The sequence below is a fragment of the Hordeum vulgare genome, chromosome 1H (assembly GCF_904849725.1).
Source record: "Hordeum vulgare subsp. vulgare chromosome 1H, MorexV3_pseudomolecules_assembly, whole genome shotgun sequence".
NCBI lineage: Eukaryota > Viridiplantae > Streptophyta > Magnoliopsida > Poales > Poaceae > Hordeum > Hordeum vulgare.
Window position 1 is genome coordinate 449,671,179 of NC_058518.1, and position 72,089 is coordinate 449,743,267.

Consider the following 72,089-nt stretch of genomic DNA (forward strand, 5'->3'; position numbering starts at 1 on the left):
AAGGTACATAAAACATCCAAAGTTGACAAGATAATAGCATGAAACCATCAAAAATTATAGATACGTTTGAGACGTATCAAGCATCCCCAAGCTTAACTCTTGCTCGTCCTCGAGTAGGGAAGTGATAAAGAATGAATTTTTGAAGCTTTCATGCTACCTAGCATAGATGTCCTTTGTAACTCCTCTTACGTGACGTGAATGTTCAGATCCATTAGATTCAAAACAATAGTTTGCTATTGATGTGGAGACAATAGTACTTCAAGCAAACTAGCAAGGTAATCATGAACTTCCAAAATAACGAGGCCAAAAGAAAGTTATCCCTACAAAATCATATAGTCTGGCTATGCTCTATCATCCTTGCACAACAAATTTAAAACATGCACAACCTCAGTATTGGCCAAGTAATTGTTTTCACACCTTTACTTTCTCAAACTTTTTCAACTCTCACGCAATACATGAGCGTGAGCCATGGTTTTAGCACTATAAGTGGAATGGAGTGTGGTGGAGGTTGCAAGACAAACAATGAGAAGATGGTCACATTAACTAGGCATATCAATGAGCTATGGAGATGCTCATCAATAGATATCAATGTGAATGAGTAGGGATTGCCATACAAATGATGCACTAGAGCTAAGAGTATGTGAAAGCTCTTAAAGAAAACTAGTGGGTGTGCATCCAACTTGCTTGCTCACGAAGACCTAACGCAATTTTGAGGAAGCCTATCATTGGAATATACAAGCCAAGTAATATAATGAAAATTTCCCACTAGCTATATGGTGGTGACAAAACGAGAGACTCTCAATCATGAAGATCATGGTGCTTAATAAGCACAAGTGTGGAAGGATAGTAGCATTGTCCCTTCTCTCTTTTTCTCTCATTTTTTTTGGTGGGCTCTTTGGCCTCTCTTTTTTTGGTGGGCATCTTTGGCCTCTTTTTTGTAAATGGGCTTCGCTGGCCTCTTTTATTTCCTCACATGGGACAATGCTCCATCAATGATGATCATCACACTTACAACTCAAAACTTAGAGCAATGATGACTCTATATGGAATGCCTTCGGTAGTGTACCATGACAATGATCTAGCATGGCATAGACATTAATGGAAACATCATGCTAGCTATCTTACGATCATGCAATGGCACTATAGAAGTTGTGGCACATGTCATGGTGGTAGTTGCATGGCAATATATCTCAGAATAGCTTTGAAAAAGCCATAGTAGGTAGGTATGGTGGCTGTTTTGAGGGAGGCTACTTGTGGGTTTTGTGCACCGGCGAAAGTTGCACGAGACTAAAGAAGATAGTGATGGTGGAAGGTGAAAGTGCATCTGAACCATGGACTCAAAATTAGTCATGAAGAACTCATATACTTGTTGCAAAAGTTTTAGTAGTAATCGAAACAAAGCATTCAACGCATACTCCTAGGGGAAGGGTTGGTAGGTATAAACCATCGCGCCATCCCGACCGCCACACAAAGGATGACAATCAATAGACTAATCATGCTCAGACTTCATCACATAGCGGTTCACCATACGTGCATGCTACGGGAATCACTAACTTCAACACAAGTATTTCTAGATCCACAACACCTTACTAGTATAACTTCAATATTACCACAACCACAACTCAAAACTAATTGAGATGAATCAAACTTCTCCAACTACTCAATGCACATGAAGGTGGAAGTTTTCATATCCCTTTGGATAACTACCCCTTTTGAGACTACTTTCAAAGCATAGATCAACTACCAAGCCACGCGCTTACTTGCTCTAAAAGATATAACTGAAGCACATAGAGCAAAATGTCACGCCCAGGATGCGACCCTATCCTCAATTTGGCACGAGGGCCTCGTCAGGGATAGAAGCGCATCTCGTCGTGTCGCAAGAATGGATATCGTTACAAGTACCTGTACTGAAAAGAAGAGATATAAGAAGAGTTGGCTTACACTCGCCACAAGCTACATCAGAGTCACATCCGTACATTACATATTCATCAAGAGTAAGAGCAGGGTCCGACTACGGACGAAAATAAACGACAAAAGAAGAACGACGTCCATCCTTGCTATCCCAGGCTGCCGGCCTGGAACCCATCCTAGATCGATGAAGAAGAAGAAGAAGCAACTTCAAATGAACAATCAACGCGCTCGCGTCACGTAACCTTTACCTGTACCTGCAACTGGTGTTGTAGTAATCTGTGAGCCACAGGGGACTCAGCAATCTCATTTCCAAAGGTATCAAGACTAGCAAAGCTTAATGGGTGAGGCATGGTTAAGTGGTGAGGTTGCAGCAGCGACTAAGCATATATATGGTGGCTAACTTACGAGTACAAGAGATAAGAGGGGGAAAATCTACGCATAACGGACGTGAACTACTGATGATCAAATGAATGACCCTGAACACCTACCTATGTCAGACATAACCCCACCGTGTCCTCGATCGGAGAAGGAACTCACGAAAGAGACAGTCACGGTTACGCACACAGTTGGCATATTTTTAATTAATTAACTTCAAGTTATCTAGAACCAGTGTTAAACAAAGTTTCCACGTTGCCACATAACCGCGGACACGGCTTTCCGAAAGATTTAACCCTGCAGGGGTGCTCCAACTAGTCCATCACAAATTACCACAAGCCGCATAGAAATCCTCAATCACGAAGCTCGCGATCTCGTCGGATTCCCTAGTGGAAAACCTCAACTCTGAGGTTACCCAAAGCATCACCGGAATCCCGATGCACAAGATATCTCGTCAAAGGTAAAACTAATCCAGCAAGGCCGCCCGACGTGTCGACGATCCCGATAGGAGTCGCGTACCTCGTTCTCAGGACACGTCGGATGAGCTAGACGTCGGGATCGCTAAACCTCCGGGTGACCAGAGGGGCGCCGGACATCGCTCAGGTGGGACCAACACTCATGTGGAGCACTGGCCCGGGGGTTGATTAAATTAGTCCGCGGGTGCCGGCGGGTCCCTATGCATTATTATTAGGTTATTAGGCAAATGTAGTACCAAAGTTGGGCCTTGCCAGACCAGCTTTAATCTAAAACGAATTATCAAGGGGGTCCCCATAACACCCCCGATCGTGTTAGGAGCGCTCATATATGGAACATAACACCGGTAGCCGAAACAAAGGGGGCAAAGGTGGAACAAAACACCAGGCTAGAAAAGCCGAGCCTTCCACCTTTTACCAAGTATATAGGTGCACTAAATTAAATAACATATAATATGGTGATATAACAAGGAACCCATGCTTTCGCATGGAAGCATCTACACCTGCAACTAGCAACGCTAACACAGGGTTAAGCAAGCGGTAACATAGCCAATCAGTGGTTTGCTAGGTCGAACAGGTTGAAGGTTAACATGGCATTGTTGAGGGGCTGATATTTAACATGTGGTAGGCAACGAGACATAATCGATAGAAACGGTAAAACTAGCATGGCAATGATAGTAATGGTATCTGGGGAAATGATCATCTTGCCTGAGATCCCGCTTGGAAGAAGTATGCCTCCGTGAAGCAGACGAACCGACGTAGTCGAACGGTCCTCACATCCGACACGCTTGCGGAACTCTATCGAGACGGAGGAAACCGGAAACAAGCATAAACACACGAGAATCACCACACGATGCAAGACACATATGATGCATGAACGGTCTAATGCAAGGCATGACAATCACAACAATCAAACACTACACGTTCCGATACTGATAGCTCGACGAGATACCGGTGCAACGAATTGAAGGTGTGTGCATATCATTTCAAACAAAATGATGGGGTGATCCCGATTACCGGGTTCCCCATGTGCCGGAGGCAGATTATGGGGTATCGGCAACTAGCAAAAAAACTACAAGAAGAAAAGGAAAAGGAAAAAAAAACAGAAACATAATAATTCGGCCTCTATGGGATTTGACCCCAGGATCTCCTGCATGTGGATTGACAGGGGAACCAAGATGACATGCAGATGCTAGTGATTTCAAAGGGGCAAGGCTGAACATAAAACAAATGCACTACTTTAAACTATGAAAACGAAAATAAATGCAGAAGCTAAAAGGTTGCAGTCATGGTGATTTGATCCCTGGACCTCCAGGAGGAGGTAGCACTACTGCGCTAACCAACTCGGCTAGCACCCCGTTTTGATATTTCACAGGATACTCGCCAGAAGAAGTAGCACCTCTACAGGCACATCAACGGAAATAGGCAAAAATAAATTGCCACATCTGGGATTCGAACCCCAGATCTCTAGGAAGCAGATTGCCACTTTAACCAGTTGGATTATGAAGGAACTACACTGAAGTACGGGTGGTGTGCTACAAGACCAGACCATGTCGCGAACCTGACGAAACTGAACATGAACACCTTTGTTGCAGGTCGGGATGCAGAGGATGCCATGGCGGAATCGGCCTGGGGATGAGGTCCGGCGGCACGAAAAATGGCGGGGTTCAAAAGCTTCGGTATCGGGGGTTCCATTCCCGGCAACAAGGTGGCTTGGGGCGGCACATACTCGGAGATCCTCGCCGATGGTGACTTGGCTGTACCTGAAGAAGAAAAGAGAAGAGGAAGAGAGGTGAGGGACAGGGGAGAGAGGGAGAGCACAACGAGGGGAAGGAAGCAGGGGCGCACTTGGCTTGGCGGCAAGGTCGACGCGGAGACGCATGGGAGCTCCTCTCCATGGATCGGGCACGGGTGAGGAGCAGAAGCTGCTCGTGCGGCTCCTCTGCGTGTGTTGGACACGTCCAAGGCCAGCAGGCGCGCGGGATGGGGAGCTCCTGCAGGTCAACGCACAGCAGGAGGAAGACGGGGGCACGCCGACGGATATCGTCGGATCGGGCCAGGGATCACCAGATCAGGCTGGGTCAGGTCTGCAGGGACCAATTCCCGTCATCACACGCCTCCCAAGAGCTTCGGCGGCGACTAAATCTCGCGCTGGGCACGGCCATGGCAGGACAGCTCCTGCGCACATCCAACAGAGAGAAAGAAATGTGTGAGAGAGAGAACAAGTGAGACAGGGAAGAGAAGAAGGACATGGGCCTTGCGGCGCTGGGAGGTCGAGGCAGCGGTCGCGCTGGAGGCCGGGGTAGCAGGGTGCAGCGGGAGCTGCTGCCGTTGGTCGCCGGCTCGGGCAGAGGAGCTTGCCTGCTCGCGCTAGGGGAGAAACAGAGGAGGTCGTGGGACTCGATCCCCTTGTGGTCGTCCATGGAACCAGGGAGATGGATGCCTCGATCCATTCGGGATCGAGCAGGAGGCCAGAGACTGCGGGGATTGGTCGGGCACGGATACAAAGGAGGTGGGTGGCGGCGCGAGGAGGATTGGATGGGACAGACCGCTAGGTTCTAGGGTTGGATGCTTAAATAATTAAGTGGGCTAAGCTTAGGTCTATCTCAACCCTCTGATTAAAATCGAACGGTCGAGATTATTAGGTCAGGGAGTTCAATTGACAAACCGATGATGGTTTAGGGTAAAACGGGGTTGATCCGGACCCAATGGTCACGACCGCCCGGTTCGGATTTCGGGAGGTTTTCGGACTGGGCCGCGCATAGGGTCGACGCACTGTGCAGAGGGGCTACGCGAATATGAGAGGGAAAACGGGCGACCCGGCAACGAGTTATAACACACCGAAAGACGTCCGACGGTAGACCGGATACGGTGCCGCTACGGTCGACCGTTCGGGTACCAGACGGACTCCGACCGCGATGAAATTTGACAGGCGGCCTACCTATATTAAAATAAGACCGCATGTCAAATCTCAACCTGATCAGAGAAAGTTTTACGCACACTTTTAAAACAGCGTTTGACGATGCCGCGGGTGCGTGCGAGTGCGGTCGGGCTCAGAACGGACAACGACGCGAACCGGCAACTAACAACGGATGCAAGTTTTGAAAACGGGCGGCAACGGAGATGCCGATGCAATGCAGATGATGCGCATGATGCGATGATGATGCGACAAATAAAAATAGACACACGACGAAAACGGAAAGAGAGGGGAATCTTCTGGAACGTCGGTCTCGGGCTGTCACACAAAATCAACTAGCTCAAAAGATATAAGTGAAGCACATGTGAGCTGAATTGTCTAACCAAAGGATATAAGTGAAGCTCGACAAAATCACGGTGAGTGCATGTCTCTCTCTATAGGTGTGCAGCAAGGAAGATTGTGACACTACAAAAATAAAAGACTCCTACGATACAAGACGCTCCAAGCAAAACACATAACATGTGGTGAATAAAAATATAGCCCCAAGTAACGTTACCGATGGATTGAAGACGAAAGAGGGGATGCCTTCCCGGGGCATCCCCAAGCTTAGGCTTTTACGGCATCCTTGAATCAACTTGGGGTGCCTTGGGTATCCCCAAGCTTGATCTCTTGCCACTCTTTATCTTTTTGTCCATAAGAACTTCACCCAAAACTTGAAAACTTCACAACACGAAACTTAAACAGAAACTCGTGATAACATTAGTATAAGAAAGCAAACAACCACTTCCTTAGGTACTGTAGCAAACTTAAATTCTACTTATGTTGATGTTAGGTTACTGTATTTTCAATCTTCCATGGCAAATACCCCCGATACTATCCATAGTTTCATCAAAATAAGCAACCAACTCAACAAAAACAGAATATGTTAACAGCAGACCAGTCTGTAGCAATCTGTATACTTCGTATACTTCTGGTACTTCACAAATTCTGACAAATTACGATAGTATTAAGAATTTTCGTAGCAATCAGCAGCAAAAAGAATCAACTCAAAAGCTCTTACAGAAAAAAATTAAAATTATTTTCGTGAGCAGAAAGTTTCTGTCTTTTCCAGCATGACCAAACGATCATCCCCAAGACTAATCATAACGGTTTTACTTGGCACAAACGCAAAAAGAAACACAAAAACACAATGATAACAGAATTATGAAAGTGTGAAAAACACAAAACAGAAAGAAAAATGATAAATACGTTGGGTTGTCTCCCAACAAGCGCTATTGTTTAACGCCCTTAGCTAGGCAAAAGGTGATGGAATCACGTATAGTCATCTTTGGTGCTCAAACCATAAGTAGCCCTCATAATAGATTCATAAGGCAGTCTTATTTTGCTTCTAGGAAAATACTCCATTCCCTTCTTTAGAGCAAATTTAAATCTAATATTCGCTTCCTTCATATCGATGATAGCACCAAATAATCCTTAGGAAAGGTCTATCAAGAATAATGGGACATGAAGGATTGCAATCTATGTCAAGTACGATGAAATCCACGGGTACGTAGTTCTTATTTGCAACAATAAGAACATCATCGATCCTTCCCATGGGTTTCTTGACAGTAGAATCCGCAAGATGCAAATTAAGAGAACACTCTTCAATCTCATGAAAACCAAGAATATCACATAAAGACTTTGGAATCGCGGAAACACTAGCACCCAAATCACACAAAGCATTGCATTCATAGTTTTTGATTTTGATTTTGATAGTAGGTTCCCACTCATCATGAAGTTTTCTAGGTATAGAGACTTCTAATTCGAGCTTCTCTTCAAGAGATTTCATCATAGCATCTACGATATGTGCGGTAAAGGCTTTGCTTTGGCTATAAGCATGTGGAGAGTTTGCAATGGATTGCATCCAAGAAATGCATTCAAACAAGGAGCAACTATCATAATTGAATTCCTTAAAATCCAAAGTGGGAGTTTCATTACTCCCCAATATTTTAATTTCTTCTACTCCACTCTCCACACCTTTATCATCAAGATATGTGGACTCCGAATCATTGGCGCGTTTTTCAACCAAAGTGGATTCATATCCAGCCCCTTCATCAATAGGTTTGACACGCGAAAACAAAGATTCAAGAGGAGTCACACCAAGCACTTTAAGATCTTCGTGATTTGCATCACTAGAACGCACCCTTTTAAACCATTCATGCCTAGCGCGAATTTGGGTGGTTCTTTCTTTGCTCTCATTCATGGAGACACGCATAGCTTTTAAAGTTGCATCCAAGTTGACCTTGGGAGGAGCACATCTAACTTTCAAATCATCAATATCACAAGACATCCTATCAACGCTCTTAGCCAAATCGTCTATTTTGAGTAGTTTTTCCTCTATGGGCACATTGAAAATCTTTTGAGAGTTGATGAACTCTTTGATATTACTCTCTAAATCAGAGGTTAATTTGTTGTGATTTCCATAAGTGTTATTGTAGGAATTGCCATAATTGTTAGAGGAGTTACTATGAAAAGGCCTAGAAACATAATTTCCTCTAAAAGCATTGTTGTTGCCAAAATTGTTCCTACCAACAAAATTAACATCCAAACTAGCGTTGCTACTCTCAATCAAGGAAGATAGTGTCATGTCATTAGGATATAAAGTAGCATTTCTACTAGCAACCAAATTCATCAACTCGTCCATCTTAGCACTAAGCGAGTTAATTTCTTCTATAGCGTGTACCTTTTTCTAGCAGGTGACCTTTCAGTGTGCCACTGAGAGTAGTTGGTCATGATATTGTCTAGGAGTTTTGTAGCGTCTCCTAACGTGATTTCCATGAACGTTCCACCTGAGGCAGAGTCCAAGATATTGCGAGAAGCAAAATTCAAACCAGCGTAAAAGATTTGTATAATCATCCACAAACTCAAGCCATGAGCGGGACAATTTCTAATCATTAACTTCATCCTCTCCCGGGATTGTGCAACGTGTTCATGATCAAGTTGCTTTAAATTCTTGATATCGTTACGTAGAGAGATAATCTTAGCCGGCGGAAAATACTTGGATATGTAAGCATCTTTGCACTTATCCCAAGAATCGATACTATTTTTAGGCAAAGAAGAAAACCAAGTTTTCGCACGATCTCGCAACGAGAAAGGAAAAAGATTCAACTTAGCAACATCATTATCCACATCTCTTTTCTTTTGCATATCGCAAAGCTCAATGAAGGTATTGAGATGGGATGCGGCATCTTCACTAGGAAGGCTAGAGATTTGCTCTTTCATAACAAGATTCAGCAAGGCAGCGTTGATTTCATACGATTCCGCACTAGTGGCGGGAGCAATCGGAGTACTAATAAAATCATTATTATTGGTACTCGAGAAGTCGCAAAGTTTGGTGTTTTCAGCCATGATGACTTCAACAAACAAACAAGAACACAAGCAAGCAAGAAAACCAGCAAAGGAAAATGGCAAAAGGCAAAAGAAAACGGCAAGGGAGAAAGGCAAATGAAAACGGCAAAGGAGAAAGGAAAATGAAAACGGCAAATGTGAAGTGGGGGGAGAAAAATGAGAGGCAACTAGCAAAAAAGGTAAATGCAAAAGATGAGTTTGTGACACCTACTTGGATAGATCTTGACTTGATCTCTCCCCCGCAACGGCGCGAGAAATCGGCGTGTTGACGGGAGATTATTCTTGTCTTGATCTTCTCGGCAAGTGATCCTCATCCCCGGCAACGGCGCCAGAAATCCTTCTGCTACTGCGACAACAGACCTTCCCTGGCAACGGCGCCAGGAATCCTTCTGCTTCGGGCTACGCCTATAGGGACTTCCTTGGAAAATATGCAAAGGATTTCCCCACGGCCTTGGAGCCTTGCGTTGGTGTTCCCTTGAAGAGGAAAGGGTGATGTAGCACAGCGGCGGTAAGTATTTGCCTCAGTTTGAGAACCAAGGTATCGATCCATTGGGAGGATCGCGTCAAGTCACAAGTACCTGCACAAACACAAAGAGCTTGCAGCCAACGCTATGAAGGGGTTGTCAATCCCTTATAGATTGTTTGCAAACTGAGAGCTGAAAGCAAAAAGTAAACAAAGCAAAGTAAAAGTGAAAGTGGAGACGATAGTTGTGAATAGACCCGGGGGTCGTTGTGTTCACTAGTGGCTTCTCTCATGAAAGCAAGTAGACGGTGGGTGAACGAATTACTGTCGAGCAATTGATAGAACCGCGCAAAGTCGTGACGTCATCTATGGCAATGATTATATCTATAGGCATCACGTCCAAAACAAGTAGACCGATACTTTCTGCATCTACTACTATTACTCTACACGTCGACCGCTATCCAGCATGCATCTAGTGTATTAAGTCCATAAGAACAGAGTAACGCCTTAAGCAAGATGACATGATGTAGATGGACAATCTCAAATCTATGATGAAAGCCCATCTTGTTACCCTTGATGGCAACAACATGATGCGTGCCTTGCTGCCCCTTCTTTCACTGGGAAAGGTCACCACACGGTATGAACCCAAAACCAAACACTTCTCCCATTGCAAGAATCATAGATCTAGTTGGCCAAACAAAACCCAAGACTCGGAGAGACTTACAAGGATATCAAATCATGCATATAAGAAATCAGCAAAGACTCAAATATAATTCATAGATAATCTGATCACAAATCCACAATTCATCAGATCTCGACAAACACACCGCCAAAGAGGATTACATCGGATAGATCTCCATGAAGATCATGGAGAACTTTGTATTGAGGATCCAAGAGAGAGAAGAAGCCATCTAGCTACTAACTACGGACCCGTAGGTCTGAAGTGGACTACTCACGAGTCATTGGAGAGGCGATGATGTTGATGTAGAAGCCCTCCAACTCCAAAGTCCCCTCCGGCAGGGCACCGGGAAGGGTCTCTAGATGAGATCTCGCGGAAACGGAAGCTTGTGGCGGCGGAAAAGTGTTTTCGTGGATGCCCTGATTTTTTCTGGGATTTTAGGGAATATATAGGCGAAAGAGCTAGGGCGGGGGAGCTCGAGGGGGCACAAGCTTGGTAGCCGCCGGCCCCCCTGGTGGCGTCTACAGGGCTTGTGGGCCCCCTGTGGCTCTCCTGCCTTGGCCCTCAAGTCCCCCGATCTTCTTCTGATCTGGAAAAATTTATTTCGGGGATTTTATTCCATTTGGACTCCGTTCCAAAATCAGATCTGAAAAGAGTCAAAACACAGAAAAAAACAGGAACTGGCACTTGGCACTGAATTAATAAGTTAGTCCCAAAAAAGATATAAAAGGTACATAAAACATCTAAAGTTGACAAGATAACAGCATGAAACCATCAAAAATTATAGATACGTTTGAGACGTATCAAACTTGCACATCACAATCTTGATGACGATCACCACTTGATGTCATCCTTCATAGGTTAAATGAGATCTTCCTCTTGACGCAAATCCATGAAAACACACCTAACCCCACATAGAACTCTCACGAAGACCATGGGTTAGTACACAAAAGCGTTATGAACAATTCTTACCATACCATGGGATCACTTGATCCCTCTCTGTACATCTTGTACACTTTGTGTGTTGATCATCTTGATCTACTCTGTGTGCTTAGTCTTGATCAACCTTGTGTCTTTGTGACCAATCTTTGGATAGTACTTTGAATACCATCTTGGTCATCATATAAACTCCTTGAAACCAACAGATGGACTTCAAGAGGTACCTATGGACAAATCCTTCGAATATAACTTAAGGCAACCTTAGTCCATAGGGATTTTCATCAATTACCAAAATCACATATGGATAAATATGCTCCAACACATTCAGACATTCATTTTGTTTGGATTACGTTCGTTTGGAGCAAGAAAAAGGAGATGCTCGTTCGTTTACGATCGTACTGCTATCGGTACGCCCGACCGGTTGTCGCATCTCAAAGTGTCTGCGTGTGTGGACTTCAATTTTATCCAAAAAAAGATAAGATCTGTTGCAAATAATACAAAAACATAAAATAAAACATTTAAACGTCCATACTAGCCAAGTTTAATACATTTTTAATGAGTAAAATACACCGGAGATCGTAAAAGTATTTAAGTGTGTTAAGTAGGTCCTAAAAGTTTGAAATCATTCATCGCGGGTCCTATATGTGTATTTTACCACTGACTTTTAGAGCCTACTTGACACAACTCGAATACTTTTAGGACTTGCAATGAATGATTTACACATATTTAGGACCCGCGGTGAACGGTTTCAAACTTTTAGGACCTATTTGACACACTTGAAATACTTTTAGATCCTTCAGTGTATTTCACTCTTTTTTAATTATACATAAAACATAAAACATAAAAACGATAAGGTCGTGCGTCGCCTCCATGACACGCCTCATGAGCCCGGCCTCCTCCTCCTCGGTCATCGAAGGTTGTGGTGGCGGGGACGGGGATGAAGATGGCATTGGTGTGAGGTCGCGCACACACCTACGACCACGCATTTGGGGCGGGCTAGCGGCACGTTGCCGACGTGGGCTAGGTGGACGACAGGCAAAAAATGTCTGCAGCCGCAGGTCGTGCTCGTCGAAGCCACGTATCCTACATCGGCGAGTTCATGTCATACCTTGGGTCGTGGAGCAGTTTTGGAGGCACGCACGCGGTGTCGCTCGATCTCCTCACGTCGGACGCGGCCGCTCGCCGCCATCGGAGGGATTGACACCCTATCCGCGGACAGGTGCCAATAGTTGGGGAGATGGGCATCTCCCTGGGGGAGTGACGTCACCGTCTCCCAGTACCTCCGGCAGATCTTCGTGCTGACGTACATGCATACGCGTTGTGGGACGGCCGACGGAGCGATGGGAAATGCCGACGGAGCAGGTGGTGGTGGGCTCCTATAGCGGCCGGAGCGACGGCTACCAGAGGAGGATCCGGCCTCATGGGCGTGCTTCCCCTTGCCGGTCCAAGGCCAGGTCATGGCGACGACGGTGGGCTAGGGTTTGCTAGATCATGTCGGGGATGGAGGAGGCAGGAGGGGCTTTGAAAGTGAAAGTTGTGTAATGGATGGTCCACGACTTCCATTTAAAGAAAGACGACGACCCAGCAATGGGTGTGTGACGACCGAGCCCTACCTCACGTGCGCATTCATCTTGAACGGTGGAGGTAGTTGGGAGGCTGCTACGCATCCCCAAAGCAGACGAGGAGAAAGCGTGTGCTCGTCCGTTCGACGTCTGTGTGGCCGCAAATCAGATACAAATTTATTCTGAAAATAAAAATGGTCCGTCTATCCGTCTGGCCCGAAGGTACGTACACAGATAGAACAGGTCTAGCATTACAGTTGGCCTTAGAGTATCTTCAGTTGCGCCTTCAACGGGTCTCCTGTGACGTGTTTTTTTTTCCGCCAGCGTCACAAAATCGTTTCAGTTGTCTTAGTATGTCGATTTTTACCGGCTGAACACATTTTTAGATCCGACTATCTCAGACCGAATCCAACACGCTGGGGCGCTCGAGGGCTCCGGTGAAAGGGAAAATGGCGCGTGGGCCGTCAGTATGAGCCGGAAAACCGTTGAGCCCGTGGGTCGAACCCACACTTGTGACGAGCAGGAGCACTCTTCCCGTTCCCGCGCGCCGCACTCCGTTCCCCGATTGGTTCGCCGCCGCCGCCCCCGTCCCCGTCAACCTCCTCGATTACGGCCGCCGTCTCTCGGCACCACCCGAGCCGCCCATGGACATAGACTCCGAGCCGCCCGCCGAGAGCAAGCCCACCCAGATGGACCTCGAGGACCAGGCAAGCCACCGCGCAACTTTTTCTCCCGGGGAATTCCCCACCTCCTTTTTTTTCCAGGGTTTTCTATCTGATTGTCCGCGCAGGCTGACGCCGAGGGGAAGGGGAAGGACGAGGAGCTCGCAGAATCCATCGGGAGCCTATCCATCGCCCCGGGCCGCACCAACTTCAAGAAGAAGCCGGTGATCATCCTCGTCACCGGCATGGCCGGTGCGCTTGATTTCGTTTGCCACTATTCAATTATACTGCAATTATACAGTGCTGTATTAGTTACGGATGGCCCAGAGAACCTGTGAAATGTTAGCTTTTGCTGAGAGATTTTGGGATTGGAAGCTTACTGTTCTGCTCTACAATGCAGGGACGGGGAAGACCACCTTCATGCATCGTCTGGTGTGCCATTTGCTGGCATCAACAAACATGAGGGGCTATGTGCTCAACCTTGACCCTGCCGTCATGACATTGCCATTCGGGGCCAACATTGACATCCGTGATACCGTTCGTTACAAGGAGGTGATGAAAGAGTACGGACTCGGTCCCAATGGTGGCATTCTTACCTCACTCAACCTCTTCTCAACCAAGTTTGATGAGGTACCCACCCATCCTATATTTATCTCGTATGTTTAGTTTATAATAATGGTAATGTGCATCATTGGAATCCTCTGTTAGGCATTAGCATGGAAGATAACTGAGCTGTTCCATGTCTTCTTTATGGTAATTGATTCATGTCAATTTCTACCATTCAATGTAAACTGTTGCATGAATTGTTCTTAATTTATAGCTTGATGCTGAGGTCATAGCAAATTATTTGATTGCGCCTTGAATATGCGATGTCCCTCTCTCAGATAGGAATCACAAAGGGGAAAAGGGGGTGAGAAAGGAGGCGAACAGGGGATGAGATTCAGAAAGCAGGGAGGGGATAAGTTCAGATATTATTCATTTCTTTTCCATGCCAGTACAGACGGAAGCATTTCCACTTAATGGACATCTCACAGCCTTACATGTGGGCCCACTAGTCCCACCGCAAAGGCACACAGGCCAGGCCACACCAACTCACGCCAGACTATCACCATGTATCCAATCGGTTATGCTAATAGGTCGATTCTTCAGTGTCAGGCATTGATGGTTCAGAAGCCATGACACCTTCCCCCACTTGAACTGGATCTCCCTCCCAGATAGCAGCATGAGGAAAGCGACACCGTAATACATAATAGTCTTCCCAAGTAGCACAATCCTCAGGCAAATGTGACCATTGAATAAGCATTTGAGGAGCAGCTGCATTACCTTGCTGCGCTATACGACGCTGCAAAATTGCCAGTGGCTGAGAAGAAGCTAGCAATGTTTGAGGAGGTGGTACAGCTTGGAAGGCAGGGGCAAAGCTAGGATTAAATTCCTTCAGTTGTGAAACATGAAAACGGGATGGACTTGGCAGCTCCAATTTGTATGCCACAGGCCCATCGCACCCACCCGAGCAAGTACTTTAAAAGGACCAAAGAATTTGAATGATAATTTGGGGCATGGACGATTGAGAACCGTTGACTGAGCATATGGTTGTAGTTTGAGCAGCACTGAATCCCCCACTTGAAAGGTTTTACCCACCCTGTTTTTATGAGCATGTTTCTTGATTCTGGCTTGAGTTTGTGTAAGATGATCTCGGAGCTGTTCCATACGGGCAGCATTAGGGTTCCTTAAAATCCTTTGCTGGAGAAGCATCTGCAATAGCGACGTCTGGCATAGCACCAACATTTGGCTCCGTGCCATAAAGAGCTTGAAAATGAGAACAACCAGCTGAAGTAGCTAGAATTGTACCAGAGCTCCGCCATAGGAAGCCAAACACGCCACTTGCTAGGTTTGTCATTGTTGATTCTCAGGGAGGAGCTCACCTCCAACTGCTCACCCTCCCGTGTCTTGTCCCTCACGTGAGTGTGTGGCGGCTCTCGTTGTCTCCGGAGGATTGGGGCTCCTCTTCTAGGTCATCCCCACTGGGCCTGGGCCACTTGGGCCAGCTACATGGGTTACACATTCAACACTCCCATTCAAGAAGGGTGATAGATATCTATCATTCCCATCTTGTCACATGCTGAACTGCATACTCTAGTCCTCAGTCCTTTAGTCAAGCAATCTGCAATTTGTTGTCCTGAACTCACATACTCTATCTTGATGATCCCAGCGTCCAGTTTATCTTTGATAAAGAATTTGTCAATCTCCACATGCTTGGTTCTATCATGTTGAACTGGGTTATTTGCTATGTTAATTGCCGACTTGTTGTCGCACCATACATTCATACAACTGGTCTTCAATATCTTCAGCTCACCTAATAGATTTCTTGTCCATAACAACTCACTCAATCCCTGAGACATGGCTCTGTATGCAGCCTCTATGGTTGATTTGGAAACAACGGGTTGTTTCTTGCTTCTCCAAGGCACTAGATTTGCTCCTACAAAGACACAATAGCCTGAAGTTGATCTCCTGTCATCCAAGCAACTAGCCCAGTCAGCATCACAATAACCATCTACAACAAGGTGTCCATAATTCTTGAACAACAATCCTTTTCCAGGGGTACCTTTCAAGTATCTCAAGACTATGTACCGCCTCAAGATGTCCACTTCTAGGCTCATGCATGTATCTTCTCACAACACTTACTGCAAATGCAATGTCTGGTCGTGTATGACACAAGTACAACAACCTCCCAACTAATCTTTGATATCTCTCCTTATTCACTGGTTCTCCTGACTGGGCTGTCAATTTGTGGTTTTAATTAATTGGAGTTGATGCTGCCTGACATCCTAGCATTCCTACATCACTTAGGAGATCTAAAGTATACCTCCTCTGAGATAGCGCAATCCCCTTGGCAGACCTGGCCACTTCTATGCCCAGGAAGTATTTGAGTCGGCCCAGATCTGGCCACTTCTATGCCCAGGAAGTATTTGAGTCGGCCCAGATCTTTGACTTCAAAGGCCGTACCCAAACACTCTTTCAGTCTGGTTATTTCTTCTTTGTCATCCCCTGTGATAATAATATCATCCACATATACGGTAAGTATAGTGATTTTCACTCCTTTATGTCTATAGAACAGTGTATGATCACTGTTACACTGCCCATACCCCATACTACATACAGCACGTCTGAACTTGTCGAACCATGCTCTCGGAGACTGTTTCAGACCATAAAGAGATTTTTCTAACCTGCATACCTTGCCAACAGTCTCAGACGTAGAGAACCCGGGTGGGATCTTCATGTAGACTTCCTCCTTCAGGTCCCCATGCAAGAAAGCATTCTTCACATCAAGTTGATATAAGGACCACCCGAAATTCACTGCACAGGAGATCAGGGTCCTCATAGTGTTCATCTTTGCTACTGGAGCAAAGGTCTCATCATAGTCAATGCCGTAGGTCTGGCTGTACCCCCTTGCCACAAGCCTTGCTTTGTAGGGGTGGTCGCCGTTGAAGGAAGGGAAGTTGTGCTTGGCTCCGTGCCGCGGCGTCTGTCCCCGGATTGAACTCCTCTTTGGTTGCCACTGGCCGTGCGTGTCCGGGGAGCAGAGGTGGCCCGTTGTTGGCTAGGCGGGCGACCCCTGGTCGGCTTGCGGCGACACCTGCTGAGGAATCGGCGCATGCAGGGCCTCCGCTTGTTGGCGCTTGACGGTGTCGAGGTCATCACCAAAGACGTCCAACTGGGTGTGCATAGTGGATACCTCACCGGACACCTTTTTCATCTCCTTCGGCAACAACTCCTCGAACTTTGTGGTGATATCCGCCGCTGATTTCTGTAGCAACTCTTCTAGCGACTTCTTCATCTCATCCATGTGATCTAGCACGAAGCGAGTTTGGGCACTTGGTTTGCGGGTCGCCGGCACCATCTTCCCTGGATCCAGCGAACGCCAACTTAGGATTTACGGAGATCAAACCCGTGGGCGAACTCCAACCAGCTGGTCGATGTTACCGCTTAGATCTCGGAAATACGAAGCACAAGACCGATCAGAACACAAGCTCTGATTACCAACTGTGATGTCCCTCTCTCAGAAGGAATCACAAAGGGGGAAAAAGGGTGAGAAAGGAGGCGAACAGGGGATGAGATTCAGAAAGCAGGGAGGGTTTAAGTTCAGATATTATTCGTTTCTTTCCATGCCAGTACAGACGGAGGCATTTCCTTTTAATGGACATCTCACGGTCTTACATGTGGGCCCACTAGTCCCACTCAAAGGCACACATGTATCCAATCGGTTACGCTAGTAGGTCGATTCTTCAGTCAAAATTCTTGTACTATTAAGCTAATGTATGTCCAATATTCATCCTTGCAGGTTATATCTGTTATTGAAAGCCGAGCAGACCAGCTGGATTATGTGCTGGTGGATACCCCAGGGCAGATTGAAATCTTCACTTGGTCGGCTTCAGGAGCTATCATAACTGAGGCTTTTGCATCAACATTTCCAACGGTTGTTGCATATGTGGTTGACACCCCCAGGTCGACAAACCCTGTAACCTTTATGAGCAACATGATGTATGCATGCAGTATCCTCTACAAGACCCGTTTGCCTCTGGTGCTGACATTTAACAAGGTTGATGTAGCTAAGCACGAGTTTGCTCTTGAGGTTGGTACACCCTTATGATGATTATGTCAACTGCTTTTGCATTTAGCTATCATCATGTATTCATATTGTGTTGTATGCGCGGTATGTACTGGTTATCTTTTGGGGTATACTGCTTCTGTCAATATGTCACATTTGAGCTGTCATGCTGAAAATTGAAAACATATTTACACAACCAGGGTCTTCGTCCATGATGTTCCTTTTTCAATTGTGGTTGTAACTTGACCTTTGTTTTTTTTGCTGGAGCAGTGGATGCAAGACTTTGAAGCATTTCAGGCGGCTTTGGATTCCGACTCATCGTACTCCTCTTCATTTACCCGGAGTCTCTCTCTTGTGTTGGATGAATTCTACAAGAACCTACGTACAGTTGGAGTATCGGCAGTATCTGGAACTGGAGTTGATGCGTTTTTCGAAGCTATAGAAGCAAGCGCGAAAGAATACATGGAGTCTTACAGGTTTGTCCTTTATGATATAGTTGTACAATTGCTGAACAGTGTGTAGATGCCCAAAAATAGTTACTCTCATCTAACAATCTTTATCAGGTCTGATCTTGACAAGAGGATTGCTGAGAAGGAAAGATTGGAGGCTGAGCGTAGAAACGAGAGCATGGAGAGACTGAGGAGAGATATGGAGAAGTCCAAAGGACAAACCGTGGTGCTCAACACTAGTTTGAGGGACAGAATTCCCGACTCAGAAATGATGGGTGGCGCTGACGAGGAGGAAGAGGAGGCGGTGAAGGATTTCAGATTTTCCGAGATTGATGATGACGACGATGATGATGAAGAAGAAGAGGAAGGAGAAGATGATGAAGTGACTCATTTGGGCATTTAAGGTATCATATCGCTTCTCTGTGTATAATGTGCTTCAAAAGGTGTTATCATTAATGTTGAATATCTATTTGCTGATTTTTGTTATTAATGTGACATAACCATTAAATTTTTGGGGTGCAAGTAAAGGCATATGCCTGTTTTCTCAAGGGATATTGGCTAATATCTACTACCCAACGGACGGGACGTTTGGTTCTTGGGTGTATATATATCATATATGAAAAAAATAGCAATTCAATAAAAAGTTGAAAAAATCTGAAAATATTTTTGAAATAAACTTGACCTTTCATTATACTTGTGAGGAAAATTTCACAAAAAGAAAATTACCCTTTGACTTCTTTTCAAAAAAGACAAAATTTTGATAAAATTAATGTGAATAGTGACCTATAATAGCACATAAATTTTGTCTTTTTGCCCTGAAGTCAATATTGGTTTATTTTCCCATAAAAAATTATATGCTAGTGCAAAACAAAGTCAAGTTTAATCTAAAAATAGTTCTTAAACTATTTTGACTTTTTGTTTGATTATTAAAAAAAATCCCCATATAGGGTGTATCTACAACCGGAACCAAACGGTATTTCCCCTACCCAACGTCTTATATTTAGGAATGGAGGTGGTACTATACAGATTCATCCTTTTCACACTTGGTGCATGGTGGACTAAGTGGTTTATTTTGCAAATGTGGAATCTCAGCGAGGGTGTGATGCTGCATTGGTGATACTAGTACAATCGTACCGGCTTGAGATGCTTTCATTCTTGTTGGTAAGACGAGCAGATGGCCAAGTCCAGCTGTTAGTTTTCGCCTGTCAATGGAAAGAAGATCGTGCAGCTCCATTCTCATGTCATTGAGCTTTTTTGACAGGTTGATGGAGCCGAGGAGAACAGAAAAGGTATTTGCTAGAGGAGTTTTTGGGAGTGATATTTTTTGTTCCCGGGTGAGTATCACTCCTACTAGAGTGGAAACGGAATGCTGTGGATATCCCTCCATAGACAATGTAGGTCGCTGACCGACTGACACGTTCGTAGTAAGCCTGTAATTCAACTTGCACCCATCAAACTCGCTGGAATGAGCGGATCAATCCCTTCCCTTCACATCGACGTGGGAACTTAGATTATCTTCAATAGCCTTTGTATATTGGATTGTTAAAAATTTGTTATAATAAAAGGAGAAAGAAGATTCACAAAGCCAACATGTTTTTTGCTTTGGTAGCCTTTGTATATTGGATTGCTATATTTACACAAAACATACACACGTACACACATACGTATACATGCATACACGTACACACACGCACACATACTAGTATGTACACGGATCCACCTGTCATTCGGACAAAGTGAGGCATTAGGAGGCTTGTTAAAAATTTATAAAGTGGCATTTGGCTTGACAAATATGCAAAGTGTGGATGTAAATATAGCAAGCTTTGTAAAGAAAAAATTGATGAGGGACCACTTATACAAAGGTTGTTGAAAAAGGTTTTTTGACCAAGATTTATAAAATAGCAAATGAGTGTAAATATACAAAGACTGTTGAAGATGTTGTTAATCGCTTTCACGTACTGTATTGTTACTAGGTAGTTCACGGACCACAGTACAGTATGAATTGTCTCCTTGACTTGTCGTGCAAACAATCAGCCGCTCTTCCATCATTGTCGGTATCACTAGTACACTTTATCGAAAAAGGGTTTTCCCCCGCTTTGTATTACAAAGCAACCAACCGATACAGTCAACAGCAGGTGCTGGGACGGAAGCAGCACAATCACACCTAAAAGAAACAAAAGAGAAACAACAAGAGAAAAATGCCGACAACAGCGGATCGACGGAAACGAAGATGATCCACGACCATTGCGCCCACCGAAGATCTCCCACCAAGCTCCAAGGCTTCGAAGCACCAGTACCAATCAACACCTCCAAGAAGGACCGCGACGATGACGACGCTGCTGCCAAGGGTTTCCTCCGGTACGTGAGGAGGCAAGAGGAAGGGTCACCTCCGACGCCCTCCAGGAAGGTCCGGCGGCACTCACAGGCGTCGCCGCATCGGTGTCGGCCAAACCGACAGGGGTTTCCCCCGATCACAACCTTCACCTCGGATGCTCCAGAGCCTGCCACCAAACTAACCACCATCTTGCGCCACCGCGGTCATGAAGCCTCCACGCCGTCTCATCACGGCACCATGAAGTGAGGCCTACACAGCGGGGAATAGGAGCCGGGACTAGGGCCACAACACCGTCGGCACGCGGGAGGGTACAACCTCCACCGTCAACGACGGTAGCCGACCGGGCACAATAGCGGGAGCATACCAGGCCCGTGGGGCCACATGCCCGGTCGGGCTCTCCACGCACGTAAAGCTCTCGTCATCGTGCTGCAGCAGGCGCGCCTTCGGCGTCGCCGGCCCCCGTCCGAGCTTCTCCTCCTCCTCACCACACAGACGACGATGAAGCCACGCCGGTAGCCGGCCCGCTAGGACCCAGATGGGGCCCACAGGGCCTAGATCTGGACCGGGGGCGCGCCACCGGCCAACCTGCGTCACCACGCCGTCTCGTCGCCAAGGGGCAACACCACCACCTCGCGCGTCGCCGACCACTGTTGCCGGGTCGCCGGACCGTCGTCGAGCCGAGGAGCACCGCCGCCGCCCCCATGCCCCGGGCAGGGAGCCGCGCGAGGGGACATGCAGTCCCGCCGCTGCCAACACCACCCGGCCAAGCGCCGGGGGCGGCCGTCGGCGGCGGCAGGGAGGGAAGAAGGAGGAGGGAGGCCAAAGAGGGGAGGGGGGGAGGGGGCGGGGAGGGAGGGAACCCTAGGACCAGTCGTAGGAAGGGGGTTGCTTCTCGCCCTCCTATCACTAGTACACTTACTGTAGTAGTAGGGATTTTGTTTGTTTGTAAGGTCCGATCAGGCTGTAACATGAATGCCCTCCCCTGATCCGCCATCGCCTCAGCGGTGCACCGTCCGGCGCGACGTGACGCTATTGATTCCCAAAGAGAAAGTAAGCACTACGTACGCACCCCGCTTTCAAACTGCTATTTTTTGCTCAGTCTGAATGCCCGCCCTTTCGAACAAGAACAGCTGTGTGTGTGTGTGTGTGGACTGCATGCCAAAGTCAAACTGTGTCTGTCATCCTCTCCCTCCTTCCTCCATGCGAGCGCCGTCGACCGGTCGTGGAGTGCACATCTGCGAGCGCATTTATCACCGGACAAAGAAGAAGAAGAAGAAAAGAGAGGGAAAAGGAGAAAGCGATCCGTGCCAGCATTGAGAGGAGGAGATGGACGCTCCATTTCCATTCGTAATGGACAGACAGATCGATCCAGTTCCTTCTTACCAACGGACTGGTTCTAACGGTGCTCCTGCTGCCGTCATTGCTATAGCTAAGCATAGGACCCCCATCCTCATCCACAACACGTAGGCCCTTGCTTCGTGAATGAAGTGAAAACTCATGCGAATGCCAGATAGTAGTAGGGACGATAACGGACAGAACTGAGTGCTTTCAGATTCGTTTTCATATATTTTACAGAAGCGGAAACGAATACAGAAACCTTAAAAATGAATATGAAAACAGATACTACCGAAAACAGACACGAAGCGAATACGAAACGGAAACGAAAACATAAGTGGGCATTGTCCGAAAATTTAAAACCCCTTGAGTCGTGTAGATATAAACATATGTAAAACCAAAAATATAATAAAATGATATCATGGCTAAAAATAATATGATTATGTTGGCACCTTAGCATAGTATAGTAGTAGTGGACAATTGTGTGTAGCGTCTAATTAAGTGCATATATGGTAATTGGGTCTCAAATGACTCATTATGACCATTGTGTCATTGTGTGTCGTTTGTTAGTTGGGTTACTAAGCAGTCGTAGGCCTATAAAGATGAAAACTTCATATTCACAGAAACGGAAAGTTTTCCACTCTACCGAAAAACACTGTTCTGTTATTGTTTCCGTTTTCGTATAAAATATTCCATATCCATTTTCATTTTGCAAATTTCCTATTCATTTTTTTTGAAAAAGCAAAAAGTTTTCACTCCATTTTTATCCTTGATAGTACTCTCTTCGTTCTAAAATAAGTGTCTCAATTTTATACTAGCTCTAATATAAAATTATGCTAAGATTGACACATTTATTTTGAAACGTCTGAAATACTTATTATAAAAATGAATGTATCTAGATGTAATTTAGGCCCTGTTTGGAACCATCCAGATTATATAATCTGGTTTTTATAATCTACTGTATTTCCAAACAGGACAGTTTATATTGTAGATTTTATAAACTAGATGGTCAGATTATTATAATCTCATAATCTGCTCTACCCCAGCTAAAATGAGATTATGGATTACAAATGACGTGTTACCCTCGGAAACTTCAAGAGAATTACGCAGTGCCACCGCCACTTTCCTATTTTTCCTTGTAAACAGAGGGCAAACATGTCATTGTACAATTTAAAAGCTGGTTTACAGTTTATATAATCTGACCTCCAAACATGCCCACCTAAATTATTTTTATAAACCAGATTATATAATCTATGTTCATAATACAGATTATCATAATCTATTATGGTTCCAAACAGGGCCTTAATTCTATATACATTCATTTATATTTATTTTCATAATAAATATTTCCGGATGAAGCAAGTAATTAATTGGCAGCCGCCGGAAATTCATGCCCTTGAAATGCAACAAGAGCTAGCGCCGAAAAACGGCAGCCGCCGCTCGCCACGTACTCCGCTCATTCAATCCATCGCATCGCACACAACATCTCGCTGGCTGGTGCAGTCCAGTTGCCACCTCTCTCACACTCGACGGCTATATAAACACCACCGCCGATCCTAGCCAGTACAGTGACAACACTCCAAGCCGCACCGCTCACTCGCTCGCTAGCCTCCTCCTCCCTCACCGTCCGCCTCCGCATTAATTCTTCCCCCACCGCTTCCCAACAAACCCGCCGCCCGCCCTTGACCATGGCGCTCGCAGCGACACCGCACCGGCGGTGGGCCGTGCCGATCGCGGCGGTGCTGCTTTCGCTTTCGTTTTCTCTGTCGATGGCGACGACGCCCGCGGCGCCGGCGCAGCACGTGGCGGTGCCTCCAGCGGCGGCGGCGGCGCCTGGGCCGGCCGCGGGGCTGAGCGCGGCGTGCTTCAACTCGCTGCTCAACATGTCGGACTGCCTGCCGTACGTGCAGGCCGGGAGCAAGGCGCGGGCGCCGGACAAGCCGTGCTGCCCGGAGCTGGCCGGCATGGTGGGCTCCGACCCCGTCTGCCTCTGCGAGCTCCTCTCCGGGGCCGCCGACTCCTTGGGCATCGCCGTCGACTACGCCCGCGCGCTCGCGCTCCCCGGCGTCTGCCGCGTCGCCACACCGCCGCTCAGCACCTGCGCAGGTAAACACCCCTTCTGCTCACTGCACCTTGCCGCTGGATTTGCTCTAGTGTTTACGGAGTACTAGTTATTAATATATCGGAGTCTCTCTTGAGGTGGATTTGATTTGTGTATGGATGTTTTTCTTCATGCAGCACTCGGCTACAATGTTCATCTTGGCCCATCGCCGGCGCCCGCGCCGGGATCCCCCTCGCCCATGTCGCCCGGCGACAGCCCACAGTACCCTGCCGGTAAGCGCCGCCACATGCATGCACTAGTGTAGTGTAGTAGAATTTCAGTTGCGGGTTCAGTTTAATAGAGGTACGAATTCTTTCTGCCCACGAGTCATTAGTCAAAGACCAAGAGCAAGGATTAATACAAGGAAATAAAAACACAAGTAATGCTAAAACATTCAATGGTCACACATATGCTCTCGTGGTTACAGAGTACAGACATATAGTCATACACACTGTTCCGGTTCACGTGCTTTTCACGTACTACTGGCATGGAGCCAGTAAGCCAAGTAGTGCAGTAGCGGCAGGTGTACAACTAATGCCTATGCCATCTCCATCGTCGCAGGTCCGTCGCCGTTCGCCTCGCCGCCGGCGTCGCCAAGGCCCAGCCACGCCGCGCGCCGCATCCACGCCGCCGGCGTCCTCACCGCGCTCTCCGCCTCGTTTGCCGTCGGGATGGCGTTCTTCTGAAGAGGGCAAGGCCTGGCCAGCGAGACTGTTGATCGTTCGATAAAAACTCTGTCGCGGGAAGGGCATGCTTCTCTCTCTGTTCGTAGCCTTCCATTATGGAAATTCTAGGTTGATAATGCAGTACTACCAGTTTATTTCCCGCCAATGTGTTGTGTGCTAATCAATTAATCTGTCACTGAATTACTCGTTTGTGGCGTATAAAGTAGCAACAACTCTGAATGCCATTGTCATGCACGCATGCGCCCTCTCATATCTTCCACGTGACGCCGAGTCGTGGCCCGAACAAACATCCCTCTTTTACATCAACTAAGCGTGCTCCCGTCCGGTTGCCATGTGATCCACTAAAACACGAAATTCCTATCTTCCTACTAACACGGTACGCGGCGACGGAGCCAGCATGCAAGCATAGGGGGACAAATTTATCCATTAAGGAGACAAAGTTTATATGAAGTAAAAAAAATTGACCACAACAACCGCTATCATAGTAGAAAACTCAATTTGTTAGGGGGTTTAGCCCCCCCTCGCCCCTTCTAGAATCGTCCCTGACACTACGTATGACGGTATGAGTGCATGCCTTTTATTTTAAAAAAAAAGATAACCCCGACATCTTCAGAACGATGCATCAATGGAACCTCACGATTCTCACATAGCCATTAATTCCTATGATATAAGACACAACATAAACGAAAACTACACAACTCCAAAGCTACGTCCTTAAAAAGGAATTACCGCATGTAAGTCATCTCTAAAGTCAAGCTTTAGTCCACCAATTTCACTAAGGACACGACACGGGCGCGCGACAACATAGTCTGATCAAAGAACTTGTGTTTCCATCGGAGTCCATAAACTCGTCGCTAAAGCCGTCCATCCCATCCGTCCTTATCCGTCTGCCAACACCTCGATAGCCGGATACCTCGGGGGGAGACAACGGAAGACAAAGATGTCTCATACCTCCTGGCTCCCGCTACTGTCGCATCACCTTCGATCCGATAGCAACAGGCTAAACATGACACCTTCGCTAGAGCCAGCGTGCATCACCTGTCGGTAGCAAGCATGACTTGATGTCTCAATATAAGACGTTGTGCGTAGCATCCGCCGGTAGCACATCCATCGGTGGCTTCACATGCCGGCAACAGGCACCGCCCGACAACTCCGAATGAGGCACATGTGACCATGTGTCACATGTCAAGCGGCATCGAACCCGATCTGTTGATGGAAGGGACGTTCCATACCGCCACAAGGCCGTCACCACCTCGAGATCCAGACTCCAAATCCCCACGCGATCCCGGAGTCCGCCATCGTTGATGAAGAGGGGCCGCCGACCCGATTCTGGGCGCTATAAGGAGCACCCAGCGTCGCGCCAGCCGTTGTCGTCGCCCATACAACAACAACCGCCGTCGCGATCCCGCATCACGCACCGTCAACGCCGGAGGAAGCTCCAGCCGTCACACGCGTCATGTGACGTCCCCGGGTGCGGGATCCCAAGACCTGTCGCCATCGGCCCCGCCAAAAGGACCCACCGTCCGGCCGGTCATCCCCGACAGAGGGGACGCTGTCGCCATCATGTTCAGATCCAGGCCGGAGTCGCCGCTACGTCCGCCAAGATCGGATCCGGGCCGGTCGCCGCCGTCGCCATCGGTCACGCCCAGCCCCACCTCCATCCTCTGGCCATCTCACCCCGCATCACCACAAACGCCTTCAGCAGGAGCCATCGCCGTCGCCATGGATTGAGGAAGAGGCCGCACCTTCGCAGATCTAGCGTCCTCGACGTCGTACCACCGTCAAACGCACGAGCTCTACCCGACGCTGTCCCTCGACGACAACAAAGGTGAAGGAGGGATGGGATCAAGGCGGTTGGGGACTAGGGTTGTCGCCCGCGAGACGATTGCCCAAGAGGGGCGAGCGGGTCACTTGGTGTGAAGCATGGTTCTTATGAGTGTATGGCTATGGCTGTAAGCTTATCATTCATATCGCAAATTCAGGCACGACAGCTACCAATAGCTATAGTAGCCCTTTCCGATTTTGGGGGGTTATGAAGTATTGAATTTAGAGGCGGTTGGGCGGATTGGAGTACTCAATACTACTCCACCTTTTGCGATTGCAATGAATGAATGAATGGAAGACACCATTGCCATCAGCAATCCCTCTCGTGATCGAGACGAGAGGCATTCAATTCAGCCCTCCTCTGCAGTAGGAGTACCGTGCAAACCGCAAACCCTCTTCTTCTTCAGCATCATCCATCACGGGCATTCTGTTCTGTCCACATGAATGATTCAGTTCAGTTAGTTGTAATAGTAGCAGTACAAAAATAAGCACAAGCCCAGCTTCCGTCAGATTCACGGAACACATGTTGGTGCCACATGGATATATACTACTACTACCACAGGGAGCGAGAAAAAGATTACAGCCTACAAAATGGAACCACATGCTGATGGAATCTGCCAAGGACCAACGCTAACAATGAAGAATGAACTCATCTCTGCCTGCCTTCCCACCACAAACTGCGAGAGCTAATCAACAAGGGTGGGTCTGTCCTCTGGTATCTAGCCAGGTTACCACTGATCAACATACACCGGTAACCAAGCAACAGGCCGTAGTCATCAGGGAGAAGCAAGAAACTGGTCCGATCTGGGCGACCGAACCTCACGGACCAACTCAGCTCAACCCACCATTGTTGCTCCTCGTCTATGAACCTGACCGCCGACAACAATCAGACAGCCACCATCAACGTTACACGGAACGGATTTTCACCATCCTCACACTAACACACGTTGCAGCTCCTTCTACAGTGACCGGGCAGCACCGCGGTGCCCACCATGTACGCCGGGTTCTTAGTGCACTCCCCCAGTGCCGCCCATTGCGAGCAGCTGTTGCTGTTGTCGGTGCAGTTGCCCGGCGAGTGATAGACCTTGTCGAACGAGGCCACACGGATCCATTTCGTGGCCGACCATTTCTCCCCCTTGATCACCTCGCATCCGCCGTGGAGGCTCGTCGGGTCTGTCGCGGCGTCCGGCCTAAGGTTGAAGAACAGAAGGGCGTCCCCTTTCCGTGGTTTCACTGAGGAACGGAGCGTATAGATGCGTATCAGTCAAGAAATGTTTCAGGTGACCTATTAATAACTAGGGAATTGCCACTGCCAAAAGGAAAAGAGCATGAAAATTATACCCGCAATGCCTTTCTGTGCACATTCTGACAAACCTTTGTGGTGTGATCCTTTACGTCCCTATTTGACAAATGAATAGGCATATAACTAGGAATAAGTACAGGACAGGAGTCATCGCGAAAATAAAAGTACAGGAGAACACTTTGGTGGTGATGACTACTTGTGTATGGCTATCATCTTAATCGACTGATGCACTTTCTATCATCTTAATGGACACTGCCACTGTGAAGAAACAAAAATTACCTTGGCTAAGGGGAAAACTGTTTCCCCTCCTTCTGCAACATCTGTTAAGTACAAAAGTACAGTAGCTACACGATGTCCACCAAGAATAGTGTTAACACTGTCGGTGAAGAAATCATAGTGCGGTTCATACTTCTCTCCACGCTTATATCTTAGAACTTGCATATCTTCGCCATTCTCTGGTCATTGTATAACACTTGTAAGCAAAACTAAAAACATTAAAAGTCTCAGACCCTTGAAGTTCAACTTCCTACCCTACACATGCAATTGGATGGTATAAACAGAAGAGCAACGAGCAAATTGTCCTAAAAATCTCCCTTTATAATGCTGACGATTGTTATAGCATACTGTTCAATGTTCAAACTATTGCTAATGTCCAAGACCCAAAAACAAACATGGAACATTTAAGCTTAACATTAGATCATATAACGGTCATTTCTGTGATATGTAGTGCATTGGGTTTGACACCATAATAGATACATGATATGTCAAGGTAACAACGTGGTAGTTGTTCTACAGGTTCTCAAGTCAAATGTGCACATGATCAAAGATGAAAAAAGCACAATGGCTCCTAACCATTGTCATGAAAACTTGTGAAAAGCACAAAATACGATTAGGAAAAAATGGAAATGGTGAACATAATGTGTGACATGTTGTAGTAGTTCAAGCACAGAATTTGGCCAACTAGTAGAGCATACAGCTGTGGGATAACTACGACATGTGACTTTTTAACTGCTTTCATACATCTTGGGCCGCTAGATGCGTTTGCCACTCAATGTGAAGTTGCTTTGTACTTCTTACTCTTTTCCTGACTTTTTTAGGATACTCTTTTCCTAACTTGATGAAAAGAAGAAGATAAAAGTCCTACCTATTTTTATGTTTCTTGAAGATCTGTCCACAGTTAGGTTAGGTACATTGAACTAGGCTAACAAAAGGTGCTCCTCCTATCAAATTCATGTTCAATTCATACACTTTCTACAAAAAAATGCAAATGAAGCTTTTTTTTTGTCTGGTACAACTGCAAGAATTAGCAACGCTGAAATACATGAATAGAAGTGCAGTGTTATTGTCTCACAACCTTTTGGAAGAAATGTCCATGCAGCAATTTTGTCCTCTATACCAGCAACAATTGGATCCTACAAGTTTGGACATGATTGATCATTAGATTAAAAAAAAGTGTAAGCTACATAAATTCCTGAACTGTACTAATATATATACTCCTGGACACCATTTGTAGCTAGTAGTCACTACCTAGAGAAATAAAAGAAGATGAAGAGTACACATAGATAGCGCCCTATAAGAGAGTACATTGAGTAACTGCCATGGAACATGCATATTGTACTACACATAAGATGCTGAACTCAAATTTCAGATGGAAAATGCAAGAGGGATGATCAATTTCATGGATTTTTCCCATGAGCTGAATAGCAAATGGCCAACCTTGCCCTTGCTGATGAAGGTGCCGGAGCTGGTGCGGACCTCGCTGAGCTGGCTCTTGCCGGATGTTTCATCAGCGACCGCCGACCTCTTCAGCTCCGCCCTTGCCTGAACAAGAAGGAGAACCCCAGAATCAGATACATCCCCGCAGCAAGAGCTCTGGGTGTCAATGGGGACTGGGAGCAGCAGAGGAAGCACTGACGAGGGAGACGAGGTGGTTGGCCTCGTCGTCGCTGAGGAAGTGCGGGTAGAGGAACGCCCTGCGGACGCCATGAGGAGCACATCAGTCGTCTCGTTCCACTTCCACCCCCATTCAAATCGAGATCGGGAAGAAACCAGGCAAGGCGAGGGCAGGGGGGGCGGCGAAACGGGCACGGGGGATTGCCTCACCTGGGATGCCAGGAGATCTGCCGGGAGTGGTGCGGGTACACCACGGGGGCCGGGTACACGGAGCTTCCCCTTCCGCCGCCGCCGCCGGCCGCGGCGGCGGCGCCGCGGCGGCCGACGAGGAGGAGGAGGGCGGAGAGGAGGAGCAGAGCGGGCCCGGGAGGGGGAGGCCGCGCCATCGCAAAGGGAGGATTAAACCGACTCCTCTCTCGGTAGCGGGAACTCGCTCGTGCGGGCGGCCGACGGAGGCGGGGAGCTGGCCGCGGCGCGTGGCGGGGAGCGGCGACGGCGGCGGCGAGGCGGAACGTGGAAGTGGTCGCCACTCGCCACGCTTCAGGGGAGGGAGGGGAGGGAGGGAGTGGGACGGGGCTGCGGGGCCGAGGAGAGATCTGCGCCGCTCACGTGCCGGGATCCGTCGATCCGACGGCCATCACGCAGCGGACAGACGTGCGCGCACACCGGGCAATAATCATGGGAGGCACGCACCGCGGAACGTGCCGGTGTGCCGGCTGGCAGACAGAGATCCCGTGTTCCACTGCCTCTAGCGTTATTAATAAACCCTTTTTTTTTAGGGTCGCGTTACTAATAAATCTGTTTCAAATGGTTCTGTTTTCTTGCAATGTCACGTACAGTACTCAAGAAAACAAAGTCAACTACTCCCTCCGTCCCAAAATAGGTGTCTTAACTTTATGCTAACTTCAGTACATAATTGTACTAAGATCAAGACATTTATTTTAGGATGAAGGGAGTATATAAATACCATGGATCAATCGTGTTGGAAACCTCTTGTGTTCCAAGCTAATTAAACATGCTGCACGTCGGGTCTCTTTTTCTATGGCTGCACGCAACATTTGGATGAATATGGGGCATGTTTTGTTTTTGGAGTGAAAATCAAACATGACTATGTTAAAACTTTTAAGAAACTGAAAAACGCTTTTACGTCGTGGTATTTGACTTTTAAAAAGAAAAATCTGCTCTACATTACGAAACAGAGGAAGTAATGGCCCATGTTTTTTTTTACCCGTAAAAAGAAAAAAGAATCTCATCCTTACCCTGCCAAAAAAAAAAAAATCTCGTCCTTGTGTTAAAAATAGTTCTCTTGGTCTCTGCAATCAGCACCTCGATGCCATACCTCGATCCCTAGTTTGAAGTAACCGCTACTCGTAACATGAATTGTCATCTTCGAAATCCAGAGTTCAGCGTGTTACCATACAACACAATGTTTTTGGCACGAGTATATTCCTACTGTAATAGAGAAAACCCTGTGGGTTGAAGCGCACTAGCTAGTTGTGTATTTTTATGAGTGGATTAAGTCACAAGCAGCTTTTATATTGTGGTGGAATACAATGATGTGGTGATCCAACTCACAACTCTATCCTCATTTCGTTTTCTAATGGTGAGACGTATATTTTACAGACTCCTTACATTGTGAAGCAAAATGCAATTGCATTTATAAGCTACTAATTTGCTGTTAATGTACTAGGTTCTTCCTTTTATCCTTCTGCATCATCTACTTATTTTTTTACTTTATTTTTGCTTACACATCATGAATCAAGTTCAAGAATTATATACTTCCTCCTTCAAAACAAACCTGTAGTGTTGTTTGGGGTTTTCCTTTCTTTTTTGGTTTGCCTTATCTGAGTCTAGTTTGATTGGAGCAAAGCTTTCCTCCAATAGCAACCAAGATCAGCAGACACGGAACAGCTACAGATGTGCGTAACTGAGCGAGATTACGAACACAATGCAAGGAGAAAAGAATATGAAATAGTACTCAAAGGAAATGGCCATCATAGTACTCCCTCCGTCCTGTCTCAACTTTATGCTAACTTTAGTACAAAGGTTAAAGCATTTATTTTGGAATGAAGGGAGTATATAAATACCATGATCAATCGTGTTGGAAACCTCTTGTGTTCCAAGCTAGTAATTAAACATGCTGCACGTCGTGTCTCTTTTTCTATGGCTGCACGCAACATTTGGATTGAATATGGCACATGTTTTTGTTTTTGGAGTGAAAATCAAACATGTCTATGTTGAGACTTTTAAGAAACTAAAAAACGCTCTACGCTGTGGTATTTGACTTTAAAAAGCAAAATCTGCTCTACATTGCGAAACAGAGGAAGTAATGTCTAGGAAGTGATGGCGCATGTTTTTTTTTACCCGCAAAAAGAAAAAAGAATCTCATCCTTACCCTGCAAAAAAAAAATTTGTTAAAGATAGTTCTCTTGGTCTCTGCAATCAGAGATGCCATACCTTGATCTCTAGTTTGAAGTAACCGCTACTCGTAGCATGAATTGTCATCTTCGAAATCAAGAGTTCAGCGTGTTACAACACAATGTTTTTTGCACGAGTATATTCCTACTGTAATAGAGAAAACCCTGAGGGTTGAAGCGCACTAGCTAGTTTTGTGTTTTTTATGAGTGGATTAAGTCACAAGCAGCTTTTATATTGTGGTGGAATACAATGATGTGGTGATCCAAGTCACAACTCGATCCTCATTTCGTTTCCTAATGGTGAGACATATATTTTACAGACTCCTTACATTATGAAGCAAAATGCAATTGCATTTGAGCTACTAATTTGCTGTTAACGTACCAGGTTCTTCCTTTTATCCTTCTGCATCATCTACTTATTTTTTTATTTTATTTTTGCTTACACATCATGAATCAAGTTCAAGAATTATATACTTCCTCCTTCAAAACAAACCTGTAGTGTTGTTTGGGGTTTTCCTTTCTTTTTTGGTTTGCCTTATCTGAGTCTACTTTGATTGGAGCAAAGCTTTCCTCCAATAGCAACCAAGATCAGCAGACACGGAACAGCTACAGATGTGCGTAACTGAGCGAGATTACGAACACAATGCAAGGAGAAAAGAATATGAAATAGTACTCAAAGGAAATGGCCATCATAGTACTAATTTGTGCTCACTCGCAAAATGGAAAACCAACATAAGAAGAATATATTGTACACTTTGATTGGATGCCTTGTTTCAGTACAACTTTGTCCCAGACAGAACTCAAAACTTGCCACATGACCACATCTAAAACTACAGTGGTTTCTAAGATACAACTTGCAAAACTATCCAGATCCTACCCGAACAAACAAAAAGAATATCGTGGAAAATTCTGAAGCATATAGCCTAATCACTTTCCATTTGAAACTACCTGTGATTACATTACTGTACAGCATAATAATCACCTTTCTCTTCGTGTCCAAACAATTTGCTGGGAAACAAATACCAAGCGGCGGCCGTGGAAAGTTGCAGCACCTTACTCCATGAGCGGCATGACATGAACTGATTTATTATGTGGTTTTGGTCCCAGCACCTGCAGTATTATGATCATACTAATTAATTAACTTGTCTATGCATATACTGGAGTTTCCGTTGCTTTATGTAAACTTAAATAGATGCAAAAAAATTTTGCACAGATTGACTGAAAAGAAAGAAGGTGCATACCTTTAGTAACCTTATTCTTACTTCTTGGTAAGAGCTCTTCAGCACCAATTCTGATATTAGTATTAGATGCACGCCTCTTTGATTTGCCGTCCAGTAAATACACTTCCACAGTAAATGATCCACAGACAGGACGATGGTCAGAAAATTTAGACTCCCCACGGAAGTAGGACGACTGTGCAATCCCATCTCCATGCCATAGTATTCTATCACACCTGAACAAGTTGAATTGCTTAGCTTACACGAGCTGATAACTTGTTAGTAGTTCATTGTATAGTCAGGTCTTAAATTGCAAGAACAAAAGATACATCAACTGAATTGTAGACTCAAACTTTTAAACGTCTTCTTGATAAGTTATATGATAATATGACTCGTTTAATTGTTTTTGCTTGCACAACTTTAACCAATTTTCTTGTGCTAATACACTTGGTTTCATTTCAAGAGAACAAGCTATGTTTAAGCTTCTTCTGGCACACAAAGATGGCAATCGAGATTATTGAAGTCGTACACAGGTGTGTATACACCTTGTCCTCATACTGTAATACTTAAATTTTAGTACTACTCAAGGTTGTCATAACTGCTAAAGTAGGAATTTATCTGTAAAATAAAACAACCAACATGAACAAGATAAATACCAGGCAGGGGTTCTCCTCTTTTTCTTTGAGGTTGCAGTTTCTCCAGAATAAGAATCTGAGTTAAAAGTGTACTTGTATGTGGGGGCAAAATATATCTTCTCTTCGCTCCAACCCCTGAATACCCTTCCAGAATCACGCTCAGTGTTAAGCTGAAAATGAAAATTGTAAGAAGTTAAGTCTTTTCTCATTCCATTATTTTGGTTGTTTAGTTCCGCGTTGGGAAAATTGAGTTGCGTACTTGCGTTCAACTAATTACAAAAAATGGGCGCCGTTTCTTAGGTGCTTACTTGATCCTTTTGAAAAAGGGCATCCCAGTTATTTTCAGTCAGAAGTTTCTTGGTATCTTCATAGCTCAAGGAAATACGGTAGTTCAGATCCCCCAACCATATCACTCGGCTAATATAAACAGCACAATAATCAGATAACAGCACAATAAGTAAAAGCTTAAAAATAAGTGTAGCATTAGAATCTTACTCATGGTCAATAATTTTTTCAGGGATTCTTTGCCCAGCTCTTCTGCAAATTCTTGGAAACTGCGTGGCTCTCAGTATCTCTAAAACATCTGTGTTGCGCCGCAACTCATCGCCTTCTTTCTCACCTGAAGCCAAATGGCTACAGATGAAACAAAAGCTTGTCTGGTGCAGTGTCATGCTCACAGATATACATCCCTGCAGCCAAAAGTAATTGGATGGTTTAAGAGGATAAGGGATCTACCGTTCAGGATGCTTCAGAATTTTTCATTCATATTCTGCTTTTTTTGGCAAGCAGCAAGTAATTATTCCGACAGAAGTTGATATGAGAAAAATAGCATGAGCATAGTACTACATAACTGCATTCATTAATGTCTTCGTGACTATCATAACATTTTATCTTAGAGCTTGCTACAATTTGCATAATCAAAAGGAATTACTTGAACATTGACCTGGTACTAACCTTGTTTCCGACTTACATAACGGTTCAACAAAAAATTAGGGCATGCTACAATGTGCATAATCAAAAGGAATTACTTGAATATTGACTCGGTTCTAACCTTGTTTCCAAGATAACCCATTACCCCACGGCCTACACATGATGTCCGCACATGACCGATATGCGGCACTAGTTCTTTTTTTGCCCATACTGTAACAAAAATACCAACCATTCGTTTGCAAGATACGAGGTTATATTTTAGCTGGTCGCTAGAGGCAGAAGCAGACGAAATCACTCCATCAACCACATAACCAGAAGCATTATTCGATCTGTCATCCACTTCATCTTCTTCTGAAGAGTCGGTCTCATTAATGTATGCTTGTGGGCATCCAAAGCAAGCATCTTTGTAGGATTTCCTGGGCATTTCAACTGAGCAGTTGCAGATTTTGAGCAGTTTTCTCTGAGTTGGCATGTAAGGCTTCCTGATAGATTTTAAGGAGGACTGGAAGATTGCAGAACCAGAGCGGTTGGAGAAAGAAGCGTCAAGGTTTGATGAAGATCGAGACGAGGTTGAATCAAGGGATAGAGATGGCTTGTGACTGAAGATATCAGCATCCCCATCAACTGGTCTGTTTAGCGTGCGGTTTATAAGAGCAAGCCACCTTGCAGCTGGTTCGTTGTCTTCTATCACAAGCACATTGCCGGCATTGAGAGGGACTATTTCCTGAAAACTGTGCGAGGGATAGAAAAAGGACATAAGAATGTTGTATGTTCACTGAAACAAACTGATTTAAAATACAGCTTATTGTGATAAAGATTAAATGCCAGAATGTCAACAAACCCCAAAGGCCCATAAGAAACAAAAGGATAACCTACTGTATTTTATTATTTTACAGTTAGTATGAGTATGAATAGGGGGAGTAAAATGTACAGAAAGTATGTAAGTTCTTCACTATGTATTCTTCTGTGAATTTTCGGCACTGCAAGTCTGCAACTACAAGTATTGACAGGGGTACATTTCAGAACTGCGAGAAGTAGATGGATTGCATACCCTAAAACATAAATATCCGAGTGGTCATCTGCAGGAATGAAGTCGTCCAAATTCAACTCGGCGGTAGGTGTGTTTCCTCCAACGTTCCATGTAGAAATAAATACCCTGTATAATGAGTGAATTTAAATAAAATTCAAGAGAGCAACATAATTTCCAACTATAGAGCGACACACAACTGAAAATGCAAGTTTGGCTGTTTGACCTGACCTAAGAGATTCAGTTTTTATGGCACTTGGAGAACGGGCTAGAAAATGGCTCAGACGCATGCTCCTAACTTCACGCATGCTCCTAACTTCTGCTTCCAATTAATCCAAAGAAACACAAGAATAAGCTAATCAAATAAAAGCAGCAGCATCCAAAGAGTGATCCAGTGCAGCAAAGTGTCAGACAGAAAACTACCTGAAAGTGTTCTGAACGGGGAAGGAAATTGTGCTTTGGAGGAGCTTGGTGCAGACTTAACTGCAGATGACAAGAAAACATGGAACAATATCAGCACGATATCCTACTAATATTGTACCAAATTAGATACAAAATGTCAAATCTCTGAAACGAAGTGATCAAAATGTGTAATTCTTGAATCTTGAACACATCAATTCTAGCATATTCACTTGAACAGGCTCAATGGACTTAATGCACTGACAACCAACTTAAGAGGAAAAATTTGAAATCGCATGAGATAAATCTTGATAGAATTATGCTCATCTATTTATTACTCCGTTTGTACCAAAATATATGTCGCTGGAGTAGTTAAACTACAGTTGCTTCAGCGACCTTCAGCGACATATATTTCGGTACAGAGGTTGTACTTGTGATCACATTGCTACAAGACAGTGACTCAAATTATTGAGCTTCCAAAAGAATTAAGATTAACTACCAGCAGAGCAGCTTGGACGGTCCGTCTTCTTTGCGGCTTTCTTATCTTTGGCCCCAAAAATCTTTGGACGACAGCCCTAGAGTACAATTGTATAAAGCCAAATACATAAGTCCATGCATTCAAGATGTATCTTTGAAAATAAGAAAGAGGAGCAGAATGGGGGAAAGTAAGAAAGAATGTGATTACATGAATGGGGTGAGAATGGGGGAAAGTAAGAGACACATACCTTCATCTTTTCATCACCTGGAAACGCCATTCCGTTTGAAATCCGCCAAAAACAAGGCAAGCTTAGTGTTCCAAGCTCAAATCTGACCACATTATTTGGTAGAATTAAAGATTGGACAGTACTAATTAGATGAACGGGGACAACTCAGACATCAGGTAAATAGGGGGAAAAAGCATGTACGTACATGTACTTGTCCAAGAAAAGGAAATCAATGAGAATATTTACCCCACAAGATCCAAACACTTCTTGAAATTCAAATTCAAATTCCTTCATCCTAGACTAGAAGAGCACATATATGGCCCAAGCAAAAAATAAACAGAAACCTTTCGCGGTCAAAAACAGCCCCCACATCCACAGAGCATGCTCTTTCCAAAAGTACCCAACGAAACTCTCTGACACACGGGATCTTGGGAATCCACTGCACATTACAGCTCGGAACAGAGGCAGGGATGATGAACAGGAGAGAAAACAGGATGAAACGAAACAAATATCATGAGCCAGGGAAGCGGGAACCCACCGAATGAACAGCAATTTCGCCGCCACCAAATCTGGCCGCCCAAGAGCCCTGGACTCGAGCTCTGCCTCGGGCGTCAACCCCCACGACCTCTCCCCCGCACAAGGAGCAGGGTGTACTCCTAAATTAGAGCCCAGCCAAGGCAAGAAGGGGCTGGTTAGGCCAACGACTCCTCCCCCTGACCACCGGGAAGGCCGTGACAGAGGCAACAGGAAGAGGGGGAGGAGCGGCGGCGCGGAGACGACGACCCCTGGAACCGGGGGCGGGGTCTGCAGGTGCAGGAGGAGGCGCACGGGGGCACGGCGGCCATTACCTAGGCCGGCCCCCCCACCCCCGGCCCGGAGGATTAAACTAGTCCCCCCGGACAACTGTGCTGTACAGCAGCGGCGTCCAAGAATTGATTTTTTTTTCTCTCTCTACCTCTCTCTCCGCGGCGTTTGTTTACGGGCGGCACGACGCGGCATGAGCACGGCCCGCGGGGCGGTGGTGGCGGTGGTGGAGGGGGACCATGGGAATGAGGAGCTTGAGCGGCGCACGTGCGGGCCGTCCCGTCGGATTGATTGGGTTTTGGCGCGGTCGCTGCGGCGGAGGTGGTGCCGCCGTGGTGGCTGTGGCGGTCTGGGTTAGTTCGTTGGCCTGCCTCTCCCTGTCTGCCGGTCAACGCTCGGCACAAGGACAAAAGGCGAAGCTTCTTTTAGAGAATGGATGGATGTATAGATGGTGCTTCGTTGGCTGTGGCTTCGTGTCTGAACCTTTCTTTATCCCATGGCTGGCTTTTGGTTGAATCATTCCACCGTGTGGTGGTTCTTCACAGCCCGAAGCTACCTCCACACCGGTATCAAATTTACGGCTGGGAAAGATCCGATTGCCCGGTCTAGGTTTCCTGGTTCGATGCTGCAATGTCGACCATGTCGACGGTTGAGTTTGTTTTTCTACGGCAAACCGTGCGTGTTCAGCCGGCGTGCTGGGTGAATAGATTTACGGACAAGGATATAAAATTAACTTATAGATGCAACGAATTTATAAATTAAACCGTGTGCAAAAGAATTTTACACACCTAATAGCATCCCAACAGACACGCTAAAATAGTTCTTACAACGTCGTTGTAGCACTTTTAACACGCCGTGGCCAACATTAATTTCACAGATGCTTAGAAATGCGCGTCCCAAAAAATACACAGTGCAAATTATTAAACGTGCGGACCGACGTCTCAAAATTGCAGCGTGTGGTAACGCCTTTTAGCATGTGCTTTAAAAAAATGCGCGCACACTATTTTGCAGCATCTGTTGAAATGTCTTCGCGTAAAAAAAACGGTTTTTAGCGCTGAGCAGATAGCAAGGTGCCACACAATACAGTGTGGCGCCCTATAGAAAGGCGATGCACCTCCGACCATGCTGGCACCCCGGGGCCAGGCCTACCCCCTCCCCCGTTGTGCAGCGCCACACTTCCAATGTGCAGCGCCGAGCGCAAAGGCACTGCACATATAGTTGTCCAGCCGCAGGTCGGCTCTCCCCTCATCCCACCCTATCCCCCATCCAGCAAGAACAAAGAGGGTGTCGCGGCTAGGGTTCGTCCTCCCCCGCCAAATCCCCCCCCCCCCCAATCCCGAGGGAAACTGTGGGGATTTCATCCCTAAGGTATTTCTCCTTGGATCCCTTAGTTTTCATCCGAAAAATCCATCTCATTTCTCCTTTTTGTACTCTCTCCGGTTTGCGTTAGATCCTATTGGATTTTGAATGTGTTATATGATTCTTTGTTGTGTAACATTAGCATGGGTATAGTAGACACTTATGGAAATGTAGAAGGTTAATTTTGTTAGAAACAAATGTAATATGGAAGTTGGTTTTGTTCAAATTAGAATCATATATTTATTATAGTAGTTGGTTTAGTACAAATTAGAAAATGAATGTGATTTTATTAGGCCCTTATTTGTATTTGTTTCTATATTTGTTCATATTAGGAACATATGTGTAGAAATAGGACAAAGAGGAACATATTTTCAATATTTGCTCATATTAGCATTCGAATACTATTTGTTTCGATATTTGTGTCTATTAGCATTGCATTACTATAGGATCGTCCTAAGACGACACATCAATTAAGACCCTTCGATTAAACTATGTGAGATCCATCAATTACAAATGATATAGTTCGAGCTCCATCGCTAATACATTTGTGTCTATGCGTCAGAGCAGTCCGCCTCCTCCTTCGCCTCGTCGGCGACGGCGGAAGACAGACGCCGCCGCTCCGGCTCCTCCGGCGCATCAGAGCAGTCTGTCTCCTCCTCCGCCTCGTCAGCAACCACGGAGGAGAGACGCCACCGCTCCGGCGGCTAGCAGTACAAGCAGAGGCGGGAGATACGATCCATCTCTCAAGCCACTGGAAAAGTTACCATATGAGAGGACCGCGCAAGAAAACGAGGACATATGTCGTGCCGAATTGAGGGAACATTTTGCAAAGAAAACTCTACCTCCGAAGGAGAAGCTAGATCCGGTGAAAGTGACGCGCACTATCAATGCCCTGAAGCGACCACCACCGCCTCCGCTGGGTTCCAACTATGACCGCATTGTTAAAAAGACATATTGTTAAAGCATATTTCTTCATATATGGTTTTGGTAATTGATGACAATTCCTATGGACTAATGGTTGCATTAAGTTATATTTATAGGATTTGTGCATAGACACTTCTTGAAGTCCATCTGTTGGGTTCAAGGAGTTTATATGAAGACCAAGGTGGTATTCAAGGTATTATCCAAAGAATGGTCATAGAGACACAAGGTTGATCAAGATCGTTAGACAAAGAGTAAATCAAGATGATCAACACACAAAACATACAAGATGTACCGAGAGGGATCAAGTGATCCCATGGTATGACGAGCATTGTCCATTACGTGTTTGTGTACTAACCCATGGTCTTTGTGAGAGTTCTATGTGGGGTTAGGTGTAATGCCCCAAGTGTGTAATTGCCATATTTGGAACCTATTGCATGTGGGTCCACCTTGCTAGATATATGATAATGTCACTTGTGTCTATGTTTTCCTGTGTCACCTTGTGTCCCTTGCATATCTTCCTTGCATGCATGCATAGCATAACATATCATGTCATCTCCTTGTCCTTGTGATTTCATGTGTCTCTTATTTTTAGTTTCCCTTGCATGCATGCAAACCATGATGCTCCATGTCATGTCTTGTGTGCACATATCTTGCTAGGTGTGATTTTGTGATCTTGTGATTTCATGTGTTGTTGCACATGTGATGATGTGGTGTGAAGTAGTGGAGTGTGGTGCTTGGCATTATTTTCAAACCCCCCTTGTTAGTTTCAAACCTTTTCTCTCTTTTATTCCCAAGCTCAAAATTTCACTTGCTCTTTACCTCGTTTTAAAATGTCCTATGTTTACTGAATATTGTGGGTATTATGTTGTGCAAGATTTGGTGTTTTGTTAGGTGTTCTAAAGGTGCAATAAATCACAAAACAGTTATTATAATTGTTGTTTTGTATTTATTTAATTGCCCCATAAAATTCCTTTTGCATTTTATTTAAATAGCTCATGTATTTTCAGATCCAGGGGCATTTTTGTTTTGATTTAATATTCAGTAGTTAGACCTGTGGGCTTTTTCTTTTCTCTGTGCTTTAGTTAAATAGGAAATAGCCAGAGTTTATTTTTTTCTCTTATGTGTCGCTCTAGTGGGCTTCCTCCCACCCAGAGAGGCCCATCTCCCCCCTGTCCTGTGCGCTAGCCCAATCCCGCGTCCCTCTCTTCCTCCTCTCGACGTCATCTCTGTACGACTGCATCTCCTCCTACCGTTCCTCCACAGTGCGATCCAGTGGTCAAGCGCCCTCCCCGAGGTAATATAAGACGCAGGGAACCTTCCTCCTTCCCTAGGTTTCCCTCTCCTTCCTCCAGTGCGCCGCCACCTTCTCTCTTCTTCTTCCTTCCCCTCTGGTAAGCCTCTGTACGAGTAGCAGAGAGAGAGAGAGTTCAGCCCGCCGCGTCTACCCCGCCGTCTACGTCGAGCAGCGCCGACGGCCATGTCCAAGGGCACGGAGTAGGAGCCCGCGCTCCATTCCCGTCCTCGGGAAGGCCACGGAGCGACCTCATCCACGGGCAGTTCCACGTCAACGCCGCGCTCTCGGTGGACTCCCTCCTTGTTCCTCTGCTTCGGTTCATCAACAGGGGCTTCTTCACCAGCGATCTTCTTCCCCTCCAGCGACTTCTCCATCGATCGGCGCCCTTCCTCCTTCCCCTAGGTGAGCAGGAGCTCCTCCCTCCTTCTCGCCGCTTAGACCGAGCAGGAGCTCGCCGGAGTAGTTTCTGCGAGGAAGAGATCCGGCGCCCTAGATGTATGTTGGGTGTGTTGTGGGCTTGTGTGCGTTAGGGTTGCGTCCTAGAAGGGGCTTCTCCCCCCCCCCTTGCAGCGATCTGTGTAGGGGCTCTCCCCTTGGCGCAGTAGTAGTAGCAGCAACGGCGAGACAGTCCCGTCGGACTCCCTGACGCCGGTGCGCCCCTTCCTCTGTCAGCAGTATGCCTTGTCTGTGCACCTTCCTCTGTCAGATGTCGATGCAGTAGCGCAGTGGTAGTGACTCCTGTTGGTCATCGAAAGGTGCAGGGTTCGAGTCCCCGGTGGTGCACCGCCCCTTTTTGGGTTTTATTTCCCTGTTCGTTAGTAGTAGCAGCAGCAGAGGGTCAACTAGCTATGTGCCCCTCCCTCTGTTAAAACCATGATAGTAGCAGAGTGGTTGCACCACAGTCCAGCAATCAGGAGGCCCTGGGTTCGAATCCCAGGCCTGCCCTTTTAATTTTTTCCCTTTCTTTCTTTTAATTTTTCCTTTGCTATTTGTTGTTACACCTTGTGCCTAAATAATAGGCATAAAGGAGTGCATCTTATTTTCCTTTCCTTGTCCAGAAGTTGTAGTGGTGTAGGTAAGATATGTGAGTGTGGTGTATGTGTTCATATGTGTGTATGCATGGTTGTATGAATGTGAGTGTGTGTGCAAGTGTGTGTGTGGATCTACACACATGCTTGTGCAATTGCACAAGCACTTGAGATGAGCCTTGTGTTGTGTGTTCTAGTAGATTCATGTGCATGTGAAGATAGTGTGGTGATATGATGGTTCCATGTTTTATCTTGTTTAATAGATCCCCTCCATTTTGGTTCTTGCAAGTAAGTGCTTGCCTTGAGGTAGTGGTGGCGATATGTGTGTGGTGAGGCAGCCCCACTTTGCAACACTTGTGCTCCTCCTCATGTTCATATGAAAGAGGGCATGAGGTGTGTGTAAGATCTATGTGGTAGTAGTGTGTGGGTTGTTGATGTGCATGACACAAACATGGGGTTCAAACCCCCATGTCATTTTGTCATTGTTCACATGAACACAACCTTTGTAGTTGTTGTCTTAGTAGGAACTACATGAAATGATGCCCATTCCCTAGGCATGATTTGGAGTAGTTTCCTCTTCCTTAATTTGTGGTCATTTGTTCCAAGTAAGTGTCCACATATTATAGATGATTTTGGGGTAGAATATCCCAAGGAATCCAGTGGTGAAGTTTGTTTTTCCATTAGGATACTTTATGGAGTTGACATATTCAGATTTGTTGCAAGTTTGTTCCTTGATTCCATGAAATAGGTGGAGCCCAAGGGCATGAGTTTTAGTGTGGTACTAGTAGGGGTTTTGCTCTACACCATAGTGGTGTCATTTATCACTTGGTGTCATTGATGTGCAAACTGTGCCTAGACAAAGTGGGCATGTGGCTGAAAAAGTCCAGCTTAGTGAAATCTGAAATTTCACTAAGTCTGGGATTTCTGGAAACATTTTCTTCCCCTATAGATGAGGATGTGCTGATCATTCTGTTGAGAACTAGCCTTAGTTCAGTGTTAGGATTTTGAACCTGATATGTTTGTGAAGCTCCCTGTAAAATTTCAAATCATTTGGAGTCCAGTAGGTTGTGTTTTGATTGCTGTCAAAAAGCTTCAGAACAAAGACAGAAACTCGGGTGCAGGAATTTTCACCAAGTCCCTGAGATCTGATGGTTTTGGGAAAGTTTGTGGCCTTGTATCTTCTAGAGTTTTATTCCTTTTGATGTGATTCTTGCTGGTGTTGGTAATGTTCTTGGTGGGCTACAGCCACGTATATAATTTGTCATGTTTGGAGGCCTGTAGCTATGTTGCATGTAGCTCCCAAAGAGCTAAGATGCAGATTGTGGCAGATTATGTAGTATAGTCATTTTGGTCAATGTGTGTGCTTAGGGGATGTTGTGGTATTCTTCCTTGCTCCATTCCATTCATGTTGGAATGATACATGTCTTGGCAACCTGGGAATACCAGATTTGTGCCAATTGTGAGTCTGGTGTTGAATCTTCCACGTAGAGCTTCATATCTTGTATCGTTGATTCCCGTTGATCCGTAGCTCCGTTTGCAATGTTCTTTATATGGTTTTGCATCGTTTTCACGAGCCACATCTGTTCATGCCATCCTCATGCATGTCAAAATAGCTTAGTGTACAGTTCTGTCCAGAAACTTACAGTAGTTTAATTTGCTTGTGCTAGTGATAGAATTAGTGATGCATGCCCATTTTTCATCTCATGCATCATGTGATTGTTGCATCTTGTGGTGCTGCTGTTCATTGGTTGTTATTCTCATGTTGGGTAGCACCGGGATCGGAGAACGAATACGTGGAGTCAGGAGAGTACGTGCAGGACGAACCAGAACCATTCCAAGCTGAGGATATCACAGGCAAGATGATATGACCTTGATTCCATCTCTAGACTTGTTATGCTAGTTTTCGTTTCCATGTCATATTGCTCGCTGCCTACCACTGAAATTAAATTGCCTCTTAATATGCCATGAGCCCAAACACCGTTCTCCTTCCTAGCAAACTTGTATGGCTAAGTAGGCTTGCTCAGCTTCTAATGTTAGCGTTGCTAGTTGCAGGTGCTTTGACTCATGTGATAAACATGAGATTTGATATCATTATCTTAAATTCTGTTATTTAATTAATGCACCTATATACTTGGTAAATGACGGGAGGCCTAGCCTTTTGCCGGGTCCTTTGTTCCGTTATTGCCGCCTTAGTTACCGGTTACCGGTGTTTGATTCCATAATGATCGCTCCTAACACGTTGGGGGTTGTTGTGGGGACCCCCTTGATAAATCGTGTAGTGCTAAGGGTTGTCCGGCAGGACCCAACATTGGTGTTATTTTGCTAATCACTTAATAATAAATTGCATAGGGAATAGCTACCCCGAGGATTTTAATCAACAACCCGGGCCAGTGCTCCGCATGAGTGTTGGTCCAACTAGGACAGACTGCGGGGGCCACCACAGGGCTTACTACTTTTACTTCATTGCTAACGGTTAGCTATAGTAGTAGTGATAGTAGTAGTTGGCGTGACGACTTCACGGAGACACGATGATGGAGATCATGGTGTCACGCCGGTGACGATGATGATCATGCGATGCCTGAAGATGGAGATCGAAAGAGCAAAGATGATAATGGCCATATCATGTCACTATATGATTGCATTGTGATGTTTATCATGTTTTACATCTTATTGCTTAGAACGACGGTAGCATAATAAGATGATCCCTCTTAAAATCTCGAGAACGTATTCCCCTAAGTGTGCACCGTTGCGAAGGTTCGTTGTCTCGAAGCACCACGTGATGATCGGGTGTGATAGATTCTAACATTCGCATACAACGGGTGTAAGCCAGATTTACACACGCGAAACACCTAGGTTGACTCGACGAGCTTAGCATGTACAGACATGACCTCGAATACAAGAGACCGAAAGGTCGAACATGAGTCGTATGGTTGAATACGATCAGCATGAAGTTGCTCACCATGGTGACTAGTCCGTCTCACGTGATGATCGGACACGGGTTAGTCAACATGGATCATGTATCACTTAGATGACTAGAGGGATGTCGATTTAAGTGGGAGTTCATACTTAATTTGATTAAATGAACTTAATTGTCATGAACTTAGTCTAAAAGTTGTTTTTATAAATATTGTAGATGTCCAACATCAACCTCAACTTCAACGCATTCCTAGAGAAAAACAAGCTGAAAGATGATGGTAGCAACTATGCTGACTGGGTTCGCAACTTGAAGCTCATCCTTGAAGCAGCTAAAAAGGCTTATGTCCTTAATGCGCCGCTAGGTGACCCTCCCGCTCCCACGGCAGCCCAGGACATTCTGAACGTCTAGCAAACGCGGAGTGATGACTACTCTCTGGTCAGGTGTGGCATGTTATACAGTTCAGAAACGGGGCTCCAAAGGCGTTTTGAGCAACACGGGGCATATGAGATGTTCCAGGAGCTGAAGCTAGTTTTTCAAGCTCATGCCCGTGTCGAGAGATATGAAGTCTCCGACAAGTTCTTTAGCTGTAAGATGGAGGAGAACAGTTCTGTCAGTGAGCACATACTCAAAATGTCTGGGTTACACGGTCGTCTGACTTCGCTTGGAGTCGAACTTCCGGATGATGCTATAATTGACAGAATCCTCCAATCTCTCCCACCAAGCTACAAAGGCTTTGTGCTTAACTACAACATGCAAGGGATGGAGAAGACCATTCCCGAGTTGTACTCGATGCTCAAGTCTGCAGAAGTAGAAATCAAGAAAGAGCATCAAGTGTTGATGGTCAACAAGACCACTAGTTTCAAGAAAGGCAAGGGTAAGAAGAACTTCAAGAAAGACGGCAAAGTTGTTGCTGCGCCCGGTAATCCAGATGCCGGGAAGAATAAAAAGAACGGACCCAAGCCTGAGACTGAGTGCTTCTATTGCAAGGGAAAGGGTCACTGGAAGCGGAACTGCCCCAAATACTTAGAGGACAAGAAGGCCGGCAAGGTTAAAGGTATATGTGATATACATGTTATTGATGTGTACCTTACCAGTGCTCGTAGTAGCTCCTGGGTATTTGATACCGGTGCTGTTGCTCACATTTGCAACTCAAAGCAGGAACTGCGGAATAAGCGGAGACTGGCCAAGGACGAGGTGACGATGCGTGTCGGGAATGGTTCAAAGGTCGATGTGATCGCCGTCGGCACGCTACCTCTACGTCTACCATCGGGATTAGTTTTAAACCTTAATAATTGTTATTTAGTACTAGCTTTAAGCATGAACATTGTATCAGGGTCTTGCTTAATGCGAGACGGCTACTCATTTAAGTCAGAGAATAATGGTTGTTCTATTCATATGAGTGATATGTTTTATGGTCATGCTCCGCTGGTGAATGGTTTATTCTTGATGAATCTCGATCGTGATGTTACACATATTCATAGTGTGAGTACCAAAAGATGCAAAGTTGATAATGATAGTCCCACATACTTGTGGCACTGCCGCCTTGGTCATATCGGCGTTAAGCGCATGAAGAAGCTCCATACTGATGGACTATTAGAGTCTCTTGACTTTGAATCATTTGACACATGCGAACCGTGCCTCATGGGCAAGATGACTAAGACTCCATTCTCATGAATAATGGAGAGAGCAACCGACTTATTGGAAATAATACATACTGATGTGTGTGGTCCAATGAACGTTGAAGCTCGCGGTGGTTATCGTTATGTTCTCACCCTCACCGATGATTTGAGTAGGTATGGGTATATCTACTTGATGAAGCACAAATCTGAGACATTTGAAAAGTTCAAGGAATTTCAGAGTGAGGTTGAGAATCAACGTGACAGAAAAATTAAATGTCTACGATCTGATCGTGGAGGAGAATATTTGAGTCACGAGTTTGGCACACACCTAAGGAAGTGTGGAATCGTTTCACAACTGACGCCGCCTGGCACACCGCAGCGCAACGGAGTGTCTGAACGTCGTAATCGCACTTTATTAGATATGGTACGATCTATGATGTCTCTCACCGACTTACCGCTATCATTTTGGGGATACGCATTAGAAACTGCAGCATTCACTTTAAATAGGGCACCGTCTAAATCCGTTGAGACGACACCGTATGAACTTTGGTTTGGCAAGAAACCTAAGTTGTCGTTTCTTAAAGTTTGGGGCTGCGATGCTTATGTGAAGAAACTTCAACCAGAAAAGCTCGAACCCAAAGCGGAGAAATGCGTATTCATAGGATACCCTGAGGAAACTATTGGGTATACCTTCTATCTTAGATCCGAAGGTAAAACCTTTGTTGCCAAGAACGGATCCTTTCTAGAGAAAGAGTTTCTCTCGAAAGAAGTAAGTGGGAGGAAGGTAGAACTTGATGAGGTAATTACACCCCCTCTCGAACAGGAAAGTAGCGCAGCGCGGGAAGTTGTTCCTGTGGCGCCTACACCGACTGAAGAGGAAGTTAATGATGATGATCATGAAGCTTCGGATCAAGTTACTACTGAACCGCGAAGGTCCACAAGGGCACGCTCCGCACCAGAGTGGTACGGCAACCCTGTGATGGAAATCATGTTGTTAGACAACGGTGAACCTTCGAACTATGAAGAAGCGACGGCGGGCCCGGATTCCAACAAATGGCTTGAGGCCATGAAATCCGAGATAGGATCCATGTATGAGAACAAAGTATGGACTTTGGTGGACTTGCCCGATGACCGGTGAGCCATAGAAAATAAATGGATCTTCAAGAAGAAGACTGATGCAAACGGTAATGTAACCGTTTACAAAGCTCGACTTGTCGCAAAGGGTTTTCGACAAATTCAAGGAGTTGACTACGAAGAGACTTTCTCTCCCGTAGCGAAGCTGAAATCAGTTCGAATCATGTTAGCAATTGCCGCCTTTTATGATTATGAAATTTGGCAAATGAACGTCAAAACAGCGTTCCTTAACGGGAACCTTAAGGAAGAGTTGTATATGATGCAACCAGAAGGTTTTGTCGACCCTATGGGTACTAACAAAGTGTGCAAGCTCCAGCGCTCCATCTATGGGCTAGTACAAGCATCTCGGAGTTGGAACATTCGCTTTAATGAGGTGATTAAAGCGTTTGGGTTCATACAGGTTTACGGAGAAGCCTGTCTGTACAAGAAAGTGAGTGGGAGCTCTGTAGCTTTCCTCATACTGTATGTGGATGACATATTATTGATGGGGAATAATATAGAGATGTTGGAGAGCATAAAGGCCAATTTGAACAAGAGTTTTTCAATGAAGGACCTTGGAGAAGCTGCATACATATTAGGCATCAAGATCTATAGAGATAGATCGAGACGCCTCATAGGTCTTTCGCAAAGTACATACCTTGACAAGATATTGAAGAAGTTCAATATGGAAAACTCGAAGAAAGGGTTCTTGCCAGTTTTGCAAGGTATGAGATTGAGTAAGACTCAGTCGCCGACCACGGCAGCAGATAGAGAGAAGATGAGTTATGTCCCCTACGCTTCAGCCGTGGGCTCTCTAATGTATGCCATGCTGTGTACCAGACCTGATATAAACCTTGCCATAAGTTTGGTAGGGAGGTACCAAAGTGATCCCGGTACGGAACACTGGACAGCGGTCAAGAATATCCTTAAGTACCTGAAAAGGACTAAGGAAATGTTTCTCGTTTATGGAGGTGACGAAGAGCTCGTCGTAAAGGGTTACGTCGACGCTAGCTTCGACACAGATCAGGATGACTCTAAGTCACAGACCGGATACGTATATGTGTTGAATGGTGGGGCAGTGAGCTGGTGCAGCAGCAAGCAAGAAGTCGTGGCAGCATCTACATGTGAAGCGGAGTACATAGCTGCTTCAGAAGCGGCTCATGAAGGAATTTGGATGAAGGAGCTCATCACCGACCTTGGAGTGGTTCCAAGCGCGTCGGGTCCTATGGCACTCTTCTGTGATAATACTGGAGCCATTGCCATAGCCAAGGAGACCAGGTTTCACCGGAAGACGAAGCACATCAAACGCCGCTACAACTCCATCCAGGACCATGTCCAGAGTGGAGTGATAGATATTTGTAAAGTACACACGAATCTGAATATTGCAGACCCGTTGACTAAACCTCTTCCACGAGCAAAACATGATCAACACCATAATGCTATGGGTGTTTGATACATCACAATGTAACTAGATTATTGACTCTAGTGCAAGTGGGAGACTGTTGGAAATATGCCCTAGAGGCAATAATAAAATGGTTATTATCATATTTCCTTGTTCATGATAATCGTCTATTGTTCATGCTATAATTGTATTAACAGGAAACAGTAATACATGTGTGAATAAATATATCACAATGTGTCCCTAGCAAGCCTCTAGTTGGCTAGCTCGTTAGTCAATAGATGATCATGGTTTCCTGATCATGGGCATTAGATGTCATTGATAACGGGATCACATCATTGGGAGAATGATGTGATGGACAAGACCCAATCCTAAGCCTAGCACTAGATCATATTGTTCGTATGCTAATGCTTTTCTAATGTCAAGTATCTTTTCCTTCGACCGTGAGATTGTGCAACTCCCGGATACCGTAGGAGTGTTTTGGGTGTATCAAACATCACAACGTAACTGGGTGACTATAAAGGTGCACTACGGGTACCTCCGAAAGTGTCTGTTGGTAGAACATCATCATGAGCTCAATGTGACTAAGGAGTTAGTCACACGATGACGTGCTACGGAACGAGTAAATAGACTTACCGGTAACGAGATTGAACAAGGTATAGGTATACCGACGATCGAATCTCGGGCAAGTTCTATACCGACAGACAAAGGGAATCGTATACGGGATTGATTGAATCCTTGACATCGTGGTTCATCCGATGAGATCATCGTGGAGCAAGTGGGAGCCACCATGGGTATCCAGACCCCGCTGATGGTTATTGGCCACAGAGGTGTCTCGGTCATGTCTGCCTGTCTCCCGAACCCGTAGGGTCTACACACTTAAGGTTCGATGACGCTAGGGTTATAGGGAATTGTTATACGAGGTTACCGAAAGTTGTTAGGAGTCCCGGATGAGATCCCGGACGTCACGAGGAGCTCCAGAATGGTCCGGAGGTAAATATTGATATATAGGACGGATGGTTTCAGATACCGGAAGTGTTTCGGGCATCACCAGTAACATACCGGGACCACCGGGACCACCGGAGGTGGCCCCAGGGGACCACCGAAGGGGGGCAACGACCCCGGGAGATAAGGTGGGCCAAGTGGGGGTGGGAACCAGCCCCTAGGTGGGCTGCTGCGCCTCCCCACTCAGCCCATAGCGCAAGGGAGAGAAAAGGGGGGCAAACCCTAGGCCAGGTGGGCCTAAGGCCCACCAGATGGTGCGCCACCCCCTCCTCCCCCCTCTGGCCGCCGCACCTCCCATCTGGGGGGGCTGCCGCACCCCCTAGGGTGGGAACCCTAGGGGTGGCACCCCCTCTCCCCTTCCCTTATATATATCGGGCACTTTTGTCCATTGAGACACACGGTTTTTCCCTCTCTCTCGGCGCAGCCCTGCTCTTCTTCCTCCTCCTCTCCGCCGGTGCTTGGCGAAGCCCTGCCGGGAGACCTCGTCTCTCCACTGACACCATGCCGTCGTGCTGCTGGAGTTCTTCCCCAACCTCTCCCTCCTCCTTGCTGGATCAAGGTGCGGGAGACGTCACCGGGCTGCACGTGTGTTGAACGCGGAGGTGCCGTAGTTCGGCACTAGATCGGAATCGCTGCGAGTACGACTCCATCAACCGCGTTCTAGAAACGCTTCCGCTTAGCGATCTTCAAAGGTATGAAGATGCTCTTACCCCTCTCTCGTTGCTGGTCTCTCCATAGGAAGATCTGAATATGCGTAGGAAAATTTTGAATTTATGCTACGTTCCCCAACAACGAATTCCTCCGAAACACCCAACAGGTACAGGTACCCCAGAGACAGATGATCCCGACGGCACCCAGCTGGCGTGGCAGTACGACGAGGAGACAAACCGCCTCTACGTGAACTATCCAGAGGACTGAGGCGTGGTCGTGATCGTGGGCCTACAGCAGGGTAGCATAGCATTTTCCATGTTTTGTAGTCCGTAGCGGAACTACCTTGATTGTATTTGTGATGTACTCTGAGTTATTAATAAGAAGACAGTTGAATCCCGAATTGTCTAGTTTTATTATTATTTGTGCTATGTTACTTGCTTGCGAAACGCTTAGATGCGCTTCTTTCCTATTCGGGGGCCTCGACCCCCAGATCGGAAAGGACCGCATCTTGGTCGTTACATTAGGTGTGTCTCCATGGGCTTGCGTCTAGAGGAAGATCTCATAAAACCCATGAAGGATGACGCCAAGTGGTGATCGTCATCAAGATTGCGGTGTGCAAGTTCAAGTGGATCAGCACGAAGATATCATGCTTGAAGCTTGTCGTCCATTGTGGTGGCAATGGACTTGTGAAGATATACTAAAGAGTGGCTCACCCATGTTGTGTTTGGGGAGCAATCAACTAGTCTTCATCAAACCAACGCAATCAAAAGTGTGGTCCATCTTGAGGAAGCCAAGATCATCGTCATCTAGCTCAAGAGGACGAGGTGCAAGGCATAGGTTTGCCCTTGATAGGTTTTCTATTTTAGGATAGATTGCCGTTTTGTCAAAGGGGGCTCTCAAGTGAGTAGCTCGATCGTATCGTTCGTTGAGAGCTCAAACCATTTCCATCCTTGCATCATACTTCTTGGTTCTTATTTGGTGTTTCTCTTTGTGAGTTTTAGAGCTTATGGTCATCTTCATGACAAACTCGAGTTCATCGAAAACAGAGTCCATATGCATCTACTATGATGTTTTTGATGTTGGAGTTTTTGCCGGTTCTTCATTCATAGAGGTCTCACATCTCTATCGCTGTTTGGATAGCTCTTGTAGTCCTGAATCCAACAAGCTTGGGTTTGCTTGATTCGGAGCTCGTATGCGAAAGTTATGGTTGTTTCAGTGGCGAGCGATAGTACCGCTCCAGTCCTAACGGTAGTACCGCCAGGGGCAGCGGTAGTACCGCTCCGGGTGGGCGGTAGTACCGCTTCGGGACGGTAGTACCTCTCTCTGAGCGGTTGTTCTCCGTCGGACTTTTTGCGAAGACTTTTTCTAGCGGTAGTACCACCAGGGGCTAGCGGTTGTACCGCCAGGGGCTAGCGGTACTACCGCTCTTCGCCAACGGTAGTACCGTTGTGCGTGGGCTGTAAGTGGGGGTAACGGTCTGATTCCTTCCCTCACTATACAAAAGGGGTCTTCCTCCCCCTTGGTCTTTTTTATCTATTGAGCTCGTGTTCTTCCCCCATTGTTAACCTTCTTAAAGCTTGCTAACTCTCAATCCCTCCAATGATTCTTGGTAGTTCTTGAGGGAAAAGAGAGAGGAGATATAGATCCATATCTCCACCAATCACTTTCTCCTCTATGTGAGGGGAACCCCTTGGATCTAGATCTTGGAGTTATTTGTGAGCTCCTTGTTCTTCCTCTCGTATTTATCCATAGCTTTTGTTGTTGTGGAGGGATTTGAGTGTGAGGGACTTGACCATTTCGTGTGTTCTTGCCATTGCATTAGTTGCATCGGTTTGAGTTCTCCACGGTGATACGTGGAAGTGAGAAGTTGAGAAGCTAATTACCCTTTGGTAGTTAGTATCCTAGATATTGTTCTTCGTGGATGCTTTGGTGTCCTAGAAGCTTGGTGGTGTCTTAGAGCTCGATCATTGTGGTGTAAAGCTCCGGGCAAGCGTCGGGGTCTCCAATTAGGTTGTGGAGATTGCCCCGAGCAATTTGTACGGGTACCGGTGACCGCCTCCAAGGGTTGGCATTTGTACGGGTTCGGTGACCGCCCTCAGGGGTCCCTTAGTGAAATCACGGAATCTTGCATTGTGCGAGAGCGTGAGGAGATTACGATGGCCTTAGTGGCATCTTGGGAAGCATTGTGCCTCCACACCGCTCCAATGGAGATTAGCATCCGCAAGGGTGTGAACTTCGGGATACATCATCATCTCCGCGTGCCTCGGTTATCTCTTACCCGAACCCTTTACTTATGCACTTTACTTTTTGATAGCCATATTATTTCTTGTCATATATCTTGCTATCACTTATTTGTTTATCTTGCTTAGTATAAGTTATTGGTGCACATAGTTGAGCCTAGTTGTTTTAGGTTTTGTGCATGACAAATTAAACGTTAGTTTTATTCCGTATTTGTTCAAGCCTAATCCGTAATTATTTTAAAGCGCCTATTCACCCTCCCCCCTTCTAGACGACATCCACGTCCTTTCACATATGCAGCAGCGCGGCGGTCGGGAAGTACTTTCACTGAAGCAAGGTTAGCAGAACGAAGAAGTGGGAAAACAATTTCCCAGCTCGGCGAACAGTAGAAGCAATCGTGCCCCCCGCTCAAGGTGTCTAGCGATATCCTCGCTAATCCTCCGGGGATGGTGCCCGGTACCGATCCTTGTGATTACTTGGGGGATGATGTAATTTTTGAAAAGGCTGGGGTAACAAAATAACAATATAAATATGTGCACGGGAAGCCTCTCGTCAAACCTGATCATCCTCCTCTAACAACGATGATGCACAAATTGCATGAGTGGTACATGAAAACTTGCAAGGAGTCTGGGAAAGACACTATGTATGTGGAAGTGAAACCAGAGCAAGAGTTCATTGGACTTCCCGTGATGCCAATTGAACTTGTGGAGTTATTTCAGTTATAAAATCAACTGGCGCTCGACAAGCAACTCATGACTTCCTACTGTCTATACGTATTACTTCTATAGTTAAGTTTCTAGCTCAGCTTGTTCATTGCATGTATATATAATTATCCTCACTATATTATGCAGATTGAAGATCGTCGAATGCAAAAAAGCAGGAATCTTCGATGTTGGGTTCATTAGCCCAGATGTTGTAAATGAATGGACGGTACGACACTCAACCAAAGAGACCAAGGAGAACTTGCTAAAGTCGTTACTTATACATAAAAAAGGAAATAATGTTTCCTTACAACTTCAAGTGAGTGTTGATGTCTTCTCTGTATACTCGGTTTCGCTTCCTCGAGGTTAAGTAATGTAATTGATGAGTTATATATGCGTGCGCAGTTTCCACTTTATTCTGTTATCCATTAAGCTTGACGGGGCATTAGTAATTGTCTTAGACTCGAGACGTAAAGATCCCGAGGGTTATGCGGACATGACTGCAATGCTCAAGAAGTAAGTTCAGTCAATACCGGGACCATATCGGCATGCAACTTTCGTTAATTTCCTGATATCAAGTAATCATTTTCTTTGCCTGACAGAGTTTGGAAGAAGTTCACCAAAAAAGTTTTCGGTCTAAACAAAGAGTTGCGATTTACGCACCCCAGAGTAAGTAGTACTAGCTAGTTCCGCGCATCTCTGATTGATTCAAATTTTCATCAGTATATCATTATCATGCTTGCTTATCAGTTTGATTAAACTCTATTCTCGTAAAGTGCTTGTACCAGGAAGAAGGGACTGTTCTATGTGCATACTATGTATGCGAGTTCATTCGCCACTCGACCTCTGAGCGGGGCTTCTCTGACAAACAATTTCAAGTACGTAAATAATATTCACAATTTTATTTTATATATTACCATCAATTGTGTTGAGTTTTATTCATATATATATGCATGTATTGACCCCCTTTTTTAAATTAGATCTGACAGATGCGGGATGAACTTCTACCATATGATCACATACGAGAAATTCAAGAGAAATTGGCGGGATTCTTTCTTGACCACGTCATACCTAAAGACAGAGAATACCATGTGGATTTGGGATTTGATCTTAGATAGATGATGTTAGGGATTGTAAAAGATGTTATATTGTATATATGTAGTAGCGCCGGATAGATATACGCAAACTTGTTGTTCGACCAAGCACGGAGAAAGAGATGTCACTTCTCTATATATATGTTCAGCATGACGATCTTGTGTAATTAATGGTTTCCTTCATTTTCTTATTAGCTAGCGTCGAGTTTTCTTTATATGTATAGTAGCTAGCGTCGACCAAGCACGGAGAAAAAGATGACACTTCTTTCTATTAGGTAGTTAACACAATATGAAACCCCTAAATTAACCCTCCAAAACCCCCACTCTCCCCTTTGAAAAAAAACAAAAACCCTAGCTCCTACCAAATGCTGACGCGTGTATGCCCTTTGGTCCCGGTTGGTGCGGTCAACCGGGACTAAAGGTCCTCGTGCCTAGGCTCCCCGTAGCGGCCACGTGGAGACCCTTCTTTCCCGGTTGATAAGCAAACCGGGACTAAAGGTTTTAGGTTTTAGTCCCGATCCTTTAGTCCCGGTTACAGAACCGGGGCTAATGGACCTTTGAAACCGGAACAAATGAACCATTTTCTACTAGTGACATTTTAGGATAACATTTGATGTTTCATTTAATTTTTTTTTTGCACAGGCCAAAAAAATTAGGCTTTTTGCCTAAAAAAATTTCAGGTAGCATTGGATGTGACAAAGAACACATAAAATTTTTGTAATGATTTTTTTAACATTTCAAAAAAAAAATTCCATAGGCAGGTGTGCGTGCACCCACGAGCCGAATTGCATTTCCGCTATCTGATCCGTTTCCAGTCTAGTGAAGCCTAGTTTTTGCATCCCTGTCATCACGCCACGTTGCGCCTCTTATGGCAACCAAAGCTGGCTCCACGGATTGGGGCGGCATCACTTGACAGCGATAAAAATAGTGACCACGAAAGAATGTTAATAATACATGTATGCATAAAGTCAATTTATGGTAACAAAGCACACAAGGCTAAGGCATGCATCTACATCACTCATTAGAATCTGAATAATAGATGCTAACTAAAGGTGAAAAAATCGTTCACCCTTGTCTCTCCACAACACAAACATCTTCAGCATCTTCAGCTATCTCTGTGACACCACTTGTCACCACCTAAGTTTTTTTGTTTGGATACGAAGAATTAGACGTGAGATTTTCAAAAGCTGCCGTTTAAATGATACCAACATTTTTTTTTCTTTTTTGTTTAAAGCGGTCCATGAAATCGGACAAAATTACCATCACTCTTTGAGCTTCCCTTTAAATTAACCATAAGTTGTTGGTAACTAATTGTTCATCACTACTACCTCGGTTTCATAATATAAAAAAATACTCCTTCCTCAAAGTTTAAAAGGTACGGTTAAATTTACGTGCATTTTCGCAATAGACAAGGTTTAAGACGTATTGCATTTACTTCTATCAGCTAATTAGTACTTCCTCCATCACGGTTTACTCGGCGCGGTTGAGATTTCTCTGCGACCAAGGTGCTCGCGGATTGGGCAGAAAAATAGGATCTCTTGTTACTTCCTGCACCTAATTACCGGAGAGTACTCTGTTATACTTCTTCCATCACGGTTTAGAAGGCACAGTTAAATTTGCGTGCGTTTTCAAAATAGACAAGGTTTAACTGTTTAAGGCGCGAAAGCAATTACTCTTATTAATTAGTACTAGTACTACTCATGCATGCCCCTCCCAATTTGCTGCTCACGCATTAGTAATACTCCCTCCGTTCCTAAATATAAGTCTTTTAAGCGATTTCACTAAAGAACTACATACGGAGCAAAATGAATGAATGTACACTCTAAAGTATGTCTATGTACATCCGTATGTAGTCCTCTAGTGAAATCTCTAAAAAGACTTATATTATGAAACGGAGGGAGTGGTATTGTCTTAGTTGATTAGGCGTATTAGCATCTACATCTGCTACATCTCACAACCAATCGGTGACTACCTTGGTCCCACAGATTTTCCAAACATGCCTTCTAAACCGTGACGGAGGGAGTACTATTTTTATATGCATACGTAGTGTGAATGCTACTTTTAGTCCATCTCATAGCTAATCAATAACCATTACTCCCTCCGTTCCTAAATATAAGTCTTTTAAGCGATTTCACTAAGGGTCTACATACGGAGCAAAATGATTGAATCTATACTCTAAAGTATGTCTATATACATCTGTATGTAATCCACTAGTGAAATCACTACAAAGACTTATATTTAGGAACGGAGAGAGTAGGTTTTAGTAAATTTTCAAACACGACTTCTAAACGGTGGTGGAGAGAGTATTTTAAACTTATAGCTCTTTGGCTTTAACTAGCACCATAAATGCATGGGTCTGACGTGGATGCTTTTGTCGGCAATGAATGGATATGCGTCGCTTGAGGCGTAGTGAAAGACTGAAAGTGCAAATATGCGTAGGAATGTGGCCATGCAATGCGATCGGTATGATTTGGGTCAGGGTGAGGCTATCATCTACTACAACGTACCTACAGTTAGTAGGATCGACCGACCATCATCTCCATTATCACATTATCATCATTAAGATTGTGGCGACCTCTGGATCTATCGAAGAATTAGTGGGGGTCCATGATGCGCGCGCATTTGTTTAGAATGATGATGACAGCGATTTTGCTCACGGGAGATCAGATCTGCGAAAAACAGAAGGGGAGTTGGCATATGCTACTGTACAAAGAAGCTCAACTGGCAGATGAGTGGAAACCAAACAACCAAACCAAACCTGGTATGGGAGCATCTACAGCGGGATATAGTTAATCTGGACCCTCAAGGGTCAGCGGACAATGACCACTCATCATTTAAATGTTTGCTTTCACAACCAGATACGTACTTCATTAGCAAAACTTTCAATCCAAACAACAAACAACCTCTACGATAAATTCCACACATAGGGTCAGGCTACTACATCAATACATGTCGTGGGACTATCAATAATCGACACGCTCTACTACATCAATACATGCCATCGGACTATGAAGGTATGTCTACAAGTAATATGGAGAAATCATCCACTACTGCCTTTGTCCTTGTCATCTTTATCGTGGAAGTGTAGCGCTCAAAGACGTAAAATGGATTTAACAGGATGTGCTCCTCATTACAGTTGTCTGGCCCGTCATTATCCTCCTTCTCCTATTCGGAGGGCACTTTGGTCATGTCACATACCGACTGGCTTTCCTCTCAGACGAGGGTGCGTATGCTCCTTCTTTGCCGCTTTTGGATGATGCGGGTATGGATGACTTCCTTGTCTGAGGCATCAGGTGTCGGTGCCACATCAACGGCGAGGCGGACCTCCGCCTCCAGTACCGTTTGTGTCGCATGACGGTCACACCGGTCCCTATAAGTCTCGTACGCCTCCACGTCAAAGTTGGGACAACTTATGAACCTCACCGCGTCCAACGAGGAAGAAGATATGTGCCTTGAGCCTCCTGCCCTGGCGGATCCGAGCTACATTTGTGGCGACGCAATGGATTCTTGCTGGATTGACTTTGATCTCGGTCGAGCACACTCCTCATCCTCGCAAGGGACGATGTCCTAGTCGGCGGATAGGGAGTTCTCGGAGTCGGGTCCGTTGTCCGACATGTCGGGGAAGGCCGAAGATCGTCGGAATAAAGTTTCGAAACAAAGTTAAGTGGAGTGGTTAGGGTTGGGTCCGAGATACGGACGAGGACGAATATAAATGGGTTGGGATGGACCAACGTGGGACTCATTTGACGTGGCGGATGTGCTCGGGCCTCCCTGTATCCACCCCAAGTTCGGGCTGAATATGAAAGATACCGATCAGGCCCAATATATGTAGCCAGTTTGAGATGTCCGGCTGGGTCACATTTTTATGACCGGTAACAATAAGGCCTCGTCAACCAAACATAAGGGGTTAGGGATATTGACTGTAAACACTTTGACAACATGGTTAGCGGCGCAATTAGCCACCTGCACCTCGCCAAATCGTTGGCGTGGAAATGAACTAGGACACCGAGCGAGCCTGGACATTCGCTCAAATAATTGGTGCCTATCCAAACTCGTCTTACATATTTTTCTTTCCATATGGACATATTGGTTTACATAATAAGTATTTTCTTTATATCTAAATACTTATAGTTAATAAAATTAGACTAGTTCTCCGTAACTACAAATATTTAGTTATTAAAGAGAATATAAAATACGAGAAACTCAGTAGAGTATCTTTATTCCTACAGCCAATAGTGTATACTGAGTTACTGACTTCAATCCAAACTGGAGTAGCTAAAGCTTTTTTAAATAAACTTGTGCCAAAGCTACTTCAATTAATTTGGATCATATTACGGTACAACATTTATTCAGAGGGTGTGTCTAATTGGTACTGTAGGGCACGCGCCGTCCTCGCTGGTGCCCCCCGCACCGGCGCACCCCATGTGGTGGAGAGGAGTAGGGGCACACCCACGCACGCGCGCACGGTACGGGACGTACGTACGTACGTACGTACGTACCATACACACGCACGGAGCCGGGGAGAAAAGGCGGCCGCCGTGCTGTCCCAGATCTGCACTTTGTGCATAAAGAAGCAGGCGAATTTGCTGTGCAGAACACGACACAGGCCTGCAGAGAACAGTATACCAGCAGCAGATGCTTTGCTGCCACCGGCTCTGCATCTCCGGACAGCCAGAAAATAGCGCATACGCAGCGGGCACACCCGCATCTTCTGAATCACTTATTATTGTAGGGCAAGTGTGACACTTTTGCTGGGCAGAGCTGGATGGGTGCCGAACTCTGAATTATGCAGCAGGTGCTTCCTACGTTCAGAAATAGTATATATATAATTGTCTTTCCGGATTTGAACCGTAGAGCTTTGTCAAATTCAGAGCTCAACGCATGAGTAGACGAACTCAGGTCCGTTGTATGTACAAGTATTTCCAAAATGCACCATGTTTACTCGTGTCGCTCAACCGAGTTTCCATGGAAATTGGTGATCATTGTTACTTATTAGAGACCACGTCTTGTCTAAACTGATGTATTTCTCAAGAGCTTGAACAGTTCATCATAATACTAACTCTGCCTTCTGTCTTCAGCAAATAATAATAAGTCATTACGGACAGAAGAAGTAACACTGGACACACACCAACACGCATCACGATATAAGTAACTGGCACAGCCTCTCAATTATGGCTTGCTATCATTCATCAAAAATGCCACCTCATGGACTATGGAGTTTATCTATACGAGCTAAATGGCATCAGTCAGCCCATGTCGAACCGAAAATTAATAAGAATGGCCATGCGACCCGTTATTTTGGTAGAGGCTTCCACCGTCGAAACTTAGAACTGGAACTGCATCTCCTTGGTGTAGCCAAGGTCGTCTAGGTTTGCAGCCATGGCTTTGTTCATTGGAGGAGGTCCACATCTCAATATCTGAAACAGCAAGTAACATCAGTGTCTTGTTTGCTGGACGAAAAGAGCTTGGATCATTTCCTTTGATACAAACCTGAATGTCGGCGGCAGGCGCTGGGCAGTGAGCTTGGATCATTTCCTTTGACACAAACCCAACACCACCATCCCAGACTTCAGGTGGCTGCACACGGAAAACAACGCCTATGGTGTAAGGTGCGTGCTAGCAACGTCAGCGTAATATCTCGTGTTACACGAGAATTCAGTGAGGATTGAAGTAATCATATAGTGCATGAAAGTTGTTATGCGAGTATTCCGTGAGGATTGCAATAATCATATTAGTCAAGAGTAGAAACAACATAAAGGGTCAGCCATGCAGTTTATAACAGGTCACAAGACAAAACATCAAACTTCATGACAGAATATACACCTGATTCAAGACATAGTAGATCTTGAAGCGATCAGGATAGTTTTTAGCCATATTGTCTAGTTCTTCCTGCATGGATCAAAGAAAGAAGCGGACATCAGCACTCAAAACACAATACCATACTGGTACCATAGTAAACTGCATTCATCATAAACAAGTCATAATGTGAGCCTAATGAGCTTCCCAAAAGCAAACACGAAGTATTTGGTCAACCTGTCATTTTCTTGTACAGGTCTAACCAGTAAAGAAATGGTATAACAGAACAAAATAAAATAAATTGTTGGCTGGTGTTTATGGTAGGGCATCTCCATAAATCATTTATCACAGAAGAGTAAGAAATAAGGTTGCTGGCACATTATGGAAAAAAAAAACTTATGGAAAAGGCATGTATGAAATATAATTCACAATGATTGATCTCATGATATGTTTCTGTTCTTTGTGGCGTGATTAGTCAGAAAATCCGTACACCTAGATTCTTCCAATTCCAGGAAACATGTCCTCTATGTATCGACAAAAGAACGAATTTGGAATGATAATCTGATTAAGTGCCAGTGAAGAACTGCAGCAAATTTGACAGCAAAAGCATACCAGCAGAAGGATGTCGTCATATGTGACATTAGCGTAGATCAAGTGAATTTTTGTATTGTCGCTTGGGTTCTCAAGAATTGCCCTTGTGACCTACGATAAGATAGCAAGATGCATTGCTCAGTACGAGCAGAAATGTTTCAAGTATTAACTGCAATGGAAGGACTTTGGGTCATATATTACTTGGAACATTGGCGTAATGCCTGATCCTCCAGCTATCATTCCAAATGCTCTCACTTGACCAGGCTGGTACTTGAAACGGCCCTGCATTAGAGACAAACACATTTAACCTCTTATTCAAACTATCAACATGCATGGAATTTTGAGTTTACACATTTCTGTTAGCAATTTTATGATCCATATGGTGTGGTTTATATTTCACGAAATTTAAATATACAACAAAGATAAGATCCAGAAAAAGACCATGAAAATGGCCAAATCAAGGAGATTCGGTAGAAACAATCAAGAGCTACTTACAATAAAAAGATAGACATACCTTTGGCCCCTTCACAGACATGTAGTCACCAACTTTCATCTCACGAAAATGATGAGACATTCTTCCTTGGGGATACATCTGTATAACGAGAAAGAAAAGTGGGAGAAAAAAAAAACAAGAGGTGAATTCACAACACTATACACAGATAGAGAAATAGATTGATATTGCAAATAAATATAATGAGAGCAAATAATACTAAAGCAAAATAATAGGACATGTTTACAGCAAGTTACTTTTATAACAAGCTCAAAGTATCCAATATCAGAATCCAGTGTAGTCGGAGTGTAAGGCTTGATTACTTCCTCACCAGTAGCATCCTGCCCTCTGCGGTCAGTTAACATAATACAGAAAACGACAGAATCAGAACATCCGACTCACTCCATGAACCAAAAAGAATGAACATTCAACTCAACATCATAACAGTAGACCAGGACATGAGCAGTAAAAGTGTTCAAACCTGCAGCTTATATGTTGGCCAATTGGAAGGCCCAACACAGAAGTAGGTGTCGGGAGAGCAAATTTGAACTTGGCCACGTTATGACTGATCTGTCTCTTCTGCACAAGTTTAAACTCTTTGAAATTCTCGGCATCCAAGCAGCCTACAGATCATAGCACGCCCATTAATATTTACGTATATTATACACAAACTTCAAAAGCAGTAATCTTGAATAGAGGAGAATGGTGTTTTGGCACCCGGGCTCCATGGAGGCCGGAATTTCTGAAAAAAACCAAAATTCGAAAATTTTGATTTCAAAAAATCTAAAAAAAAGTACAGCTAAACAAGTGTGTGTGTAAAATTTCAGGCCAAAATATTTTGAGACGCGACCTGTACAAAAAAGACATTCATTGTCTTGAAAGATGAATAGTGTCATGTGTTAAAAAGCTTCAGATTTGTCTTTTCTGCATAGCCCTCATTTCAACGTATTTAGTTCTAAATATTTACACACTTGTGTATGATACCTTCATCTATCTATGTTTTTTTTTCAGGATTTTTTGAAATATTAAAATACGAATTTTCACGAAATTTGAAGTTTGCATTTGGAGGCCTCCCTGAATAGACAAGTAATTTTGTCCAGAGGGTGGTAAGTGTGAAAATGAATCACATAAACGGTTTTTAAATCCCTAGAATCTGCAGGTGCAGAAGCATGTGGACTAAATAGTCGAATCATGCTGCAGCTTTGGATGAAGCGTGAACATGGAGCCACTGTGGATATATCAATATTATCTGTAGCAAACAACCTAAGCAAATGGCAGCCTAATCGATGGGCATGAAATGTCTCAGCTATAAGCTATTCCATGGGGAAAAAACAGAGGCCATCTCTTTCAGTTTCAGGAGATCCACTCCCCTTAGCCGTCAGCAAAGCATCATCGATCCACAGAAACCGACGCGCTAGGGCTCGACCACGGGCGCGAAGATGTCTTATGTATCTGTACGGAGTCGGGCGCGCGTACCCTTGGGTTTCTTGCTGCGGAGGAGGAGGAATCCGGCGCCGGCGGCCACGGCGACGACGGCCACCGCGACGGCCACCGTGGTCTCCGTGCTCTGCCCATGCAGGAACTCCATTATCGGGCGGCGGGTCACTTCCCCTCGTGGATTCGGGGAGAGATTCGCGTGGGGTCCGGGAATTTATGGGAGCGTCGTGGAGAGGGCCGGAGGAGGACAGTGGTGGTAGGTGGGGAAGTTGGAGGTGGGAGACGGCGCGGTGGAGAAGAAGGGGGTTTGGTTCATCTGCCGTTTGGTTGGAGGGTCTGGTTTCTCTCGCCTTGGAGACTGCGAATCTCGGTGATCGAACGGTAGAGATATGTGGAGATTAGGTGTCTTTTTCTTAATATAGATTACGTGTCTTTTATAGAGAGAGAAAAGATGACACACAAACCCAGAGGCTCACGCAACGCAATACCTGAACAAACGGGCCGGCCCGCCACAATCGTGTCAGCCACGGCACGACACGTCTGGGTCCAATTATTAAACGGGCCATGTCGTATCGGCCCGCGTGCCAGGCAACCAGGCGCAAGCACGGCACACCCTTTAATTGAGCCAGCCCGTCGGCACGCCTACTAGGATTTTAATATTTTAAGCCGTTACTTGACCGATTTCGGCCTGTTCGGCTATTATTTGGGTCGGTTTTGACATTTTTAGGCTGTTTTTTGGTTAATATTAACCTATTGAGCTTTATTTGTATCTCACACATATATATATATATATAATAAAAACGTTAAACGAGTCGTGTCATGCCGGCCCGTGTGCCCAGCCTCCAGGCCCAGGCACGGTCCGAGGCGTGCCGCGTGCCTGACACGGCCCGTTCACCTGGCCTACGGGCAGTCGGGCCGGCCCGTCAGGCACGACCCGTTTGACCAGATCTGCAAGGCATACTAAAAAGTACTCATCTCTTTAAAAAACATATGTACAACGAGTAGGCCTTTTAAGGATGAGTGTATGTACGTGCATATAAGCGCTTGCGTCTGTATTATGTTAAAAAAAATGAATAGATTTTTTGAAGCTCGGCCTTCGTAGTGTCTTTTATTTCAAAAAAAAATATCAATTTTTTGATTTTTTTAATATGCGAATTTACAAGGATGAAAGATGTATGTGTGCAAAAATTTAGAATAAAATACCTTAAAATGCGATATGTGTAAAAAGAACGAATTCATGCACTTTTAGGATGAATAGTATTATGTGCTAAAAAAATCATAAATTTGTCTTTTTTACACAGCCCTCGTTTCAACGTATTTCATCCTGAAAAATTACGCACATGTGTGTTACGCTTCATGTATATCTATATTTTTCAGATTTTTTTGAAATGTAAAAAATATGAATTTTCATGAATTTTGGATTTTTGGAAAGACGGCGGGCTCCAAACAACAGTTTCGATATTTACAACCTCACACCTCTAAAATATTAAGTTAGCAGATCTTGATATTAACGAAGAGGCCTCTTAAATAAGTCTAAAAAAGCACGAGCGCTCATCAAGCTAGTTTATGAATTAGATCTGGGTGTGCAAGTTCCACCAGAAAAAAACCTTTACCATCCGAGCATGTGTTTCTCACTAGTTATGTAAATGTGTAAAACATGTTACAGAAAATACCACTGAGAGTGTAAGAATATAGTGATACACATAGTAGTTGTTTTTTCATCATTTTGTCATATGAGACTGTGAGACAATTACTGATGTAGAGAAGTGTGAAGAAAACTACCAGGCAAAGAGTCCCCTCCCAAGACCGTAATGTAACTCTACGGGAGTTATAGAAGATCGCAGTGGTGATGAGGGGTTCGTCCACGACGACTGCAGCTTTCTCTGTCTGTGACAGGGAGGTTGATTCGGACGTTGGGGGTGGTCGGGGAGGGGTGGGGGTTTCTCTCGCGTGTGTTGTTCGTGCGGCTCTGGTGCGTCGACGAGTGAGAAACAGAGAAAGAGATGGAGGAGGGAGGAACAAGACGACTCGGGGGCAGGTCTGGCGGCCTCCTAGAGCTATATCGGGCGGCTGGAGTTAGACCGGCCGAAGGTTTTGGGTCGGCAGTCCGGCGCCCGCCTATCACTGTCTTTTATAGAGAGAGAAAAGATGACACACAAACCAAGACGCTCACACAACTCATACTAAAATTTACTCACAACCTTTTGGATCTCGGCCTTCATGGTGTCCTTTATTATTGAAATATTCAAAATTTAAATAGTTTGATTTTAAAGAAAAAATAAAAAATATGCAAGTATACAAGGACGAAAGATATACATGTGCAAAAATTTAGGATGAAATATCTTAAGATGCGATATGTGCAAAAAGAACAAATTCATGGACTTTTGGGATGAATAATATCATGTGTTAAAAAGTCATAAATTTAATTTTTTGCATAGACCTCGTATCAACGTATTTTATCCTAAAAATTTTACACACATGTGTATTACGCCTTCATGTATATCTATATTTTTTTTCAGATTTTTTTGAAATGCAAAAATATGAACTTTGATGAATTTTGGATTTTTAAAATAAACAACAAGCTCCAAACAACATTTTTGATATTTACAATCTCTATTAACACCTTTAAAATATTAAGTTGGCAGATCTTGATATTAACGAAGAGGCCTCTTAAATAAGTCTAAAAAGTGCGAGTGCTCATCAAGCTAGTTTATAAATTAGATCTGGGTGTGCAAGTTCCACCAGAAAAAAACCTTACCATCTGAGCATGTGTCTTCTCACTAGTTATGTAAATGTGTAAAACATGTTACTCCATTCGTCACAGTTTAGAAGACATGCACGTATACCTAGATCGTCAATTTAACTTATATAAAATATATTGTTTAACATAAAAAGTATATCATTAGAAAATAAAACATCTAAAGTTTCTAATGATATATTTTTTATAATATATGCCTCTTATTAAGTTGGTTAAATTGATGACATAGGTACATGTGTCGGACTTGTAAACTAAGACAGAGGGAGTAGAGAAAATACCACTGAGAGTGTAAGAATATAGTGATAAACATAGTAGTTGCTTTTTCATCATTTTGTCATATGAGACCATGAGACAATTACTGATGTCGAGAAGTGTGAAAAAAACTACCAGGCAAAGAGTCCCCTGCCAAGATCGTAATGTAACTCTACGGGAGTTTTAGAAGATTGTAGTGGTGATGAGGGGTTCGTCCACGACGATTGTAACTTTTCAGTGTGCGACGGTGTGTGACTGGAGCGGCAGTGGAGGGAGGTTGATACGGAGCAAGAAGGGAAAGGGGTCAGCGAATTGCGCAGGCTAGAAATAGAAAGAACTAAGGGGAAAACATGTCTCGGGAACCTCTAGACGTGGCGGCATTGCTAGTTGGAGGCTGTTTTGGTGGTGGAGATCTGTGAGCGTCGTGCGCTCGGCTCGCTGAATCAAGCCCCCTCCTCTCATTTGATTTCAATTTTAGTTAGATTTTCCTTAACTACTAAAATCCAACTAATACTGAAAATAAATATTTTGGATAGTCATTTTCATTCTCTGGCATTTGAATATTCAATAAAATCTAAAATTTTCAAGTCCTAGCAAAAATAGCTAAAAACAAGGAACATATGCAAGTTTTAATTAATCCTATTTAAATTATTAACATTAAAAGTTGTATTATGGGATGTTACATTCAACCAAGCGCTGCTCGGTAAACATGGTTGAGGACTTATGACTCACCTTCAGTCGCTCTGTACTCGGATGTTGAATGGGAAATACTTTACCCAAATAGACTTCCTTCAAGCGATATCCCTAGCACGTAGTTCAACGACCTGGAAGGTGATCATGGCTGGTCGCGAGACATTGGATGTGATCTTGATTCGTTGGATTGGTGATGGTTCGATCATATCAACGTGGAAGGAAAGTTGGATCCCCAATACTATGACTCTAACCAATGGCGATCCGTCTCATTTGGTGTTTCTTGGAGCTTGGAGCACAAGGAATCTTGGACCCATTCACTGCTGAATTTTGGCTTTTTATAAAGGGGTTATCTTTGCTCTACTTCTTGGTTATCACATGTGATAAATGAAGGTCGACAGTTTGGAGTTTGTCAATTTATGAAACTCGATTCCCACTCGATTGCGGCACCTATTCTAAAGGAATTGGAGGACATTTTCACTTGTTTTTTTCTGTACTCTTACTCATATTGTGAGTAACTTGAATGTCTTGACCCACTAGTTGTTGGGTTCTACCGTAGGCGCATCGCATGCAAATTAAAATTTCCCTACACGAAGAATAACCAAGAACATGCTGCGAAGATGGATCACAGATCGTTATCACTAGACGCAGTGCTGTGTAGCGGAAGTAGATGTGGCAGCGCGTCCACATGGTTCATCTCCTCCTCGCTCGATCTCCCTCGAACAGCCGGTTGCCGGATCCCACGTACAGGTTCGCCGGAGCGGCGCAGGTGCACCGCCTCTAACAGTATCCGCGCGCGCGTGCATGAGGAACATCATGCGGCGGACTACTAGGTCGTTGGCTTTTAATCCGTAGATCAAAAAATAGAAAACAACAGCACACATACGTACGTGCAAAGCTAGCAAGTTAGCAAGCAGGTAGCTGGATGGATATCCAGTCACGTACGTGTGTGTGTGTGCAACCGGATCGTTTATCTAACCGGCTACGATCGACACGACACGATTTCGGCGGAACAAACACGAAGGCACGAATCGATGTATGGCCACAGGCTCGTGTCGAGCCTGTCAAACTTTGTATTGCTTTTCGTTTTTCTGGTGTTACAAGCAACACCCCTAGGGTGTCTTTTATACACATCCAAAAGGGACTATGGTAATAGACTAGGACTAGGAATCCCAATACTACTAGGACTTGGTTTGCCTTTCTTTCCTAATCCTACATGAACAGGGCAACGTGATTAACTCACATTCACCCCCTAATCACGATGTCCTTACTTTCGACCTGGGTCCCAAACACGATTGCTGCTTCTCATAACTGTTACCATAGGCATGGCCTTTGTCGTCCCTTGCAGCATTTTATGGATCGTCTTTACTGTCGTCGGCTCGTCCGTAGCTCAATGACAACACTCCTTTTTGGTCGTGTCTTCAATCTTCACCTCTTCTTCGGTGCTTTGTAGATTGTCCTTCGGATCATCGAGGGCACATCTTTTAAACCTGAGTGTGACCATACTTTGGTCTAACTTTGAATTCCAAGCTCTTGGCGCTTGCATCAACCCGTAAAGTGCCTTCTTGAGCTTGTCAACTTACGCTTGTTCGTCTTTCTTCTCGTAGTTGAGGGGTTGTTCCACGTACACTTCTTTTGTGAGATCGCCGTTGAGGAAATTGGATTTAACATCCATATGATGAACCTTCCAATCCTTTTGTGCCGCCAAAGCTAGGAGCACTCTCACTGTCTCGAGTCGAGCAACCAGTGCAAACACCTCATCATAGTCAACTCCTTGACGTTGTACGTAGCCCTTTGCAACGAGTCTTGCCTTGTACTTCACAATGGCACCCTCTGTGTCCTTCTTTAACTTGTAAACCCACTTCAAACCTATAGCCTTTTGGTTTGGAGGTCGGGTTACCAAAGTCCACGTGCCATTGCTCTCAATCGCCTTCATCTCCTCATCCATGGCGTGCGTCCAGCTAGGACTTTTGCTTGCCTCTACGAAGTTCGCCGGCTCCTCAAATCCGAACAGACACAGTCTGGAGTACTCGAGCGTATCTGGCTTTGTGTACTTGTAGACTTTCTTGAGGGTCTTGTAGCGACGAGGCTCTGAGGAGTCCGTTGTGGCCTGCGAAGGAGGCGACACAAATTGTGTCGATGTTGATGCACTTGAGGAAGATGGTTGAGTCTCGGGCGTGTCATCGACATCCGCGTCATCGGCGTAGTCGTCGTGATCATGACCATCATCTTGATTGTCATCATCACTATGCGCCTCGTTGTCGATGTTGTCATCGAGATCTCCACCCGTGTCGTGCGCTTCGTTGTCGCTATCTCCTTGCGACCTATGCACGTCGTCGTCGGTGTCGGCACCATGATGATCACTACCATTGTGGTCACCTTGGTTGGGAGTCTTGACAACCACCTGGACATCCTCCCCTGCATCATCATCAGTTGGAAATTCAACCGTGAATATGTTACCGTTTGGAGCATCGTCGGCTGCGGCGCTCCAATTCCACGCTTGGTTTTCTTCAAACACGACGTCGCGTGATATCTGTAGACGCTTGGTTTGTGGATCGTAGAAGCGGTATGCCTTGGTGCCAGAACTCCTCTCGTATCCTATGAACACCATCTTGGTGCTACGATCGGCAAGCTTTGAGAGGTGCGGCTCCGTCGTCTTCACATGTGCCACGCACCTGAACGTCCGTAGATGAGACACATTCGGCTTACGTCCGTAAATTGCTTCATACGGAGTCTTGCCGATCACCACCTTCGTTGGAGCCCGGTTGAGAAGATAGACCGCCGTCGAGACAGCTTCTCCCCAAAAAGTCCCCGGCAGGTTCTTGCTCTTGAGTAAACTCCTTGCCATGTCAACGACGGTTCTATTGCGCCTTTCAACGACCCCGTTCTGCTGCGGCTTGTAAGGTGCCGTGAGGAACCTTTTTATGCCAATCTTCTCGTAGTAGTGGTTGAACTCGTTTGATGTAAACTCTCCGCCGCGATCTGTCCGTAGAGCGCGAACCTTTAGCTTGTATTCCATCTCCATTGCAGCCTTCAGCTTCTTGAACGCTTCAAACGCCTCATCTTTAGATCGTAGGAGAATGACCCACATATATCTCGAGTAGTCGTCTACCACAAGGAAGAAATACTTCTTTCCCGCGTGAGTTGCCGGGGTGATAGGGCCACATAGATCACCATGGAGCAGCTCGAGCGCATCACTTGCATGATAGGTAGACTGAGCAGGGAACGGCCTGCGGTGCTGTTTTCCAACCAAGCACCCGTCACATACTCAATCAACATGGTCGATAACTGGCATCCCGGATACCATCTCCATCTTTGACATCTTATTCAAGGCGTAGAAGTTAACGTGTCCAAATCTAGCATGCCATAACCACGAATCATCATCACTCTTGGCAAGCCAACACTCCGGTTGAGATTGATCAAGGTTGAGGATATAGAGTCTATTCCGTGTGCGATTAACACGAGCTAGCACGTTTCGGAGGTTGTCGAAGATCGTCATCACTCCGTTCTCGATATTCACCTTGCATCCATTCTCGTCAAGCTTCCCAATAGAGATGATGTTGTTGCGCAGCCGTGGGATGTAGTACACTCCGGTGAGTATGCGATGTTCGCCTGTGAGACCCTCGAAGAGGACAGATCCTTGCCCGCAAATCTCCACAACTGAACCATCACCGAACTTGACCGAGCCTTCAAGATCGTATTCCAGCTCGAGGAATTTCTCCTTGCACCCCGTCATGTGGTTACTGGCACCCGTGTCAAGATACTACGACACGTTCTGATCACCGGATAACTTCGGTGTCACTTTCTTCTCATGAAGTAGCACCTTCCGGCTTGGTTTCACAACCACCGTTTTAGCGAGATCACAAACTTTGGCCATCATAAGACCCGGACCTTCGTCTTCCTGCTTTGCCAAATTTGCCTTGATCTCCCGCTTGTTAGGCTTCGGACAATCATTTGCAAAGTGACCCATCTCATTGCAGTTATAGCGCTTAACCTCGGATAAATGCAAGTTCTGTGGCTTCCGCCCTTTAGATTGGTCCGCCTTACCACGACCTTGTGGCTTGCCTTTTCCTTTGCCTTTTCTGATTTGTCCGTCGCGCTTCACGTTGCTTGAGCCTTCGCCACCATCACGTCTTCCTTTGCTACTTGGGGCCTCCCAATCTGCGCGCGAGTACATGAGTTGGTCACTACCTCCTCCTTTGCCTTTCCGACAGCCACGAGCATTCTCTTCCCATGTCCGCAGGCGTCCGATCGCCTCCGTTATGGTCATGTCGTCGATGTCGTAAAGCTGCTCGAGCGTGCCGATGATGTACGTGAATTTATCAGTCACTGAACTGAAAAAATTCTCCACAATATCGGTCTCATCGAGCTTTGCACCAAGCGCGCGGATCTCTCCCACCAAAGTAGTAAGACGCATGGCATAGTCGTTCACAGATTCAGTTTCCTCCATCTGCAACTTGTGAAATTGGCGCTTCAGCACTTGTGCCCGAGCCTTGGTGACGCGATCTTCTCCGATCCTCATCTCCTTGAGTGTGTTCCACGCCTCTCTTGCCGTCTCGAACTCCGTCAATGTCATTAGCACGGAATCCGGCACAGACTCGGCTATGGCGGCCATGGCACCTTCGTCGGACTCATCATCGACGTTGTCGTCCGTGATTGCCCGCCACACTCGAAGGGTTCGGAGAATAATCTTCATCTTC

General features: G+C 45.3%; 2 protein-coding genes and 2 pseudogenes across 3 annotated transcripts; 2 read left to right on the plus strand and 2 right to left on the minus strand.

Annotated features, from left to right (window-relative positions):
- The first annotated feature begins 13,187 nt into the window (after positions 1-13,187).
- Positions 13,188-20,019, plus strand: LOC123413660 (annotated as a pseudogene).
- A 3,581-nt stretch (positions 20,020-23,600) lies between these two features.
- On the plus strand, positions 23,601-25,104 carry LOC123413671 (non-specific lipid transfer protein GPI-anchored 2-like). The gene is made up of 3 exons (XM_045106611.1): positions 23,601-24,199; positions 24,332-24,427; positions 24,756-25,104. Exons 1-3 carry the CDS (start codon positions 23,782-23,784, stop codon positions 24,878-24,880), a joined length of 639 nt encoding a protein of 212 aa, XP_044962546.1. The 5' UTR covers positions 23,601-23,781; the 3' UTR covers positions 24,881-25,104.
- Positions 25,105-27,139: 2,035 nt separating this feature from the next.
- Positions 27,140-38,443, minus strand: LOC123444319 (annotated as a pseudogene). The gene is made up of 19 exons (XR_006630978.1): positions 37,768-38,443; positions 37,251-37,332; positions 37,025-37,100; positions 36,550-36,609; positions 36,358-36,445; positions 36,151-36,255; positions 35,221-35,830; positions 34,665-34,858; positions 34,478-34,586; positions 34,191-34,339; positions 33,569-33,770; positions 33,341-33,427; positions 32,862-32,887; positions 32,696-32,714; positions 29,724-29,828; positions 29,362-29,419; positions 28,287-28,462; positions 28,046-28,103; positions 27,140-27,937 (listed from the first exon to the last, which is right to left on the minus strand). The product of XR_006630978.1 is annotated as a type I inositol polyphosphate 5-phosphatase 10-like (transcript).
- A 21,982-nt stretch (positions 38,444-60,425) lies between these two features.
- Positions 60,426-64,054, minus strand: LOC123444329 (NADH--cytochrome b5 reductase 1-like). The gene is made up of 9 exons (XM_045121018.1): positions 63,729-64,054; positions 62,734-62,875; positions 62,510-62,600; positions 62,277-62,354; positions 61,964-62,044; positions 61,784-61,873; positions 61,199-61,264; positions 60,866-60,952; positions 60,426-60,792 (listed from the first exon to the last, which is right to left on the minus strand). Exons 1-9 carry the CDS (start codon positions 63,838-63,840, stop codon positions 60,700-60,702), a joined length of 840 nt encoding a protein of 279 aa, XP_044976953.1. The 5' UTR covers positions 63,841-64,054; the 3' UTR covers positions 60,426-60,699.
- Positions 64,055-72,089: the final 8,035 nt, after the last annotated feature.

Excerpts from the sequence above, each read along its gene's own strand:
- LOC123444329 (XM_045121018.1), bottom strand. The coding sequence starts at position 63,840 with ATGGAGTTCCTGCATGGGCAGAGCACGGAGACCACGGTGGCCGTCGCG. Across the intron at positions 62,601-62,733 it reads GGCCAACATATAAGCTGCAG|AGGGCAGGATGCTACTGGTG; the intron begins GTTTGAACACTT and ends AACTGACCGCAG. Across the intron at positions 60,953-61,198 it reads TCTACTATGTCTTGAATCAG|CCACCTGAAGTCTGGGATGG; the intron begins GTGTATATTCTG and ends TTCCGTGTGCAG.
- LOC123413671 (XM_045106611.1), top strand. The coding sequence starts at position 23,782 with ATGGCGCTCGCAGCGACACCGCACCGGCGGTGGGCCGTGCCGATCGCG. Across the intron at positions 24,200-24,331 it reads GCCGCTCAGCACCTGCGCAG|CACTCGGCTACAATGTTCAT; the intron begins GTAAACACCCCT and ends TTCTTCATGCAG. Across the intron at positions 24,428-24,755 it reads CAGCCCACAGTACCCTGCCG|GTCCGTCGCCGTTCGCCTCG; the intron begins GTAAGCGCCGCC and ends CCATCGTCGCAG.